A 54,220-nucleotide genomic window follows, 5' to 3' on the forward strand; every position below is an offset into this window, starting at 1 on the left:
AAGATTTGCTACATCACTATTACTAAGATACCCATGTAGGCATGTACCTTCCTGAATGTCAACAATTTAGGCAATTTAGTCTTAATCCAGAGCGAAGTCCACAATCACAACACCAGAGGGAGTTCAACAAACCAGATTCAACCCAGGTTCGGCTCAAACAAGGGGTTAAATTCATTTTGCGCCTATACACTGACACCACGGCGCGTAAACAGCGCCTCAAACTGTGACTCCGCCCACAAACGGGGGAAGTTATGATTTTCGCTCGTTCACTGCAATGCAATTTGCGGCATTTTCAAAACAATATTGAGCAGAGTAGCGATTATCAAACGTATTTGCAATGCCATACGTTGAAAGATCTGTTGCCCGTGGACAAGGCACGCTACCTCCGCAAGTTAGATAGCATCGGCATAGATGTTTGTCCGTATGTGATTAAGGATTGGACCAAGTTGCATTGGCAGCCATAGAAAATTCCGGGGTAAATTCTTACCCCGGATGTGACGTTTTTGGGCGTTCCTGTCTAGCGTGGTGTCAGTGTATGCCAATAAAATGTGGAACGCCCTACCAACAGCCGTTAAATGAAATTAAATGTGAATCCCTAGCTTCCTTCAAAACCGCTCTCAAAGAGCACTTACAGGCAGCTGCAATTCAAAACTGGCCCCTGTAAAAAAAGTAAAAGCCACCCCCCCCCCCCCTATATTTCTATACTGTTTTCTATACTAAAAATTTCCCTTTTTTCTAACCGTGTATTTGATGTTTTTCTTTTTGCATTGTACGTGTATATTTGTATGCCTTTAAATGTTTTTGATGAATTGAAAATGGAGGACCCTGTCACCTGATGTAAACAAGTCTTAGTGCTTTTTCTGGTTTTATCTTCTTAGCATTTTTTGTATTGACCTGTGCCTTCCTTGAACTGTACCCATTCTGCAATCTGTTCATACATTTGTCAATCAATCAATCAATCAATCAATCCGTCAGTCACATCAGTGAGTCAGACAGTCACTCAACTGCTCTCATAGCTCCAGTCCACAGTCCAGTCATATTCTGAGCTCATCTCACCTCCTTCCTACTCAATACAATAATAGTGGACACACTGTTCACATCGAGAAACAAGACGTAATATTAGCCTAAGATTTAGACTCTCGTAGATGTATTACTATTTTATCGATTCGATTCCACCTGACACTTATGCATCAAACCTGGCTGGGCTCCCAGAGTCCCAGTCCAGTGCCTAGGAGTAGGAACGTCACGTAACCGTCCTCTCCTTTTATATATATACTCCGTGGTCTCTAGCAGTGTTGCCATGTCTGTTTATTAGAAGCGACCATGGCCTTGTTTTTCTGTAAAGTTGCTCAAGTTTCCTAGTAATGTTGTTCATTAAACCAGTGTTTCTCAAACATTCTAAAAAACATTCTAAAATCTGGAAATCAATCCTTAATTGTTTCAGTGGTTTTCAACCAGTGGTCCGGGGACCACCAGTGGTCCTTGAGGTGGTTCCAGGTGGTCCCCAGCTAAATGATGAAAAACCAAATGGACCCAATAAGATATTTAACTCTTGAGAGTGTAAAATGAAACCAAATAGACCCGTATGGGTCCATTTGGTTTCATTTTACGCTCTCAAGAGTTACATTATTGTTAAACATCTGCATTACTTCATTTACAAGAAGTCTACACTATTAGAGAATGTAGAAGAATTGTTAATTTGACTAAAGGTTTGCCTGTTATCTCTCCTATGATACCACATCAATACAGCATGGAATTGTGGACAAAAGCTTATCCAACGATAACAAAATCTTCTTTAGTTTTGGGGTCTGAGAGGCTAAATGTCATCAAATGGTGGTCCGTGGCTCAAATGCCGAATAATGAATGGGCCTTGAAATAAAAAGGGTTGAAAACCCCTGCTTTGTTTGATAGGGACCCAATAGAGAGAGGTGATGTGGTCAAATGTTTTGGTACCGGTGAGAAGGCGGGCAGCAGTGTTTTGAACTAGCCTAATTGCAGGTGAGAGTAGGCCAGCTTTCCCGAGAATCCTTGTGAAGGATAGCGGAAGCCCCCAGAATGGCTAGCCAACGTTGAAGCAGCCAAGCCTACTGGTCAGAGCTGGAACTGCAGACGGCCCTGTGCATATAGCACGAGGAAACCCCGCACAGCTGGGGTTTAACATTGAGCACTCGTTTGCACTTCCGCATTTGCCAACCAACATTTGGTTCCCAAGTCCCAAAAAAGACACGCTGTGATTGGCCAGTATAGTCACTTGAGTGACAGCGACGCATCGTGCCTTCCACACTTCCGCTTGACTCCCGCCTTGTTGGAGACACATCGCTCCAATGAACTGCAGCGGCCAATGAGGCATCTATTTTTGAGGGGCCCCACCTATGCCCATCTTTCCGGGTTTGTGTAAACACAAACATTGAAGTCAAAAGAGGACGCAAATTGTGATTGGCCAGAATGAGATGGCGTATGATGATGTTACGATGTATGATGATAAGAGCGCCCCTCACTTCACACGGGTGTGATTCTTTTCATATCTATGCATTTTTTACCCAGTGCAAATTGCCTAAGATGTAATCATGGGCGCTAGCTCTGCCATTTAACCCAGGCCCAAACTGAGCTCAATGCATGATGAGTGAGCAGGCCGTAGGTAGGACGTAGCATGTGTGGATTCTGTGGAACACGTTATTCCAACCAGTTCCTTTCCCCTCCATCAGGCGCCCCTGCTGGCCAGGGGGAGGCAGTATAGACTCTATACTGCCTCCCCCTACGCCATCAAATAAGCAACCCTTATTTCTATCGCATGATCTGGCAACACCCGTCTCTAGTGCACACGCGCAATGCGCATAGTCCTTGGTTGATCCGCCTGTTACTGTAGGAGGTTAACATTTAACATCACCCTCTGCTAGCTGAGGGCACTGTCACACACCATGCAGAGCTGGAACCAGTTATACCGCACTCTGGCCAAGGTAAGAACACAGTATTATACCATATCACAATGAAACACAATGTTGTCTGGAACACTTACAGCTCACTGGGAACAGTTGTCGGCTCTTAGCTTGGGCTACTTTTACTAGTCCGGGGCCTTTGCTATCTAGCTGCTGCGCTAGCTAAGCTAACGTTAGCACACAGTGAACATGTCAAAAAAACAAACCTCGCCTATATTCTGGGTATTCTACGTCAACGTACTGTTTAAATGGCTACCAGATGTTGGCCTCTCTCTCGCTAAACGTTGCCTGTTGATATAAATGTCGTCTATTTTAAATGCACTGTTATTAAGTGACATGACCAGGCAGTTAGAAGGTACTGGTAGTAAGGTAAAGGTACCTACCGGTTCATTACGTCAGACTGTGGTGGTTGACTGGCTGACATTCCTCCACTCCAGCATCAGCCAATTAAGGTCAGTTGCCAGGCTGCCTCTTAATTGATCTACGGTAGTAGTTCCCAAACTGGGGGTCAGGACCCCCAGGGGGGTCCCCAAATTATTTTGGAGGTTCCCCAGATGATTAGTTTAATGTGCAACATTGTTTTCTCTCTCAACAGTAAACAAACCAACATACATAAGTGTATAGGCTACAGGCCAGGGTATCTGACTATGGATCTCTAGCTGTTTGTTTGATTAAATACTAACTGTTTACAAAAAGTACAGAGGTACACTTATGACTTAATAATAATGCTAAAACAAGGATAACACAAAACCCTGAGGGCTTGTGTATTCAATTCATCAAGACATAAAGACACAATACAATTAATACAAATCATCAATACTAGTAGGAGCAGTAAAAGTAGATTTACAGAAAAACATTGGGGGTCATTTCTTTTGGCAAGCTAGAAGACATGTGTAGGTCCAGTTGCACATTGCAGACAGGTGCTCTTTTATGGTGGGTTTGAAGGAGGGTAGGGATAAGTCACACTTTTTGCTGTCCCTGGCTCCTAATAGATACAATGGGTCAAATGCAGAGGACAATCCCATGGTTGGTGCAAATATAATACATGAAATAAAATGATCTACTTTTTCAATACAAACTGTCAATAGAGAAGAAATCATGGCCATCCAGGAAAGTGTGTGTGTGTGTGTGTGTGTGTGTGTGTGTGTGTGTGTGTGTGTGTGTGTGTGTGTGTGTGTGTGTGTGTGTGTGTGTGTGTGTGTGTGTGTGTGTGTGTGTGTGTGTGTGTGTGTGTGTGTGTGTGTGTGTGTGTGTGTGTGTGTGTGTGTGTGTGTCTTTTCCTTTTTAAATATTTACATTTCCTTATTTATCTGCCTTTCTCTTTCAACCTAATTCCCAGCAGGGCCACCATCTCCCATGCAAGCTCCAGGGTGCTTCGGTTGTGGCTGTCAGAACATATGCTGACAAAGCAGCACGTAAGACAGCGTTTATCAGTCCTATCTATGACAAAAAGGCTTGTTTGTTTCCATTGTGGTCCATGTAAACTAAAATAATCACGCCCGTGTGAAGTGAGGGGCGCTCTTATCGTCGTACATCATCATACATATCTCATTCGGGCCAATCCGAATTTGCGCCCTCACCTTCGTCTTCAATGTTTGTGTTATGCAATATTTGTGTTTACACAAACACTCAAAATTGTCCATTCATTGTCAATGGCATTTAATGTTTGTTAGGACAAAATGTGGGTTCCACACACCTAAAGCTGGACATACAGTAGGAGTGGCTATCGCCCCTCAAACATATGCAGTTCAATGAATTCATGTTGATAAAAAAGAGAAATGGGAGACGGCAGCAGGTACAGTATAATAAACGCATTGGAGGATTAGGGTTGGGATCCTTTAGGATTTTAACCATTCCGGTTCCCTTTAACTATTCCTATAGGGGCTTCCAGATGAACCCTTACAGGTCTGTAACTCTGAGAGTGTACAAATTGAACCAAATGGACTCCATTTGGTTCCATTAATACACTTTCCGAGTTATGCTGGTCCTTGAAATTAAAAAGTTTGAGAAACGCCAGTATTGTAATTGTATAGCAGACGTCCACATACCAACTCCGGCTGTGATTCAAAAATGGTTCCGGAAGCGGTTCCAATTCCAAATGTGATGGAATGGGTTCCTCAGTGTTGGATCTGGTTGTACAATGCCACTCACAAGAGACGTAGCAGAGCTCACCCTAACAGCGTGGATCTGGTTGTACGATGCCACTCACAAGAGACGTAGCAGAGCTCACCCTAACAACGTGCGTACTGATGTCATAGTAAACAGTGCTGACAATGGATCTGAAAGACAGGAGAAACAAAGACACACACACACAGGCGCAAATAGTTCTTATAACTGGGGTGGGTGACATTGTTTCAGCATCTTGATTCAACATTTCAGCATGATCAATATGTCAATGCTCAACAGTAAAGAATGAGTGAACAAGTGAGAAAGAAAGGCTACTGTACGTGTACTGCAGTGCAACATTTATACTGGTTGAACCAAAAGCCACCATATTAGCATTTGAATACCTGTTCTGTGAACAGGGAACAGGAACGCCCGTAAAGGTGTGAGAGTCGTGTGCCTACGTGACAAAATGGGGACCAGGGGGAGAGGAGCTTCAGGGGGTGCTATATTGTGTTCCTATTGTCTTTGGGGGGTGCTTCAGCTACCAAGCACCCCCGCAGTCGTCGCCGCTGCACAGGCATGTCAGCACAAGACTACACCCTAAAACAGACTGATAGACATGATGCAGGACATGCACATGACAAATGCAGCGCAACCGAGCGGATTACATGAGGTCTACTGCCAAATATGCTTGAATGATCAGTCATAGGACCGTATGTAAGCAAGCAAAGCTTGTTCTTTGTATTGCATTTACTTTAGCACCAATTGATTAGTCAGAGAAGGAGACTGGGGACAACAGGCCTAGAATGGCAAACGGAAGACAATACAAAAGATATTAAGCGGTGCAGTGTTACTTGGAGCATTTAGGATATCTGTAATAGTTCTCGCTCACACAACTGATTGGCAATAATCTAGTGTATTATTATGGGAGAAGCCACACACTTATTACCTTAAAGGCCTGGTGAAATGAAAAATACGGGCATTTTATTTTGACGTTTCACTCTGAAAACAAATAATGAGCATACAGCTTTCTGTTTCAAAGTGACAGAGCTGGGCAGTAAAGCTTGTGGCATATGTTTTCAGATACATATTTTAGCTTGATGATTAAGTGTAAAACGAGTAATACACTGTCTGGATGTCATCTTGAATGAGATTTAAAGTAGTTCTGTAATCAAAACCAGCTGTGTTTGGAGGACGACACAGCAATAGGAAAAAAACAGGTGAATTTAATCAAGATGCATTAATATACATCACGCTTTCGTTCAAAGGAAGTAATTAAAATTGGATTTTATGGACTTTTGATATAAAAATAATACACAAATGTAAATGTTCCCATTGTATTGGCATCAATTGTTAGGTATGACCATACCATGGATATGGTCTAAAAGTGAAAAACATATTTTTCATTTCACTAGGTCTTTAAAGGTAGACTGATATCTTTCAGCATAAAATTGCTGCTGTTTATGATAGTCAGCACCTCACCAATATGCTGTTATTGATAATATCCTTGTCAATATCCACTTATATCAATAACATTCTGTGTAATAGTGAAGCATGTTCTATTGGAGAGAGTGCTTTGGTCTCCTATGATAAAGTTAACCTTTGTTGTTGTCCGTGTATTGTCCATAGTTGACGCTGATGTCACAGTGGTGGGTTCTGGTCCAGGAGGATATGTCGCTGCCATCAAGGCTTCCCAGCTTGGCTTTAAGGTAAAGCAACACCAAATGTTGGTTAGTTACTTAGGAGTAATGTACAAAACTTGACCTTTTCTGGTGAAGATGGTGTATTTAAATATATATTATCTGTGTATATTACAAGAGTACCCTATTAGAAGCACTAAATACGGTACTTTTTTAAAAACATTTGCTATAGTGCTTCTTTGACGGCATGGCTCCTCTAGAGTTGAACCGTCTATACATGACGTCAGTATGATGATGCATGGATTAACGTTTCAGTCGCCACGACTGATTTTAGTCATTTGGATTCCAAAAAGTCAGCATGTCTTCTATGAAAGCATGTTGCACAAAGAAATAGATGGGATATGGGTCTTTTTTCTCTCTTTTTCTTTCACTTGAAGTGGTCAAACTAGCAATATGTTCAGAAGCATATTCCATAAAACCCTAACAGTATGTTTTAACAGCTGGAGACCAACGGCGAGCGTCGCTTGAATTTCATTGGCTATCGCTGGGCGACGTCGCCCAAAAGATGAATTATTTTTATCTTTTCGGCCGATGTTCCTCCGCCCACTTTTCGACCATCGCCTGTTCGCCTGCTATCGCCTCTATCGCCAGTAGTTGCCGGGTCCCATTGACAAATAATGCACTTCTGGAAAATTCGTCTGGCTGTCGCCTGCTGTTAAAACGTACTGTAATGGTCTCGGATATGTCTTAAAGCCAAAGGTTAAAGCCTCAATCTGTGATTTCTTCACCTGGTTGGCAGTATGTAGAACAGCAGGACCAATATGACTAGAACATCATAACTGTATATATTTTGTTAATATTGTTTAGGAAACCGTGCTAGTGTGTGGGGGGGCTCCTTTCACACTGTTTGACAAATCACACATTAGGACTTGGCCATACAAAATGTTTCATCCGTGAGATTTTATTTTGCTTTAATCCGTCAACTTCGCATCCTTTGTTATGGCATTGCTGATTACAGTTTTGTGTGTCTGGAATTTAGCTCGAATTAACAGACATTGTAATGTACTGTAGCAGTACTTTTGTGATGTTGGTTCACGGACATGTCAACTAATCTACCGTGGTAATATACAGTTTATAGACACAGGCAGAGTTAACGGGGATTACACAGGCTAATTACTGACTGTAATTCATTGTAATAATTTCTATATTCCTAATGCGGATGTGCTTTTTCTTTTTTTCTTTTCCCTGTAGGTAGTCTGTGTTGAGAAGAATATAACTCTGGGTGGAACCTGCTTGAATGTTGGCTGCATTCCTTCAAAGGTAACTACATTATTTTGCAGTATCAAAAGGAGAATGAAGAATCTATTTAAAAAGAATCTTGACAGTGGATATCATAATTGCACAATGACATCCTCAGTGTTCATTTACGTTGTACATTTTTACACGTTAATTTAAATCTTTATACAGTATGTCTCACCAGATTAATCATACAGCATATATTTTCTGATTTCAAATTGGCCTCAAATAATTGTGCTCCCCACTATCAAGCATCAAGATAGGACATTTAAGTGGTGGTTTTTCATTACTTTTATTGTATTTGTTTCTTATTGAACTTCAACAGGGAATCAGATACTTGAATAACCCTACTGTTATGTATTGTGCATAACCAATATGCATGTTTTTGGGGGGGTTCCATTCTGTTTTATATTTAGTTTCTCAGGGTTTCCAGCAAAGGAATCATTGACAAGTGTCTAATTGTATTTGTCCCATTTTGATTCCATAGGCCCTCCTGAACAACTCGTACCTGTACCACCAGGCACATGGCAAGGACTTTGAATCCAGAGGCATTGAATGTAAGAATTCAGCATAATTAATTAGACCGTTGCAAAGTATGTTAATTCACTACTTAAGCCCTGTTTTATACTTAGTTGTATGATGGTCTTGCACATAGAAAATAGCTGATCTGCACAACGCACCATGATGCACTGTGAGCTTGTAGATTGGCTGTTTTTGCAAAAAACGAATAAATAAATAAGAGATTTAGCACATGCCCAGAAAAGTGACGCCAGGATGAAAGTTGTTAAAAGGCCTGAACTGTTTTCATTAAAGGATTGGTTGTAGTGACAGAGCAGTTTAACTGCTGTACCTGCGTAGTAGTGTGTTTTGTTATAACTTGTTTTTATTTATTTATGTACAGCCCTTTGGGACATGTTTTGTCATATTGGGCTATAATATAATAATAATAATGTGACTAGTCGTCAGTCACCAGACTTGACTTGACCTGTGCCTGAACCCATTCAAGTATCGGCTCAAACTGTTGATTTTGTCTACTAAAACTATGATGAAAAATGTACATAATTGAATAATGTTGTTGCATGTAAGATAACGGTGAATGTGAACTACCCCGTGAAATATTTTATGTAGTCTACTACTTTTTCTTAAGTAGTGTTTTATTTTCTTTGCGTGCCTCAGTCACTGGCCTCACGTTGAACCTGGAGAAGATGATGGCGCAGAAGAGCGGTGCGGTCAAAGCTCTGACAGGAGGCATCGCACATCTATTCAAACAGAACAAGGTGATGCATCTCTTTCACATGACTTGTTATATAAATATCTAAATGCTGAATCAAGCAACTTATAAACCGCTACTATGCATCCGCCATCCGGCTTTGTCGAGCGTCTACACGATGTGTTCGGGGAGGGTGATATTGGTCATTGCACATACTCCTACGCCTGGGGTGGCACCTGTCGGTGGGGAGTGTTGGGCGGGAGGAGTAGGATGAATGCTCTACGGCCTCCTGGTGGGGGCTCCTCACTCAGTAGGATACAAGAGCAGTGACAACACAGAAATGATTGGCTATTCTAAATCTATTTAAAAAAAAGTCTGGAGTCCTCACAAAAGCGCCCAGAGTAGATGTTAAAATGACCCCAAATACTATATCCCTTGAATTGTTTAGGAAACCGTGTCTGTGTGTGTGTTTGTGTGTGTGTTTGTGGGGGGGGTCCCTTTCACACATTAGGACTTGGTTATGCAAAAACATTCAGTTGTGAGATTTCATTTTAGATTTTCTCCATGCTCATGCCAGTGGTTGTATCTGTACCCGGTTCCTCCAGGTCACCCATGTGAGCGGGTTCGGGCGGGTGACTGGTAAGAACCAGGTGACGGCCACGGCGGCCGACGGCAGCGAGCAGGTCATCAATACCAAGAACATCCTCATTGCCACCGGCTCTGAGGTCACACCCTTCCCTGGGATACAGGTTTGCTTCACTTTGATTGTTTAGATGAGATTTTACTATAGCGTTGCTGTTGGGCAGAAACTCCTATCTCCATATTCTTAACTTTGTTTTTTGTAACTTAACACGCTTGTGTGAACTTGTAGGTCTGCTATTTTTTTAAGCTTGACGTCGACAAAGCATAATTCAGGCTTAAGTGATTGTGTGTCGTAAATAGTATAGACTAGGGATGCCACAAACTGACCACCAGCCAAATCGATTATTTAACAGCTCTTATCGACTGCCCAGAACGGAGATCTCTTGTCTTTTGAAGCCTATCCTGTTGTCTGCCCAGGACGGAGATTTGGCAAAAGACAGATTTAATTGTTTGATGTCGGCGAGCGATACACTACAGTCTGACCGTGTCTGTTGTGCAACTTTCGAAAGCACTTTCCACGGTTAGTGGGTCATCAAAAGTGTTCCCCCTCCATTATAGCGGACAGGAGGAAAACTCTTGTGTTTTTGACGGCCCATCGTGGCTCCGTCGCTCGTAGCGGTAGAAGAATTCATGCCTCGGGTGGTTGACGATCCCCCCCCCCGCCAATGTTTTGGTTAGATGCTAGCCTATGCTATCTGCACAACGAGATGGAGTCACTGTGTCGATTTTGGAGACTCCCGCGAAAAATCGATTCATCGGTGGCATCCCTAGAATGGACGTGGTCTTTTCATAATACATAACTAAGGACAGTAAAGACATGCTGTGGACAGACTGATCACTGAGCTTGTCCTCTCCAGATCGACGAGGAGTCAGTGGTGTCCTCGACAGGAGCTCTGTCTCTGAAGAAGGTTCCAGAACATCTCATTGTCATCGGAGCTGGAGTCATCGGGGTGGAGCTGGTCAGTGTTGTGTTATTGTTCTTGTGTACACATATGGGTAGCCGGAATGTTCGCCCCCAAGAATCCAATGTTCAAAGAACCTTTTCACAATGGATAATACAGTTGAATATATTAATATCAATTATACAGTGGCCTATTTATGTTTTCCTAAAAAACAACATTGATGAGAAGATTTATTTCTCTTTTTTTCCCCCACCGTTTTATGGCAGTCAAATATTTAAGTTTCTTTGGCCTCCCTTCCTGCAGGGGTCAGTGTGGCAGCGTCTGGGTGCCAAAGTGACAGCGGTGGAGTTCCTGGGCCACGTTGGTGGCATGGGCATCGACATGGAGATCTCCAAGAACTTCCAGCGCATCCTCCAGAAGCAGGGCATGAAGTTCAAGCTGGGCACAAAGGTCATGGGAGCCACCAAGAGGCCTGATGGCATGATTGATGTGGCGTGAGTACATCAATGAGCACGTGTGTGTGTGTATGCCTCAGATATTCATCACAACTGCACAATAAAGAGATGTTTTAAGATCAGAGATATGTTGCACGTTGCTGCCTCACTGCATTAAATACATGTTATCAACCGTTATCAGGACATTGGAATATGGCCATACTGACGTTTTCAGCGATGACGTTCTGTGTACACTTGGACTGCACGCATGCAGGGCACCGCAGACATAACCTGACTCCGTCTGCCTGCCACCATCTGGCGGAGTCGGGTTAGTGCAGACATGTCGGGGGCATGGAAAGTAGGGGAGACTAATATTTACTATTCTGTGCCTATCGGTACGCAACGCTCAGCACGGCGACTCGCTCGGCGGTGCCTCATGTGGCTCAAGGCCACCAGAGACGGCCTTACGGTCACAAAAAGCAAGCGCTCCCTAAAGTGTCAGTAGTTTCACTTCCGAGTTTCCTACATAGTGGCTCTATTCCAAGGTCCTGATCACGGACATATTATTGAACATTTGAAGCGGGTGGTACAGCTCTGGGTGGCTTGATCAGGCTGATTAGGATGGAGGGGATGTTGAATTCAAGCCCTTGGAGTCTTAGTAGTTTGGTCTTTTATATATATATATATATATATATATACTAGAGAGGTGCCCATGGGGCCTCTACGGCGGTGCCCGTTGGGCACTGGCCTACTTGGAATGATGCAAGTTGGAAATGCATGCCCCCACCGTGTGTTGAATTTGAATTTGGTGGGGCTAATGGTTCTCGAGTTACGTGGATTACAGACGTACACACAGAGACTTGGTGCATTTATAGTTATTAGTTAGATATATATTATATAGTAGGTTGATCTGTAACACCTTAATTTACCCATGGGGATACCTACCTACCTAAAAGAATTTGTGCAGGATTTTAGAACTAAACTAAAATTAGTTTTTTCTTTTTTTTTTAAAGTTTTATCAGGTCCCTCGCCTCTATTGTGGACAGTAGTTTTAAAATGTTCATGTTTGTATACCTTTTTCAGTGTTGAGGCGGCTGCAGGTGGGAAGAACGAGACTCTGACGTGTGACGTGCTGCTGGTGTGCATCGGCAGACGACCATTCACCGGTAACCTGGGTCTGGAATCCGTGGGCTTAGAGGTGGACAACAGAGGACGCATCCCTGTAAACAACCGCTTCCAGACCAAAGTACCCAGGTACACATATGTATTTCACCTATAATGACATGCCCACAAATAGATGACAGGTTAAAAAGTAGTAGATAATGTATACTTGACTTTACAAATGAAGTTTGGTTATTACTTGCGCAAGTACTGCGATCGGCTGGGTATGTATGTCGGCCAATAAGGGACCACCATTCTTGATGACCGTAACTAAGGTACGTTTGGTGATCGGCTAGGTATGCATGTATGTCGGGGTAAGAATGGTAGTCCCTTATTGGCTGTTGATTGTGACGTAACTAAGGTACGTTTCAAGGTTGGTATAAGGTCAATAACGGGTCTGAAGGATTTAGACCAACAGTTGTAATAGACATTAGTTAGTAGCAGCACTTGTACACTCTGCTTGCACACAAGTAGGCCATGTATGGCCTACTTGTGTGCAAGTTGGCACCTCGACAGAGTGCATTTCTAGTTGATTGATTGATTAAATAGTTACTTATTAGTTAGCATAACACAAAAAAAGTCCCGGGGACACAATAATGCATGTCATCAACCAATATATGTACAAAAGAGATGGGAACAGGCGGTCTTGTTTTTTCAGGCCAATTTCGAAAGAAACCAGTGTTGCACAATTAATTGATGGTGTCAGGGGCATTGCACATTTTGGTGGCAGATTAGTAGAATGAGCGTTCTCCCATGTTAGTTCTAAACATGGGTGTTACCAGATCACGGTCGCTATCATATCAACCCGTTTCTTTCCTGGCTTGTCATTGGGTGACCTGTTACTATGTTTCGTCCCATCTCTCTCCAGTATTTTCGCCATAGGGGACGTGGTGGCCGGGCCCATGCTGGCACACAAGGCAGAGGATGAGGGCATCATCTGTGCGGAGGGCATGGCTGGCGGTGCCGTGCACATAGATTACAACTGTGTGCCGTCCGTCATCTACACGCATCCTGAGGTGGCCTGGGTGGGCAAGACCGAAGAACAGCTTAAAGAGGAGGTGTGTGTGTGTGTATTAAGGCTGTCAAAAATCGGATTAGCTATAGTTTTTAGCTATCGGATTCACACGCAGCGCTGCAAGAATCACACAGCATATTTTACACCATCGGGTCCGTCGCAACTTGTGCCAGTTTTAAAATGCGGGTCCTACGTACATTAACACTTATACCGCCATTGCCGAAGTCCTTTGTCAATTGAAGCCTAATTTTGATACTAACGCTTACCGCCATTGCCGAAGTCCTTTGTCAATTGCGCTTTTATAGTGCATTCGATCGTCCGAGCCGTAATGCTACTTATGTTAGCTGGTTAGCTAGCAATGTTGTTAGCACAGCACTGGATCGTTCATCTTAGATCGTCGTCGCCATAATAATCTATCCGTTTCTTTCAATCGCCTGTATCTCCTATTCCTTGTCCCAGATGGCATTTTGGTCAAAACAGCGTTTCTTTGACGGCACAGAGCCGGCGATGTGGAGCTCTCCAGTGCACCGGCATAGATTGATCATGTAAACAAAGGCTGCCTCGGCTCCGTCGAGCTTGCTGGGATAATCCACTTCCGTTCGACTGAAAATTTGGCTTTTCAAAATAAGAGCTCGACTGGAAAAAATGCTGGCGTGAATTAGGTCCTAATTTTTCAATAAATGATAGCGCTAAATTGGTTAAGCCATTAACGTTGGTCTGGCTGGTTTCATTTTGTCCGACACGATTACGTGAATCAGCATGGCTGCGTCTGCAGTAGGCTATTACCACAACAAACACATGATGGTACATTTGTGTCGCACATGGAAAGTGACTGAAAACGACCATGGATATAAACACAGTTCAATGAAGGAGAGACAATCTCTCTCTCTCACTAGTCCACTTCTCTACAATGCCATTCTAGCCTTAAAACCTACATTGGTTATTCAATATATTACTTTAGCGCAAAATATAGGATTTTCTAAACCAAGCCCTGTTTCAAAAATAGTTATGTGCTATGTTATTGTATTTTGTGAATGAACTATAGTCTACACCGTTTAACCTATTGATTCTCAGCCAGACCCCCAAATTAAATTGATAGAAATTAGCCTAGGTCATTATATTTTCATCTCTGGACTGGGACCCCAGTCTACATGGCCAAAAGCCAGTGTTCATTTAACTCAAAGTGTAGCCTAGGCCTACAAATGCTCACATCATATACTAAATGCATTAGACATGTATATCCGCTTTCTGTCATTTATCTTTACATTTCCACAACAATATACAGGAAAACATGGCATATTTTGGACAAAGTTCGAATGGTGATTAATCTGATTAAAATGTGAATCATTTGACAGCCCTAGTGTGTATACATCACTGCATTGAATCAACTTTACAGTGCATTTGTGATGAGGGTTTTTATATTCCAGATTCATTGCCTCGCCTCAAAAAGGAATTCCAAGCAATGGGCACTAGATGGCGATAATTCCACATATTCTGAGAGACTCTGGTTCTTACACTACTGCAAAGGCAAAATGGAATTATGTAAGGAATACAATTAGTTGAAGCCTAGTTGCTTCAGCAGAAATGGGAACTCAAACATATATTTTAAAATGTTTTAGTGAACGGAAATGACAAACGGAAGACGGCTTTCACAACTTTTGCGAGGCAGAAATACTCCAACATTTTTCAAATGCTTTCATCATACAGTCTGGAGCAACAGAAGCTCTGAAAATGATCGGAGGATAAAGCTGATGTGACGCCTCCTCCTGCTTCCGTTTCATCTTTCACGCAAAGATTGCGTGAAAGATTCTCAGTTCAAAATTCTCAGTTCAAAATAATCAACGCACATAGCTTGCTGCTTATCAGAAATGTAAATTCTAAAATAAAATGTAAAATTTCTGTGAACGGAAATGACAGATGACGGCTTCCTTTCTGGGCTTTCGGGAGGTGTAGTTCCAGACTCTATATACTACCATTCTGAGATTGTGGAATTGTTTAGCTACGCAAGACTAGAAACATGCCATCAGTAATAACACTAATGTACTTTCTTTCACCAGGGCACCCCATACAAGGTGGGGAAGTTCCCCTTCGCCGCCAACAGCCGAGCAAAGACAAATAATGACACAGACGGTTTGGTGAAGATTCTCAGTCACAAGGAGACAGACAGGCTGCTGGGATCACACATCCTCGGATCTGTAAGACATTTTTCACACATGCCGTTTGTTGTGCGCCAAATGAATCACCATTGTAAATGACACATTTAGAGAATCTTTTCCAATGATGGTCAAAGTTTTATTTTAATAGCCATACCTATTTTGAAAGATATTAAGAATAGTTGTAATTTTGTGTGTGTGTGTGTATTCAGGGAGCTGGGGAGATTATCAACGAGGCGGCACTAGCCATGGAGTATGGAGCGTCCTGTGAGGATATAGCCAGAGTCTGCCATGCTCATCCAGTGAGTTACACATGCACAATGTACACCCAGTAGCAAATGCTAATATGATATCCACTGTGTACTATAGCATTAATCTTTGCGAAAAGCTAGATAACCGCTGATGTGTGCTCTTACACACTCCTTGCGTGCAAGTTGCTAATGAAGTGCTGTGGTTGAGCAAAGAACATGCTTGCATTGTGTAAACATGCAGTACATCTACATACACAACTACACATGAATATCGTTGCTGTCGGGAATACATTTTGTCCAGGAATTTTAAATTGATTCTTCGGGCCATGGTGGTGCCACCACCAGTTGCGTGAGAGGGTAACGGAAGCACAGAGTGAGAGAAGTAAACAATATGAACAATATTGTAAATGTTGCGCAACACTGTGACACACCGTAAGCGATTACTCGATTAGCATTTGCTTTTCTGACACGCCTTGTATAATAACTACATCAGATCCATTGAAACACGTTTTTTGCGAATGCACACTATGAAATGATACCTTTTTGATTGATTGCATACTTTATTAACAGTATGCAATTTGTACAGGGGTACGGTTTACAATGATTGTTAAAAGAATAACGCAAAACGCCCTAGAGGCTTGTTTCCATTGTGGTCCTGTGACATCATTAAGAAACTCACTTCATCTTTTTTTTGTTATTAATAATTTGTTTTATATTTATGGACATTTCTTTTGAAGTTTTTGTTTAGTATTTGTGCTGCCATGGGGTCAAGATTCAATACTTTATTGCCATGTCAACAGAGTTGATTGGAATTTGTTTCAGTGACATTCATTGCAGTAACGGGGGATAGAGGCAATAAACATATGTTTAAAAAAAAAAGAAACTCACTTAATCAAATTCACGAACAACCTGACCTCCTTTCCTTCCCTCCCTCGTTCCTCTCTCTCTCTCTCTCTTTCCAGACGGTGTCTGAGGCCTTCAGAGAAGCCAACCTGGCTGCCTCCTTCGGGAAGGCCATTAACTTCTAAAGCACCAGGCCCCACATTGCTGCTGCTCACCTTGTGTACATACCAATTCTGTCCACGACCTGAAAAACTGTCTGTCCGCACAATATCGTATAGGGGGTCATACAAGCTGCAGTACATTTATCTATAACCCCTTTGGGCTTTGACTGTATACATTCGACAGAAAGCTGTAACATATTTAGTATGTTATTTAAATGTTCTAAATAAAATGTAAGGGATTTGGATGGTGATAAACTTGACTGGGATATCAGTCTTTTGCTTTTTATTCACTGTGGTAGAATATTCTGGTAACACTTTACACTGTCTTAATTCCGGCATCCAAATAATTCATGCTGTTTTAAGTACTGAATGATGGGATTCCCCCTAACAATAATGATACAGATACAATTGTGTACATAAATCTCTGCTATAGCGATGTTAAAAATGTATGAAGCTCTTTAATTGTTGGTGCTTTCAAGAAGTACTAACAAGTTTTTGCCGTGTACTTTTAACTACTTGTGTTAATTATGCAAAACGGATCGGAGGGGGAACAGGGATAAAGCCACTTTAAAGTGTTACCCAGCTTTTCCATTTGGGCTCAACAGGTTTGCTTCGCACACAAATATATAAGACTTGTTTAATTTAAAGGAGCCCTTGGAGAAAATAAAACTACATGGTCAAACAGAGAAAGCCTTTGGTCATCGCTTAATCTTGGGTGGACATCTGCTGCATAGTAGAGCATACTGAAGGCATTTTTTGTTTTTTTTACAGTATAAATGGTATGTTGATCAGGCTGCTTGTATGAATTGCAATACTGTACATTTCAGTTCCCACACGTCCTTCTCCTGTGAGATGTACACATCCTTCGCTTAGCACTTCAATAAATGCCGTAACCGTTCAAAAGAGAAACTGTGTGTAATTTGAGAGGTTTAGCTGAATGTCTACTGTACCTTGGCCTGTATGGTTATTCCATAAGTAATTAATTATCTATTGATATCACACTCAAAGTAGGCAGGCTTCGCCTGGTCAAAAGAACTAAACTAATGGCAAAAACAATGCATCATTCATCACTCTGATATTAATTGCTCAAGGTTGACTGTAAAATATAATCCTGTTATTGGAGATATGTAAACTAAAAGTTATAAAGACCCCTTTGTACTATATCACATAGCCCTTAAAAACTGTTTTACTAAAAGCTCACAGCTTTGAGTATGCAAACAAACAAAGCAGTCTGACATATTTAAATATGTCATTGTGTACAGAAGGTGTGGTTTCGAGGTGCTGTCGAACGTTCCTCTGTTCAGTTACTAAGTTCTACTGATAGTATTGTTACAAATGGGCTAGTTGCTTCACGTCGTCATTCATCATGGATTGAACCATGAAGCCAAACGAACAAATGGAGTAGTAGTGAAGTTATTACTAAAAAAGCCTTCTGGACAGAGATCAGCTGATAGGTAAAACTGTCTTTTTCATGCTTTCTTATGGCCTTGATTGCTTGATACTTTTCAAGCATGAAAATGTAACGTAATTTAGTATTTCTGGGACTTGAAGAGGTCTGTAAAAGTATGGAGATATATTGGTATTTGGTACATTGGATTATACAGTAGCTACAAACTAACAATCAAAACTGGTTTGGGCTAAGGAGTATATAGTTCACCCAAACCATTCCTAAACCAATAAGTCGAAGAGTCCTGACCGATGACCCAGTCATCAAATTATTGACTCAGGAATGCAAGAAAAACTAAATCTCCATGAATTCAAGGCTACATGGGTTGTGTAATTGATAGGAAATAAGCACTTTTTTGGGTGAACTAGTTCTACTCTAGCACTGTAACTAAAAGTTATAATGGGACAATGATATAAAATCATTCATAAGGTGCATGCTCAAAAAAAGTCTGAATATCAAATCAATAATGCGATGCAGAAAATCTGTTACAAAAGTAAAAGTCAGGAAATCAATTGTTTTTGTAAAAGTACAAAGGTATATTGGCATCAAAATATAAATACCAAAAGTAGAAGTAGGCTACTCATTATGCAAAATATCTGCTTATGTACAAACACGTTTTGGAAATCGCAGATCTACAAGCTCAAACTCGTGAGCTTCAGCTTGTAGATTGGCTATTTTCAAATAGCCAAAGTTTAAATGGGGCTGAAGTGGTTAATGGCATGTTTTGTAATAAAACAGATCTACAAAGTAGCTACCGGTAGTTTAAGTTTTCAAAATAAATAATTGTAGAGTAAAGGTACAATATTTGCCTCTGAGACGTAGAGTAGAAGTAAAAATACAGCAATTGCTAAATTGTACTTGAGTACATGTACAGAATTTCCACAACTTGGCAGCAGAAATAGAATAGCACAGTCTTGTGCAATTCAATGAAAGATTAGTATACACTAGGGATGTCCCGGTACACTTTTTTCATTTCCGATCCGATCTCGATACCACAATTTCTGTGTTAGCCGATACCGAATACCGATACCAGAGAATAATAATAAAAAAATAAAAATATATCTTAAGTCCACCAACTGGGAATAGTGTTTATAGCTATCTAGCTATATATCTCGTGTTGGGTTTATAGCAGACTCCTCACTCAAATGTGCACTTGCAGTTTGGGCAACTCGAAAGCAAACTCCACATGCCCCAATATTATATTTAACTGCCATAGTGTCAACCCCACCCTTACCCCTGTGTCAGATCTGTGGTTAGACTGGCATATTTGCCGATACCGATAACCGATATGACCCGATATGACCAAATAAGGGCCGATCCGATACTTTTCCGATACCGCTACAGTATCGGAACATCTCTAGTATACACAAAGTTGATCATTCTGTGCTGATTGGCATGAAAACAGAGCCTACAATGGGTGGAGGTTCCAGTAGACTAGAGTTTCCTCTCACTGATCAAACACTTGCAGAACTGTGAACTTGGTGAGGGCCGGCCCGGTCCAGCGAGTGACTTCCTTCCTTCACTTCCAGTGTAGGCTAACTCCTCTTGCCCAAACTGTATACAGCTACACATCATGAATTCATGTTTAAACATTCCTCCGATAATGAGACTCGTTATAGGACACTGGGAAAGGCAGTTCTGAGATGCCTTTGTTTCTGTAAAGGCCTTCAACAGTGAGTTAAAAAGAAATGTTTTGTTTGTGTTACATTCATATGGCTACTCATAGGTGGTGGATTTGAAGGGTTTTGGTTAAAATTGTTAGGTTTAGGATTCAGGACTTTCATATAACAATAGACATAGGCTATTTGTTTGCCTGTAGCCTATAGTGAAATTAGCACATCCAATCATAGGCTACAAGAATTTCTTAGGCATGTTGTTTTAAATGTTATTTGCTTTTCCATTGTTATTGGAGGGAGGTTAGACCTACAACCCTGTAGGCTATCTATCTTCACAACAAGAATGTTATTTGACCAAGGTCTGTTTGAAATACAGTAGCATCAAAGTGAAACGTTATCTATAGCCCATGACTTACACTCCCTGTTTTAATGGACTACTGGTATGTGAGGCTGTCAGCACACCCTGCAGCTGTTTAACAATGGTGTGGTGGCCTTCGGTTAGTAGTCATTCATGTAAAAGTGTTTTCCTTGAACACTAGTGGATAGAGAGTAACTCCACTTAGTATTTCCTTCTTAAAAAGCTCTTGTTGGATTCTGTAGCCTGCCCTATACCGTATGTATGACACTTGCATTTCATCTAAACAGCTCTACAACTTACTAACCAACTACTTCTTAGTACACATTAGTCTTGGATGTGTTTATGACAATACTATTTTGAAGTAATGTGTTGCAATCACCACTAGAGGCCAGTGTAATACAACACATTTTAGGTGATCCAAGAAGCTCACAGAACTCTGTGGCGCATATGGGTCTGGGGGCGATATGGACAAAATAAAATATCACAATATATATTTGTTTTAAACAAATACCTTGTTGTGATGTTATAATATAGTAATATTATGTGATCATTCATAATCACTCCCCCGAAATCTACAAGTTCACATGTTGTGTTGTGAGCTTGTAGGTTATAGGTATATATATTTTTAGTTTGACATATTTAAAAGTATAAAATAAAGTGATTAAAACCATGAAAGACAATACGTAAGTTATGCCATATCACAAGATCTAGTCTCACATATTGTAATATTTATATTATTTATATAATATATCGCCCAGTATAGGATCAAATAGCTTTTTCCTCACTCTTCTCTCTCATTTCCAGAGCTCATCCATACATCCCATTCATCATGACTAAGCCTACCATGATACCATCTCATTCCACCACCCACCTCACCAGTAGCCCTAGCCCCCACACTAACCACACAACTGGCCCCCCGAACCCTGCCTCTGCAACCTTCTGGAACAACCTTCTGGACAAGATCCCCTGTAAGTGACGGCCCATTCCACACATAACAACCTCCTACTCCCACCGCTGTCTCCCCTACACCAGTGGTTCTCAACCACTTCAGGCCGCGCGACCACCTGAAGTAGGAGTTAAGGCTTTTGACTCGGTTTCACAGATAAACATTGTAAAAAATAGCCAAACTACAAGCTGCATATTTGGCCAATTTGGTATTAAAAATGTCTTTAAGTCGCTCTAGAAATGTGCAGATACCTATACTGTATGTTGGTTTGTTTACTGTTGAGTGAGAAAACAATACATTTTGAATTGAATTGAATTGAATTGAATTGAGAAAACAATGTTGTGCATTAAGCTAATCCTCTGGCCTGACGACCGCCGAAAATTATTTGGGGAACGTTAAAGGTTACTTTAGTAACCACGGTTGTATATATAAATTGAACGAAATACCTTTCGTTTATGGGTAGGTTTCCTTCAAAACCTAGCTGCAGAACATTATTTTATGTACTCCCAGGACAGAAAATTCTAGAATTTTCGCTGTCCTGGGCTCTAAGGGTGACGTAGGAAGCCACGCCTATCCCGTATAGATACCTGCGTGGCTACGTCAGCCCTCATTCGGAACTTTTCTTCTGCTTTAGAGAACAGAAGGGCGTTCCACGAAAGGTATTTCGTTCAATTTATATATACAACCGTGGTTACTAAAGTAACCTTTAACGTTGTATTATATAGAAATTTCACGAAATACCTTTCGTTTATGGGACTTTATGAACTCCCGTGACCTGAACTTCCAGTGGGTCCCAGGTAAACCTTTTGGGAGGGGCTCGGACCCTTTTGGGTCCAGAACCTAGTCCTTGTGGAGGGCAGGAGGCAGCGCTATGCTGCCCTGATGCCTTACTGAGCAGCGGCCCCCAAGACCGCGTGCGCTAGCGAAGGCGCTGCCACATCTAGGTTATAGTATGTGGCGAAAGTCGAGGGTGTAGACCAGCTTGCTGCTGTGCAGACTTCCTGAATGGAGACACCCTTGTAGAGTGCCCAGGAAGCTGCCACACCTCTTGTGGAGTGGGCCCTCAGGGCTTGAGGGGAATCCACGCCTTGGCTAGTGTAGGCCAGACGGATGGCTTCCACTATCCAGTTAGAGATAGTGACCTTCGTGACGGGCTTTCCTTTGGTCCTGGCACCCCAGGACACAAAGAGTTGGCTTCCTTGTCTGAAGGGAGCCAGTCTATCCGCGTATATGCGTAAAGCTCTGACTGGGCAGAGGCAATTAAGCCTGCTGTCTTCGTCAGAGGAGAACGGCGGGGGATGGAAAGCCTGTAGGTTCACTGGCACACACACTGAGAGAGCATTTTTGGGAATGAAGGCGGGGTTTGCCTTTAGGGTGACCTTGGTCGACCCCTCATCGAACCTCATGCAGTCTGGAGAGATCGAGAGCGCATGTAGGTCGCTGACCCTTTTTGCTGTCGTGAGTGCGATCAGGAGAGCCACCTTCAGGGTTAGGAGCTTGAGGCTCACGGTTTGTAGTGGTTCAAAGGGTGCTGTAGCCAGCGCCTTTAGAACCAGGGACAAATCCCACGAGGGAACGAGGGATCTGCATGTCCTATGTTCCCTGCGTACACCCTTCATGAATTGTTTTACCAGCGGGTGCTTCCACACCGTCTGGTTATCAAAGCCTGGGTGGCAGGCAGAGATTGCCGCCAAATGGACCTTGACTGAGGAGAGGCCTAGACCGTTGTCTAGGAGCTCCTGCAGGAACGACAGGACGTCGATCACTGAGGCCTGGTAGGGGACTGTTTGGTCTGGTCTTCGTGAGCACCAATGCTCGAAGACGCGCCAGGCTGTGTCGTAACGGTCCCTTGTTGACTGGGCTCTGCCTTTCTGAATCGTTTCGATTACGTTCGGAGGTAGACCCACGGCAGTCAACATCACCCTTTGACGGGCCAGACCCATAGGTCTAGGTCCTGGGGGTGAGGGTGGAAGATCTCCCCCCTCGCTTGAGAGAGGAGATCCGCTCGAAGGGGAATTCTCCACGGCTGGTCGTAGAGGAGAGGGGTTATTTCCGACCTCCAGACCCCCCACGACGGGGCTATTAGGAGCACCTTCAGACCCTGAGTCCTCACTCTGTCCAGAGTGGGGCTGATGAGGGATAGCGGGGGAAAGGCGTAGAGAAGGGTTTTGGGCCATTGGTGTGACAGAGCGTCTAGCCCCAACGTTGATGGTCCCCTGATTGCGAAGAAGAGGGGACACTTCGTGTTCTCCTCTGTGGCAAAGAGATCCACCTTGGATTTCCCAAACCTGCTCCAGACCTGGGCCACTGCATGAGGGTGTAGTGACCAGTCTGAGTAGCGGAGAGGTCCTCTGGACAGCAGGTCTGCCCCTGTGTTCAGAAGACCTGGGACGTGACACGCTACTATTGAGAGGACGCGTGTGTTGCACCACAGGATCAGTTTCTGAGCCAGTTGATGAAGACGAGGGGACCTGAGTCCACCTTGTCTGTTGATGTAGCACATGGCCGTGGTGTTGTCTGTCCTGACTAGGACATGGCAACCCAGGATGCGCTGCTCGAAGTGTTTCAGGGCGAGGAAGACTGCCATGAGCTCTAAGTAATTTATGTGAAGGGCACGTAGTGGCCCCAACCATAAACCTCTGGCTGTGAGTCCTTCCATCGTGGCTCCCCAGCCTGTCATGCTGGCGTCTGTAGTGATGACTTTCCTGATCAGAGGCTTTCCCATGGGGACGCCCTCTGAGAGGGTTTTCCTGTCTGACCACCATTGAAGGGCTAGTATGCATTGTGATGTTACTGTTACCTTCTGGTGCCGACGGTGCATTGGTACATGTAGAGAGCCTATCCATCGTTGGAAAGGTCTCATATGTAGCCTTGCTAGGCGGATTAAATAGACCGCAGAGGCCATTAACCCCGCCATCCGGAGGCATGCATGAAAAGGAATCGAGCGTCCCCTTTTGAATGACGTCACGCACTGCAGTGTTGCGTCTATTCTCTCTTGGCTCAGGCGGGCCGTGTAAGAGATTGAGTTCAGTGTTATGCCTATAAAGTCTATTGACTGTGTTGGCATAAGCATGCTCTTCTCGTGGTTTATTATAAACCCAAGCGAGTCGAGGTGGCTGAGCACACGATGTGTGTGCGACAGTGCTTCTCGTGGAGAGTCTGCAAGTAGGATCCAGTCGTCTACGTATGTAGCGAGACGGATCCCTTGCTGTCGGAGCGGAGCGATAGCTGCCGCGGTGCACTTTATGAAGACTCTGGGACTCAGTGACATTCCGAAGGGAAGGACTGTGTACTCGTACACTTTTCCTCTGAACCCGAAGCGCAGAAATTTTCTGTGCGGCGGGTAAATCGGAATGTGGAAATATGCGTCTTGCAGGTCTATCGACGTAAACCAGTCCCCTTCGCGAATTAGGCGTAGGAGGACTGGTGGAGTAAGCATTTTGAATCGCAGCTTTTTTAAGTGACGATTCAATGCCCTCAGGTCTAGAATGGGACGGAGTCCGCCCCCCTTTTTCTTTACCAAGAAATAGCGGGAGTAAAAACCGTTCATTGATTGGTCGAGGGCCACCTCTGTGATGGCGCCTTTCTGCATTAATGAATTGATTTCCTCTTGCAGAATGGCGGCCTTTTGCCCGCTCGCTTCTGAGAAAATAATTTTCCTGGAAGTGGGCGGTTTCGAGGCGAACTGAAGCCTGTATCCTGTCTGAATTGTACGGATTATCCACGGGGAAGCCCCGGATATCCGCCATTGTGACAGATGACGTGACAAAGGGTTCCCTGTGCTTGTCAGCGTGGTGCGTGGCCTGCCTAGGGGAAGACTTACTTTGTGTGAAATGTCTCCCTCTAGTGAATTTTTTCGGTATTGAGTTTGGAAAAAATTGGCGTGGAGTTTTTGGACTGTGACTAAAGTCACTAAAGCTGTCACAGTGTGGGTTATCTTTCCCACTGGGCCTATGCCCTTCAGAGTTGGTTTTATTGTTTTTTGTGTTTTTTGTTTTTTTGTTTTCTTTATTGAACAACGTGGAAAAACATACACATGTGAATTGCACATAACAATTTTGGGGGTCTGTACAACGGTGCTCACAGCACTGTGTACAGGCCCCCTTAAGCGCTTCAGCGCAGGCTCTGAGGTGAGATCTGTGATCCCCACCTCTGGCCTTGAACTCTGAGTGTGGTGGGGAAGATGACCCGGCCCGGGCAGGTCATTTGCGCTTCCCCTGGCCTCGGCCTCTGGGAGCGCTCCTGGCCTTGTAGGGCGGCGGAGAGGTGCGGCGGTCTGCTCTGCCTCGGCCTGCAGGCTGTCGCTGTCTATCTCCGCTCCGGTCCTGGGACCTGGGTTTGTCATCGGTCTTGGCCTTCCAGGGTGCCTTCTTAGCCTTGGGGCGGCCTACCGGGGCGGCCTGGTTGGCCAGCGGTTCGAGCGCCTTCATCGTCTTGGTGGAGGACTCGAGCTGTTGGATGGTCTCTGACATTTTGGCCAGAGCGTCCTTAAACATACTGTCTGGGTGGATATTTCCAGCCACAAACTCTTTCTTTGTCTCCAGGGAGATGGCGCTGGTCTGATCGACCCAACGCCATCTCTCCTGGAGGATGGAACATGCCATTGCCTTGGCGTTGTGGAGAGTGGAGTCCCTCTGGAGGGTGGCCATCTCGTGATTCAAGCGGCGTAACTCGGCCAGGTCTTCTGGCAGTTCCGCTAGCTGGACTTTAATGGACTTCTGTCCCATCTCAATGAGGAGGCTCTTCATGGAACCCTGGAGAAGTGCTCCTGCATTGAGGGCCTTCGCCACGAATGACATGTGTGCATACTGCCACTTGTTCAGTTTTGAGGCTTCCCTCACGCTGCTGGACAGGAGCTGCGGTTCCTTTACGTGGTGATCCACTCTAGGAGCTGCAGGGTTGGCCAGGTAGGCCGCTATAGCCTTGTCCATAGCTGGCATGAAGTCTATGGCGAGGGTTTGTTTATCTGGTATGTCGTTGGGCCCCTTGGCGCTGGCCTTGGGAAAATCCACCTTCAGGAGGGGTTCGTCCCAGGCGTGCATCATGGCCTCCTCGAAGCCCTGTGCCATAGGGAGCTTCTGTCTTCTAGGTGCAGGGGGGGGGGCGGACTCATCAGTCCTGCCTTCCCATGGTAGTACCTTGACAGTTGACTTAGGCCATGTGTGGTTACAACGTGCACTAGCCTTCCTGTATATCTCGTAAATATTGGAGTCATCCATGGGGGGTACAGGAGGCGGGGGGACAGGAGCCCTGGCTTGCTGGTGCTCCTGTATTTCCATGGCATCCAGGTCGTCGAAGGGGCGACGAGTGGTGCTGACGTAGTCCCCGGGGGAGAGGTCATCATGGCCATCTCGCTCGTCCGCGTAGGCCTCGTCCAGGACGTGGTAGTCCTGGAGTTGCTCCTGGAAGGAAGGGAGCTCGTCATCACGAAGCTCCCCTTCCTCCCTGGTAGTCCAATGCTCCCCACCGGGAGACATTGCGCGGTCTGGGGAAGGGTCCAGGCGGTCCACCATATAGCTGGGTGCAACAGCAGGCTGTCTGCGTCTAGCTGTATGTCTGGGCGGGCACTCAATGGTGGCCTGCACGACGTGTTGTCGAGCACGTGGAGCTGGGGAAGAGCGGCGCGGTGCGAAGGTATCCCTTGGCCTCGCGCCATGAGCCTCGTAATCAGTGGCCTCGTGAGCCCTGGTTGCAGAGGCTGAAGTAGCGTACCTGTCTCGGCTAGCGCCGGCAGGTGCTGCTCTTGAAGAAGAGGCTCCGGTTGGGGCTCTGTTGCCCGAGTAGTCGAGCCTCTGTCTCGGGGTAGCTCGTTGTCCCCTTGGCGGGACTTGTATGCGAGCTCGTCGCGGGGGAGGAGTGGGGCTCCTCTCTCGGAGTCCGTGGGCGGCAAAGTTGTCATAATACCTTTGGACACGTCCGAGCCTGTTGTTTAGGACGTCGTCGTCCATTTTCTCACAATGGAGGCAAACGGGACCGATTTCCTCCATGGACTCACGGGTGTGGGTGAGGCCGAGACAATACATGCACTCGTGATGCCCGTCTTTGCCCGACATCGTGTTCCCGCATCCCCAGGTGGAGCACGTCTTTTGTTTGGGGCCTTCTTGACAGTCGGCGGGCACCGGCTGTCCTCGATGGCGTCTTTCCCCGGGCTGGGTCTCCCTCGTCAGCGACATGGTTGCTTGTAGAGAGAGGAGTCCGAGTGCTTAACAGCCACAGGTTTATCTTCCTCGTGGCGTGTAATAGTAGACCACAGGCGTATCTGCCTAGTAGCGCTAAGCTAACTATGGATAGCTTTAAGCTAACAAACGCTAGCTTTAGCGAGAGAGAAAAAGAGGCGCGAGCTGTTTTTTCGACAAGCTAGCGTAGCAACAGGTTGCCTAGAACTCACTTGTGTCGAAGTTCGGCTTTTTTTCTCGAGAAGTATCCTTCTGTTTGCTTCGAGAGTGTGCCAGAGATCTCACGGTCCTAAAGAATTAATCTCTCGGCCGAGTTTGCGAGATATATTACCCTGCACACACTGGAATGTTAAAGTTCGTTCTCGCAGCTTAGCAGAAGAAAAGTTGAATGAGGGCTGACGTAGCCACGCAGGTATCTATACGGGATAGGCGTGGCTTCCTACGTCACCCTTAGAGCCCAGGACAGCGAAAATTCTAGAATTTTCTGTCCTGGGAGTACATAAAATAATGTTCTGCAGCTAGGTTTTGAAGGAAACCTACCCATAAACGAAAGGTATTTCGTGAAATTTCTATATAATACAACCCCCTGGCCCCCAGTTTGGGAACCACTGCTGTTACTACACCCCCACTTTCCCTCTCTCTGGCTGTGTGCCTTCCTTCCTTCTCCCCTCTGAGAAGATGGATCTCTGCCTGGGCACCTGTTCCATCTGCTGTATCTAATTCCACATTTCTCAACTCTCAACTTCCACTTGTTAGCCTGCTTATCGCCTCTTAATCCTCCTGGCTGTGCTCTTGTCTCATGCTTCACACACATGACGTGCCATATACTGTCTGAGACTCGTGTCTAGATGTAAAGTAAGTCCTGAGTGTTCATTCAACTCGAAGAGTTACATTAACGCTTGGAGTTGATTCAGTTGAATAGAAGACAAAAGTATTTTTTGTTGTATTTTTTTCCCCAGTTTCATTGTTTCTAAGTCCCCCCATGTTTATACGGTATTGTGAATATAGTCCCTGCACTGCCAACCCTGACCATTTGGTTTGGGAGAGGGTGTAGACAACCACATATCTCCTCTGATAATACACATGGAGTCACCAGCAGCTTCTTTTCACCTTATCTCTCAAGAACAAATTCCGAGCTACGCTACTGAATCAGTCGGCAGTGGGCATTCAGAACTGTTAGTGGGAATGAAAACATAGGCGCCCCACCGGAAGAGAATGGGTCTAATGTACACAACGCCTCTTTCTTATAGGTAATATTTCACAATTTGGCCAATGTTTGACCATAGACAGTTTGTTGGTTACTTTTGACGTAGAAATGGTCTTATTAATATTATTATTGTTTTTCATTTTAGAGGTACTAAAAATACATTAAATTGTGAAGAAGATACTATATAGGCCTATACACAGTTTGGTTACTATTGAGTGAGAAAACAATGTTGCACATTAAGATAATCATCTGGGGACCGCCCCTAAAATCATTTGGGAACCCCCCTTATGTAGGGGTCACTGGGGCTGAGATCACCCCTCCTCTGCCAGTGCCAGCCTCCCATCTGTGTACACTGCTAGCCTAATTGTGTTGGTTGGAGTACGAACCCTGCTGATTGGGCAGGAACTTTTCCCCTGTGCCACTTTTGTGTTGTGTTGAGGTCAGTTTCCGTTTCTTCTCCTCTGTCGGTTCTCAGTGCCAAGATGGGCCGTCTACGCCATCTTCGTCATCGGAGGGTTGCTGCTTCTGCTGTGCATCCTGTGCATCTGCATCAAGTGCTGCTGCAAGAAGAAGAGAAAGAGGAAGCCAGATCAGCAGGTCCAGCTAAAAGGGTTGAACGGCTCTACAACTACAGCGCTGGTAAGTGATGGCTGCCATCCCCCGGTCATGAATTATTAGGCCATATGGACCCCTATTTGATACCAATGTTCATCTCTGGGGCCTCAATCTACAATATAAAATCCTCAGTTCTCCCCCTCCTACCTTCTGGTACTATGGGCCCAAGTGCTAAACTATAAACTACATAAATTGGACGTCAAGTGGTGAAGTTACGGTGTGACCAAAATGCCATGGTGTGTGTTCGTGCGTGCGTGTGAGTCTGTTATTTATTTTTTGTTGGTTTGTTTTTCCGTTATCTGTTTTGTTTGTTGCCTGGCGTTCCTTTTTCCCCTCTCCCACTGTGTTGTGTTGTGTTGTGTTGTGTTGTGGAAAAACCCAATAAAAATATATAAATATACATATAGTTCTTTATGTGACCTCTGTCATTGATGGTCAGGTCCAGCCCGATGCGGAGGATGTCGGATACGGCAGTGCTAAAGATCAAAGGGGGAAGCTCCTCTACTCTCTGGAATATGATGCAACAAAGTCAGAGGTGAGGCTTTATAACCACACATCCTCATGGACACACACCAGTGTTTGAAGCTGTAATCATATAGGCCTCACTCACACCTTCGCATCTAGCATACAACATTGTTGGATGCTAGATGTAAACAAAGGGTAAGTGTCATGGCCGCCCCAATGCATTTCCGATGGAAGTCACATGGTTTGACACAACGTTTTTGTTGTACAGCTTTCGGCTGTGTTTCGACACAACAAAAATGTTGTGTCAAACCATGTGACTCCCATTGGAAATGAATTTCGAGCTTGCATCAGTAAACAAGTCTCATGCATCAGCTATACATCAATCTGTTGTGCACATGTGAGTCAGGCCTATGGCTTCACTCACACAGTCAGCAATAATAACAGAAACTTGCATGACACTCCATCTACAAGCTCGCAATGCGTTGCGATGCGCTGTGACGCATTGTGAGCTTGTAGATCGACTATTAGCTAAGAGAATTAGAGGGAATAAGGTAAGAGGCCACAAATAAAATGCCTGGGGGACCCGTCAATGACGTATATGGTTTTAAGGAAGATTATCTGATGCTACAGTATGCGTCAGACAATGGGGATCCTAATAAACTCAGCTGGTACCCTATGGTAGGTAGGTACGCTCACAAAAAAGATGCAGTAATCCTGGTCTCTATACTGCCTCCCCCTTGCCAGTCGGTGCACCTGATGGAGGGGAAAGTATCTGGTTGGAATAACGTGTTCCATCCGTGCGCTACGTCCAACCGGGGAAACTCCCCCCTGTCAGATGATAAGAAGCGGCCTGCTCACTCCTTATGCATTTAAGGAAGCATGAGCTTAGTTCAGGGCTCTCCCCAGGTTGGCAGAGAGAGAGTAGGATTACAGGCCCATGATTACAGTTTAGGCAATTGAAAAATGGGTCTTGGGTCAAAAATGGATCAAAATAAGTGAAATATGGAGATACAATGTTTCTGCCCGACAGTGCTGAACTGATCTTCACAGACTATCATGGGGGATTGAACCTTTGACCACTCCACACTGGCCGCAACAGTGCTGCCCCTATGCAGTGACAACATTACGCAATGACTTGAATGCCAGCGGCTAGTAGTTGGTCTTTCTTGCATGGGTGCCAGGGCCTTTGGTTAATACATGCTATCATATAGCTCAAGCTCTGCCATCAATCTGTCAACCGTTCAGCTCGCTGTGGGGATCAAACAGGCCGCCGCGCTCAAAGCCATGGACCTGGGCGGCTCGTCTGACCCCTACGTCAAAGTGTACATCTGTCCCGACAAGACCAAGACCTGTGAGACCAAGGTGTTCCGAGGCACGCTGAGCCCTGCCTTCAATGAACACTTCACATTTAAGGTAATGCTTTGTATCAGTGTTTCCCTAATCTCTCCACTGCCCTGCACATGTAGTGTTGTTAGTAACTAACAACACTACACAGAAGCACACGGGAGGAAGTGGACTAAGAAAGGGGAGGAGCCAAACCGAGTTGGCGAGTTCCCGTTTCTACAATCTCCCAAAGAGAAAAATATATTTTTCCTTTTTCTCCCGATGGTTTAACTTTGGACCAACCTTTCGTCGGGACATCATTTTATGGCTCTTTGTTGTTTCAAAAGAAAAAAAATACCATAAATATATTTTTGAAAATAATTTCAGAAATGTTCAAAAACAAAAATTATCCATAATTTTATTTTGTTTGTTTGTGAACAAACTAAATAAATAAACCCTGCTTTAATATAACACCAATTTGGTGTTGCAATTTAAGAACAGGAATGGAAATGTGAACCCCAGTCATGTTGACGTTTATTGACGCACATTTCCAAACCACAATCTTGTTGTCCTCCAGATCTCCAAGGCCAGGCTCAGCGAGTCCACGGTGGTGATGCAGGTGTTTGACTTCAACAGGTTCTCCAAACACCACATCATCGGAGAGCTGAGGGTCCAGCTGAGTTCTGTGGACTGGAACCACGTTATGGAGGACTGGCAGGACCTATGTGAGCCGGCCAAGTTTGAGGTCGGATTACAATTGGATTTATTTTCTGAACCTGTTTATTAACCCATTCTGGGCGGGAACCCCTGTTGGTGTTTTAAGTCATTATGGTATGCTTTATCTATTGAAAAATAGCAGATCTACAAGCTCATAGCGCGGCACCGAGTGCCGCATTACGAGCTTGTAGGTCTGTTATTTTTGAAAAATTGTGAAAATGTGGCGCAAATCTTTGAATATATATATTCTTTCAGAGGGAACGTTTTTAACTAAAATGCTTCTGGGGGGTCCCTGTTGGAACAACATATTTTCAGATAGGGGTCGGCAGCCAATTACATATAATCTTGGGGGTCCTTGACATGAAAATGTTTGAGAACCACTGACATTTGTGAGCTTGCAGATATTCTCTGGGGCCCCAATCTACAATATAAAATCCCCAGTTCTTCCTGTGACCTCTGTAACCTCTGTCATTGATGGTCTGGTCAGGTTAAAAAAAAAGAAATATTGTTGAAATATATCTATGTCTGTCTATCTATGTCTGTTCAAACCAATTTTGTCTGGTTGAGTGTAAGGAGCAGCACATAGTCTAGGGGTCGCTAACCAGGCTTTTAGGCTCTTAGTCTTATTCTGATCATCATCCTTCGATTGCCCTCGAGATCTGCTACTTCTACTGGTCTCTGGAAATGTGAGTGGTCTGCTTCCTCTTGAAGGGCAGGGTAGTCTCAACTCTCCACAGAAGAATATCCAAAAGTACATGGTCTTTTGCTCTGTGGCAATGTCCAGCAAAGTGGAGTCTTCTTTGTGCCACACCAATCGAGATGGAAGGAATACCAACATAAATCTGAGCATATGGATTTACAGGACACTAAGGGCAGTATTATGCGTGTCTTAAGTACCAGGTCTTATTACTTAACTTAAGACCTGGAGGCGTGATCAATGCCATTTGGCTATTCTGAGTGGCCAAACAGCATTGACCACGCCTCCAGGTCTTAAGTTAAGTAATAAGACCTGGTACTTAAGACACGCATAATACTGCCCTAAGTCGTCTTGTCGTCTTGTGTATGTTCTGTCAAAATGATCCCGAAGCTCCTTATTCATTGTCCATATTTCTGCACCATAATGATCCCGAAGCTCCTTATTCATTGTCCATATTTCTGCACCATAATGATCCCGAAGCTCCTTATTCATTGTCCCTGTTTCTGCACCATAAAGACCACACAGGCTTTGAACAGGTTGATCTTGGTAGCTGTTAACCTTATGTCTTATACTTGTCTGTAAAACTGCTGAATATCTTTTTTTTTGTATGAACCTGTTGTATTGCAGGATGAGAACCTAGGGGAGATCTGCTTCTCATTGCGTTACGTTCCCACTTCTAGCAAGTTGACCGTTGTTATCCTGGAGGCCAAGAACCTAAAGAGCATGGACCCAGGAGGCTCATCAGGTTAGTAGAAAAACACTCGACTTACTTACTTGTACGGTTGCAACTATCCATTATTTTCGGAGCAAAAGAGAATAAAATATGCAATGTATGTATGTACACTTCATGATTTGAGGGTTCCTTTATTTATATTTTTTGCAAAAACCTGAGCTATTATGGGAAGAACATGGCCAGAAGTTGGAGTGGTTGTTTAAAAATGAAGTGTTATAAGACGGCAACTTTTGTTTCTAGAGCCTGGAGTAGCAGACAATTCCGGCCTTTCAAGTAGGTTCATGTTGGGTCTCCTGTCGAGATGTGAATGGTTGCGTGAATTAACAGGCCCAATTACAATGGGCCGTATCTTTTTTTTTCTTGCTTTGCACCCTGTTATTAAAGTAAAAGCCTCCAATCATCCGAGTTGCTCAGCGCCTTCTTTATTCAGCAATGTGTCCGCTCCTGAGATGCACCAGATCAGCCTTGATTTCGGCTTGAGGCACAGTGGAATATATGGGCTTCCTATAGGAAGAATGACACTAAATGACAAGAAAATCAATCAAAAATCAACCAATCAAAATGATTCTGTTGATTACTTTTTCAATTAATCAAATAATCAAGATGCATTTGTTATATTCTATAAATCAACTCGACCAAAAAAAAAAGTAAATTGATTTTTTTGAACTTCCGCCTCCTTCTGGTTACTTAGGCTGAGCAGTGTTGGAAGAAGTACTCACATGTTGTACTAAGTAAAAGTACCAATACCACAACCGGTATTCAAAATTTACTTGAGTGAAAGTAAAAAAATATTTGCGTTAAAATATACTTATAACTACTGAAAGTAAAAGTACCCATACCCATAAAAGTACCAATTTTGTAAATCCTTGAACTAGTTCAATTAACCATTTCTCTGCGTTGCCAGACCCCTATGTGAAAGTGCAGCTCGCTTTGGACAAAAAGAAGTGGAAGAAGAAGAAGACGTCCATCAAGAAGAGAACACTTAATCCTTATTACAATGAGTCCTTCACCTTCGAGGTGTCACTGGATCAAATCCAAGTAAGTAGGGATTAAAAATGTACTAAAACATCTTGTCTAAAAGACAGTGGTTCTCCTCAAAATGGGAGTTGGCACCTCCAGGCCCCAAATGTTTTTGGGGGTTCCCACTTCCCAGATGTTTTCTCACTCAACAGTGAACAAAGCAGCATACAGTATTTTCAAGAATATGAAGTATATTCAGGATATCTGCGCATTTCAAAATGTACAATTGAAGGACTTTTTAAGACCTTTTTATTTATTTTCAAAATCTTTTTATTTTCGTTTTATAACAGTATGGGTGTCAAGTCACAGGTTCATAGAAAAAATAAAAAATAAAATCAGATTTTAGTATCAGTGACTGAGGTAAACAAACGTACTGTATGAATCACAGAGATCGTGGGCAGAGATCGTGGGAGATCGCAATTAAAAGACTATGTTATTGTGCAAAACATGCCCCTTCAAGTACTCCATCTCTGCTAACCCCCACAATCAGTCATTGGGAGGGTGAAGAAAGCCTCAGGTCTCCTCCGATACCCGGGCCATCAAGCCAACATCTTCTTTCCACCCGACAGTGAAAGGTCTCACTAGGGGGGGCGTAACGCATGTGGAGGTACACACTATCCCCCCCACCTCCTCCCTCCCCTGAACTAAGACCTTTTTATTTATAACTCTAAAATGAAACATAAGACCATTACTGCATCAAAGGTAATCAATCACCAAACTATATAATACAAAATGGTCAAATACAAACATTGTCCAATTTTTTTTTGTCAAATTGTGAAAAAGAAAATGCTCACAAACGCCTCGCATGAGCTTGTAGATTTACTATTTATCTGTGGAATCGAGTCAAATTACGTTTAATACCTCAACTCCTACAATTGTTGTCAGGGTGGGGGGTATCCAGTTCAAATATGAGTATTTTAGGGGGTTGCGGCCTGAACAGGTTGAGAACCCTTGACACTGAATAATAGGCACCGTCCGGAGGGGGGGGGGGGGGGGGGACATTTGGGTCTGAATGTCCCCGCACTATTGAGGGAAGCTTTTATTTATTTTCCCGACCGGCGCTGGTGCATGCCATGGTAGTTGTTGCGTTTTGCCTGCAGTTGCTATTAGTCTCAACTCAATCAAGATGTCAGACGGGCTGATACACAACAATGTGAGTCCCGCACTTTTTACGTCCTGACGGCGCCACTGCACTGAATGTGATACATTGCTCAACTGAATGTCTGGTTCTCTCCGGACTATCTATCCACACAGAGGGTTCACCTGGTGATCTCCGTGTGGGACCACGACACCATGACCCGGAACGACGCCATGGGCAAGATCTTCCTGAGCTGCGACGCCTCCGGCAACCAGCTGAGGCACTGGGCGGACATGCTTTCGAACCCGCGCCGGCCCGTGGCACAGTGGCACACCCTGCTCTCTGCTGAACAGGTCAACGCCACCCTGACCCTCAAACAGAGCATCAGGATCCCCTTCACCGACAAGACATTGCCAGCATTCTGAGGATATTATCCATGCAGATGTCATTGACATTGTTTGGCATATAAGGACAGCATGCTCAAAACAGCATGCCCGGTTGAAGTGATTAATATATATTGTATATAGGAATTTTATACTCCCTCTATAGGAGTGGATGAACAAGGTCTATCTGATAGACAAAAGACTGGTATCTTTATAAAATTTGACTCTTTTAAAACTGAAATCAAAACACAAATAGTCCAATGCTTTGTATTAACCGCTAACTCCTCACTACCATGAATATTATCAGCAAAGCACAATATTGCCCAGAACACAAATTGTTCCGAACTATTCCAGCATAAAGTCTATTCCAGTTTTAGTTAGAGTAGTGTCTGCACTGCCTTCACTTATATCAATAATTATCTCCACCAGGCCGAAGGCTTGGGGAGAGAGTATGTTTTGCACTCCGTCCGTCCGTGTGTCCATCTGTCTGTGGACAGCTAATCTCCGGCACAGTTGGCTTGATCGCAGCCATACTCACACACTCCCTGAATGCCACAGCTGAACCTCTGCCCCAAGGTTTTCACATTGGCCTCTTATAGCGCTACCAGGAGGCCACTTGTCCAAAACACTTTTTTGGACAGTACACCTACAGATTTTGTTCAAACATCACGCAAATTGGTACACAGTCTCTCTAGAGCCATAGAGCACCGAAGTCCTGACGTCACTGTCAGTAGAGGGCGTCAGTCCACAGGTTCATGTACTTTTTATTTGCATTGTAATCTCCATAGGGGGATATTAGATCGCCTCATATAAGAACTGTGTTTGATCACCCCAGCCTTTTCACTCATATGGATATGAAGCATCGACTGAAGGTGGAAATGTACAAATATACCCAAAGAGTAATAAAATAAGCGTTAGAAACGAGTCAAACAACCCAGAGACTACATTTCCGGGTAGGGGGGGGGGGTGGCTGCATCTGCCCGTCGCACAACAGAAACTGAATGTCAATTACGTTTATTTTTATTTTTATTTTATTGATATTTAATGTTTCGTGGTTAGTACGAGTCGAGTCACCACCAGCTGAGCTTACGTCAACGAGGAATCTCAGGAACGCAATGTGTTGACAGCTGGGCATGACGTATATTAGCAGCGACATTGCCTTCATATGTAGTTTCAAGGCTTTTGCGGCCACATTAATTACATTTTCTCCAGAAACTGGCTGTATCAAATATGAATGGACATCATTAACGACGCACAGCCACTCCCCTGACAGAAAGGCCGGGGTGGTCGGTTTATTTTTCAAACACAGTTCTTATATGAAGCGACCTAAAATCGCCCTATGGAGATTTCAATGCAAATAAAAAAATACATGAACCTGTGTGTTGGTGCCCTCTACTGAAAGTGACGTCAGACTTCGGTGCTCTATTCAACGAAACAGGTCTTTCAGATTTTTCAGACTCCACCCTGATTGGCTAAGATTGGCTTCCAAAGTTCGCAGGAGTGCTCAGTTTCAAACAAAATGCCGCAAATAATGAACACATCGTGTGATTTCCGTGAAATTGTGCACGCACATTCCCACTAGGCAAAGGAAGAAATCCCACTTGAACATTTTCAACTCCGCCTCATGGTGGCTGTAACGGCCATCCATCACTTTCCTTTGTCTCAGTTTTGGCACGTTACTGTCACAGGCATGGTGGGAGTGATCCTATACGCAGTACACAGAAAACAGGTACAGATAGATAGATGTTCAGTCTTTGATCCAGTTTGAGTGTTATTTATTGAAACAGAAGTGAGCAGTTGAAATTATAAACATACCAGTTGTATTGAATTGTTCTTTCCTTTCTGTCTTTCTCTGAGTGCTGAGTGCTGGTAGGAACGGTGTGCTCCCATGACCCTGTGTCCTAGTCTGTGTCCCATCTGAATCACAGCACCTGTGTGCCCTCTAAATACATACCCAGTGCTGTCAAATCTAAAGCCCGCCACCAAGTGTTCAAAAACAATATTGCCAAAAACAGAAATAATACACCACTACCATAATGGCTCCTACAGTGGCGCAACTGGCCGATTAGTGTTTTTACCTCTAACTGCACGGATCTGTGTAGCTCTGGTCCATAGCTCTAATGTGTTGCATTTAGAGCTATGTTACTCTCGACTTCCGCCACTCGCATGAATGCAGACCAGCCTCTCGTCTTTAACGTAAATAAAAAGAACGTTTTTGCTACTCACCAAAACAAAGGCGGGTTGTGTCATTAGAAAGCCTACTTTCCTTAGTGGGAGCACTCTGAGCCCCCCACCACACGTATAAACAGTACTTTTTGGCCAGAAAGGGATTTTTTTTCACCGGAGGAAAAATATTCTCTATGAGGCAATTCTCTGGGCAATATCGGTAGAAGGCGCAGTGGAGTAACTAAAAGTATTTTTTTCCCGGTGGAAACAAAATCCCCTTTTGGCCAAAAAGTACCGTTTATACGTGTGGTGGGGGGCTCAGAGTGCTCCCACTAAGGAAAGTAGGCTTTCTACTGGCACAACCTGCCTTTGTTTTGGTGAGTAGCAAAAAAAATATTTTTATTTACGCTAAAGACTAGAGGCTGGTCTGCATTCATGCGAGCGGTGGAAGTCGAGAGTAACTTAGCTCTAAATGCAACGCATTAGAGCAATGGATCAGAGCTAGGATCTGTGTAAAACTTTGTATGCACACTCCATAGAGGCCAAGGAAAAACCTTTGCCTGGAATTTTTCACATCTGCTCTTTATAGCGCCACCAGGAGGCCGACATATGTATAATACATTTTCTAATATTACTCCTTCAGATTTTATCCAAATTTCACGCAAATCGGTACACATGCTCTCCATAGTCACATGTGATCAAGACGGGTTTGTTTGATTTCTCATAATCCATCTTGATTGGCTTCTAAACTTTACAGGAGTAGCCCGCTTTGTACCTGTTTTGTACAAATCGCCACAACCCCCCAACGCATGATTGCGGTGAAACTGCATGCATATTCCCACTAGGCTGAGGAAGAAATGCCACTTGATCCTCATGGTGGCGCTACAACAGGCCAAGTCACGTCACACAAATAAATAAACATATTACTCTAAACATTTTGCCAAACATCACACACACACTCCTATTCTCCTTGAAAAACAGGATGATGGTTGTCAGTAATACCCAAGATGGTGCATATCTGTCAGGATGCAATAATGGACAGAGACTTGACTTCCAGTATTCCACAGTCTTTATATTCAGCAGTAACAAACAGAATTAATCTATAATAGATACTGGTACTTTGACAAAATTGACAAACAAATAATAAATACCACTCCATCACAATGAGTAGGCTATGCAAACTATATCATGGAAATAAATCACACCATATACTGTATGCTCAATATTAAACTGCATCTGTAGACATTGGTAGTGTTTCTTTTTTCACTTTGAACACAAGTTTATAATTAACATCCTCCAAAGATATCATCTGCTTTGCAGGGAACTGAACTGTCAGATATAATTGAAGGGATGACCCTAGCCGCAATTTGCAACTCTGAACTCACCAACATTGCAGCTCTAGGCCAAGCTTGAATTATCCTCTTTCAATCTGCCGAGCTTTTGTTGCATAAAAATCCACCGTAGACATGTTATGAGCTGCTTTCTGTCAAGAAGTTCTGTGCAGGTGATTCTTTTTCTAAGTGTTGGAGTTTGGAAGCACTCGTTTTTATTAACGGGTCGCGCTGCTGCCACTTGCATTATGTGCAAATGCGAAACAGGTGGTACGCAGGGCCGTTCAGTGACTTACGACGAGTGCTTCCAAACTCCAGCACTTGGAAAAAATATCACCTGCACAGAATATCTTGACAGAAAGTAGCTCATAACATGTCTACGGTGGATTTTTATGACACAAAAGCTCGGCAGATTGAAAGAGGATAATTCAAGCTTCGCCTAGAGCTGCAATGTTGGTGAGTTTAACAGTGTTTAATACAAGCAGATCACAGATGAAATTTGGATGAGTAGGGGGAGTCAATGGAGGGTATTGCTATATTGGCCAGCCTCATAGCGGGGATTCACTGAAGATTCTTCCCCGCATATACTGTATGCACAGATAAAACAATATAGAGTACATACAATACATTCACTCATGGCACAATGAATGTTTTATCCCTTATATTTCCTGAAAAAGTGTCATTTTCTACATTAAGTAAGACGGGTCAAGCAGGCTGACGGACCCATTGACCAGCGTCTTCTCATCGTCCACGAAGCTGTACCCAAACAGTTCCATGGTGGGCCCGCACACCCTCTGAACCACCTGGGCCAGCTCGTACGGCAGGCTGAACCTCCACTTGTCCGCCTGCTCCGAGGAGTTCCTCTCGGTGGAGAAAACATCGCCGGCCGCCGCCGCCACGGCATTCGTGTTCCTCCGAATCCACTCCCTAGCCTGCGAGCTGAACGGTATCCCCGCGAAGCGGTACATCTCCTCGGCCTTCTGCACGGGGTAGCGGGCGACGTCCTCGTAGCGCAGCAGCATGTAGCGTCGCCGCAGCCAGCGGGGCTGCCTCAGCCCCGCCATGGCCGACGCGCGGGCGCGTTCGCATTCCCCCCTCAGCTGCCTCACCTCCGTGTCGTTGTCGGGCACCTGGCCGTGCAGCTGCACCCACTCCTTCCACTTCTTGTAGTTGTATTTGTTGGTTAAGGCCTCCATGCGGGACGCCACCATGGCCCGGGGGTCTCGCACCAGCTGGATGACCCTCACGTCCAGACGAGGGTCCTCCACCAAGGGACGCAGGCTGTCCAGCCGGTTCACGCGGACGACCTTGATGGCGTGGTGCTCTTTGGTGAGGCAGGATTCGGATGCCAGGGTCAGGTTGAGAGGCCCGCAGCTTTGCGTTTTGCACTGGAGCCTGGGTGAAGAGAGGGACACATCTAGCTGTGAGTCCTTAGTAGTGGAGTCAAAACAAGACACACTGGGCAGTATTATGCGTGTCTTATTAAATACCAGGTCTTATTACTTAACTTAAGGCCTGGAGGCGTGATCAATGCCATTTGGCTATTCTGAGTGGCCAAACAGCATTGACCACGCCTCCAGGTCTTAAGTTAAGTCATAAGACCTGGTACTTAAGACACGCATAATACTGCCCACTGGGTCTAATACAATGGTTGCCAAACACTGGGTCGGGACCCATTTGGTTGTCGCGGAAACATTTTTATGGGTCCCTTTATTTGTCCAACATTATGTTTTTAATTATTATTATTTCTGAATATTTTCTAAAATACATTCCCAAACAAATCAACATTTTTCATCAATGAAATACTAATTCAATGATTTGGTCAGTAATTTCATGAAATAAAAGAAAAATCTAAGAAAGTCCATAAATTAGAAAACGAATGTTTAAGTAGTGAAAATAGCCAATCTACAATCTCACAACACGGTGCGAAGTCATGCGTTGTGATCTTGTAGATCTGCTATTTTCACTAGTTTGGGTCCCAGCTAGGGAGACATCACATTTCTCTTTTGGGTCACGGGCTAAAAGTTTGGGAGCCTCTCTATAATAAATGTAGTCCCAGGTTTCCAGAAAGTTGTATACTCGTTTTCTGTTCGGGGGTTCATTTTCCTGCAGCATTGTTTGATTGACTGCTTTTCAAGCAGCTGGCAAAAAATAAGCTATGATGACTAAAACTATGACTAAAATGGTAGGGGGAGGGATTTGTTTTTTATCTTATGGTATTGATGTATTTAGGCAACTAAAACTAGACTAAAACTAAAACAGGTTAGATGACTAAAATATGACTAAAAGTTAATGGACAAGACTAACAGACCAAACATGTTCTTTATACACAGCTGGCCCATACAGTCTCTACTTGAAAACAACAGTTATCACTAGAGCATATCTCGAAAGTCTGCAATACAGTACCCCACGTCCTCGACCACTGGAGTGCAGACGGGCTCTTTACAGAGAGATACGCTGGACTCTCTGCGGAACAGCGTGGGCGTCATGTGGTCCTGACTCTGAGGCCACAGCCGCATGAACTTCTCCAGAGGGGTGAAGTCGCACAGGAACAGCCCCCGGAGAACGTCCTTCTGGATCAGCGCCTCCGCCGCCTCGCTGGTGGCGACCCCGATGGTGCCCTCGATGGCCTTTTGCACGTGCCACAGCGGTTCGTACAGGTAGAACATGTTGTCGCCGTTCTGGTTGAAAAACTCCCCCACGAACGAGGAACCCGTCCTGCGTGCGGCCAAGATCAGGATGTGCTTGTTGTGGCCTCCGCTGTGGTTGTAGGTGTCCATGTCCTCCTCCTCCTCTGGCTCCTCGGAGGGCAGACCCCGCTGGCTTAAATTCAGCAGGGTTTGTGGAGCATGTCTCTGGATCAGCTCATTGGAGGCCCTGATGCGACGTGATGAGTTGATTAGCTCAGTGGTTCGCATACCTTTTTCATGTCAAGAACCCCCAAATCCACATTTATTAGCCCACCGACCCCCATTTGAAAATATATGCCAAGGACCCCATAAGAGATGATTTTGATGACAAGTGATTTATCCCCCGTTTAATGGCATTTATATCTCTGGGACCCCAATTTATTATTGTAAAATCAATGTTAATCTAACTCTGAGAGTGTACAAATGGAACCAAATGGTCCATTTGGTTCCATTTGTACACTTTCAAAGTTACAGACCCATAAAAGTCCATTTGGTTCCAAACTATCATTTAGCTCGGACCCCTGGGGTCTGGGGACGGACCCCACTTTGAGAACCACTGGATTAGTTTACATTTCATATAAACTAATTCAGCATATGAACGCCTCAGCATATCCAGCACAGTATGCAATACAGTACTCCAGCTTCTTCCCTGTGAGTGTGAGGTCTCACTACATCAAATCTAAAGGCCCACGCATACTCCAGTTTTCGGTGATAAGGTGGCCACCGAAACGGTGGCTAGTAAAAACACAGAGTCGCGTTTGGGTGAGCGGTGAGTCGCTTATCGCCGCGGCGTGACGTCATGATGTATAGTTTTTCCCAGGAGTATGCGTTTGATTTGTATGGCCTTTCTTTGCTTAAGCGTTATAGGTCGAATTGTGTAGTATATACCGGTATTACAGTGATTCTCAAAGTGGGGTCCGGGGACCCCCAGGGGTCCTTGAGGGGGTTCCAGGGGCTCACCAGCAAAATTATATATAGTTAGGAATAGGAACCAATAATGTACAAATGGAAACAAACAGATCCGTACGTTCCACTGTATTACAATATGAAATCCACTCACCTTGATATGATGATGACCAGGGACACGATGCAGGTGAAGATTATGGCATGATACTTGTATATGTTCTTCATTCTTGTGGTGGACCTTAAAGGTGACGTCTACACGTCTCCCATCCTGAAGAAATCTGTTCACTCCGCTCTCATCGCTGTCGTTCAACGGACAATAAAGCATTCAGATGGAGGTAAAAGGCAGGGCCTGACCAACTGGCCAGGCAAGATATGTTAATTGTCGTCTCCTCGCGCACAATCGAAACGAATCGAAACGACAATAATAACGACAATCGAAACGACTCTATGTAAATACGTGTAGGAATGTTCACACCCCCAAAATGCGCAAATAAACTGTAAATACAGAGACATTTTTGCAATGTAATTACAACGACTTAATGACACTAAAACAACTTTCTGATGGAATAAAAACATTCTTTAACATTCCAACTGTGTTAATGTGGCAAAAAACGAAAACCACAAAACTGTGAGGGGTCACATATGTACTGTTCAAGGTCAAGTAAGTAAGAAGTAGTAAGTATAGCCTTGCCGAGCCATGAGGCCCATAGGGCAGGAGCCTATCTCCTGTTTCTGTAGCGTGAGGCAGCTTGATGTACAAGTACACCCCCTGGACATGACGCCAGTATGTCGCAGGGACTTACCTCCAATCCAACCCTTGATGCTGAGTGTCAAGCAGGGAGGCAATGGGTCCCATTTTTAGAGTCTTTGGTATGACCCGGCCGGGGATTGAACCCCGACCTCCCAATCTCAGGGCGGACACTCTAACCACAAGGCCACTGAGCTGGTACATTTGCACGTAAACTATTGGATATATGAGCACCCATAAACACCCACATGTTCAAACATACTGGAGCTCCATGTATGGTATGGCAGTTTGTGGCTTGGCAACACATTGTTGAGGTCATGTGTGCATCATCATGGTTGATAAAAGCTTCAGATCGCAATTATTTGATATTTAGATTTTAAATAGGTACCGGGCACTTTTCTGTCAGGCGCACGCATGGCTAATAGCACACTACTTATCATTCCTCCCCAGAAACCTCAGTCATGAGTTGTGAGGCAGGTTTTACTGAACTGTCCACAGACCCGCCGACGAGACACAGAGTGAGCAGACAGAAACGGTGCATTGGAATCGTATAATTAGCATTACTGAGGACCAATTATATGAAGATAAGGCTGAAAATGGATGAAGTGCTCCTTTAAAGTAGTTCAAAATGTTGAGTGCTTCTCATCCACCACTGGCATTATGTACTTACCGCACCCTGCCTCTATACGTCATTGCCATGCGGATGGGAAAAGCATCCCAGCCCAGACTGACGGTGCTTCCTGGGGCTGCCCTCTCTCCCTCTCGACCCATGGACGATGATGATGATGATGGTGGTGGTGGTGGGACCAGAACATTCCTGCCATTCCCACTCGGCACCAAACAGCAGTGGAAGAATTTACTCAGATCTGTTTAGATAGATAGATTTTATTTCGGTCCGTACAGGAAAAAGGATTACATACAGACGTACATACATTAATATCCACTAAACCACTGAGCTGGTCAAGGTCAAGGTAAACTTTATTGTCCACAAGGGAAATTTGACTTGGGCTTTCACCCCAGCTACAGCCACACATGAAACATCAATGACAAACAAAAATACATTACAGAGGAAGACACAACATTACACAATTGCACACATGATGTGGATAATCTAGCCTCACACAGTTACTGCTGTTTCAGAGCCTCGTTCAACATCTTAGTTGATGCTGGTACAAACGATTTTTTAAATCTGATGTACTTCCACTTTGGTTCTTTGTATCTTCTCCCAGAGGGCAGAAGTACAAACTCGCCATTTAAAACATGGGTAACATCACTGACGATTTTTGTCTCCACCAGGCCGAAGGTATGGTGAGAGAGTATGTTTTGCACTCCGTCCGTGTGTGTGTGTGTGTGTGTGTGTGTGTCCGTCCGTGTGTCCTTCCGTCCGTCCGTTACCAGCTAATCTCCGGCACCGTTAACCCGGTCGATGCCAAACTTTGCACACACACTCCCTAGATGCCAACGATGAACCTCTGCCCCGCATTTTCCAGAACGGCCTGTTATAGCGCCACCATGAGGCAGCTTTTCACATTTGTTACCTAAAACTGCACCGATCTGCGTGAAACGTTGCATGCACACTCCCTAGAGGCCAAGGACAAACCTTTGACCTGCATTTTCCGCATCTGCCTTTTATAGCGCCACCAGGAGGCCGACTTTTGTAAAACACATTTTTGGATATTACTCCTCCAGATTCTGTCCAAAAAACTCACAAATCGTTACACAGTATCTCTATGGTCATGTGCTCAAGTCGGATCTGTCCGATATTTCATATTCCACCCTAATTGGCTATAATTGGCTTTCACAGTTTGCAAGATTGCCCCGTTTTGAACAAAAGCCTCAAATCATGAACACAGCATGCAATTTACGTGAAATCTTTCACACATTTTCTTACTAGGCTGAGGAATCTATCCCACCCTTTTCACATTGGCCTGTTATAGCGCCACCAACAGGTTGATTTTTGCAAAACAGGTTGATTGGAACAAAATGCCTCAAATCATCCAATTGCCATACAAGGCAAACATGTTTATATTACTACTAAACATTTTGCCAAACATCTCACACAGTCCTATCCTCCTGGTGGAGACCTGTGCCCAGAAGGGCACTTTTTCTAGTTTTAATACTGTTTTTATTGGGCATTTTGTATTATGAAAATTACATCAGAATATAATCCAACAAATAAGCAGTATATAACGAGAAAAATAACAGTGATGGATAAATTATGTAAATATTCTATTTGAGTACAAAAAAATGCATAGTGTTTACCAGCAACATCATGGTTCAAGATGGAAAAGCTAAGGACTGGCAGTGGTGGAAAGTAACTAAGTACAGTACATTTACTTATACTGTACTTAAGTACAATTTTGAGGTATTTGCACTTTACTTGAGTGTTTCCAATATTTACAATTTACAATTTAAAATACTTTTCTACTCCACTACATCTCTGATCCAAATATTGTACTTTTACCCCACTACATTTATTTGAAAACTTTAGTTACTAGTTACGTTCTAGGCCATTTGAAAATAGCTGATCTACAAGCAAGATCTACAATGCGTCAGAGGTTGAAGATCTGCTATTTTCAAAATATTTGTTATACATTTAAAAACTTGAAATGAGACATAATGCACAATATTACTTTTGGTACTTTAAGCACATTTTGATGCCAATACTTCTGTACTTTCACTCAAGTTAACTTTTAATTCCGGACTTTTACTTGTAACAGAGTATTTCTATATTGCAGTATTGATACTTTTACTTATAGGTAAAACATTTGAGTACTTTTTCCACCACTGCACCTACATGAACACACCAGAAAGATTGAGTAATAACTATTCCTATGTTTGAACGTTATTAATTGTATTTACTCAAGTAGAATACTACAATCTATGTTGCATAAGGCAGTAGGGAATCGATAATAAGGCAGTATGGAGTCAGAAATAAGACCGCATAAGGGTGATTATAGAAAAATCCTTTGATCCTCATATTTATACTACTTAGTTCTTACCCTTAGCTTCAGTTCCAGCCAGGAGAGCAAAAAGGACCGTGAGAGCAATTATGTACACGTTCATCCTGAAAGCCATAAGAAAACAACATGCTCTGAGTGGATGGATGGATGGATAGATAGATACAGTAGATAGAGCAGTCAAAATAAAGGTAGACAAATTATTGTTCTTTTTGTACCAAGATAACGATTAGTAGAAGATTAAAGCTGTGGTCAGGGTTAGGATATAACGACAACAGTGTCATAATTGCATTATTACAGTTAACTACAACAATGAGACAAAACAGGGGAAAACTAAATATGAATAATAATTAACAGAAGGAGCAAAGAATAAAATCGAAAATCACCATGATGAAAGAAAAGCTCTGAATATAATTCCAAAGGGTACTCTATGACACCAACATCTAATTTAAAATAACGTACCTCCAATAGTTGTGTGACGGCCACTGTTGAATGGTATCGGCTGGTCTTATGTGGTGGTGGTATTTATATGCTTAAACTATTAGCTTTAGGTGTGCATGTCAATCTGTGTTGTTAGACAAACAGACATGTATGTACTTTAAGGGCATGTATGTACTTTAAGGGCATGTATATACTTTAGTGTCCCATCATATTGTGCCAAGTACAGTGAGTGATCACCCAAGATGTGGAACATCCTTTAAACATGTGTAAACAGAGGGTTCAGGTCTGTACTGTAGGTACTCTGTTGAAATCATGTGAATATTGTGAGGCTATGTGGAGGAATATTAAAGTATAGTAATTAGTAATACCAACACTTAGGTTCAACTGAAGTTGCTCTATGATTTAAAAATCACACCCATTCACGATATTATACATGGGACCCCCTCGAGAACGAGATGCGACATCTCAAGGGGCCATCCTCTCAATAAAGTTCAAAGGAATAGACATTTTGTAAAGGATCTGTATGAATGAATAAGAGGTGAACACTGTCCTTATTCTGTCATTAATGATGTCATTATTGTATCTGTTGCGCTCATGTTTTTGTTTTGTTTGTTTTGTCCACTGTTTACCCTTCGTTTCGTATTTTATTTTATTTGTATTATTCTCTGTTTTCCCTCTGTTTTTCATAATCATGTACATTGATTTAATTTAAGCAACAAAAAGAATGGAATACCGATGTATAATTATCATGAACCCTGTAACTGGGAACGAACGGACTAAAACGAACTGAAACTACTCAAAGAGGGTTCCCTTACCCACCTGGAACTGTACGAAGGACCAGTTATGCTGGTCCTTGAATGAATGTAAAAGTTTATAGACCACCGGTATTGTAATTGTATAGCAGAGTCCACATACCAGCTACCAAAAAACGGTTCCGGAAACGGTTCCAAATGTGATGGAACCGTTGAACCGATTCCCGTTCCTCGATGTTGGATCCGAATCCTCCGGTTTCAGATCCCAACCTTAGTCGTGTACCATGTAATGTGTTTTAAGTAAACAAAACACTGAGGAGCAATGCCGTTGTGCAGACTTGTGTTCTTTTAAACTGTCATTTTGTGTCAAGCCACTGCTTTGAACTATGATGGCCACGGCCCCTCGGTTTGTCCTTCTGTAGTGTTGATTTTGACAGTAAAGCTTGATTTAGTTTTGTCATAGTCTTTTAGTTGTAGTCTAGTTTTAGTCGACTAAATATCATGTTATTTTAGTCGACTAAATCTACAGTTGTTTTTGTCGACTAAAATGTATTTTGGCAGTGCCTTGATGGCATCGTAATGGCTGATTGTATGGTTGCCAGAGCTTTCTATCTGCTATTTTCAAAGAGCACCCGAGCGCAAAATGACTTGTCTTTTAGTTATACTGAATCCCTTCTCCACTACTACTACATTTCAGTCTAGTTTTTATTTGTTGCCAATATATTTAGTCTCAGTTTTAGTCATCATAGCTGAGTTTTAAATGTTGTTTACGTCAGTGAAAAAAGGTAGTCGACAAACATTTTTCGCCATGGTTTTAGTCGTCGAAATCAACACTGCAGCCCTGAAGCCACTACTGTGTTCTTTCTTACCCTCAGCTGCTGGTGTTGCTTCAGTTCCAGCCAGATCAACAATGTACACCTTCATGTTAAATTGTGAACACATATAGTTTACAATTCAGCAGACACTCTTAATCCAGAGTGCTTCACAGTAAGCAAGGTAAACACAAGGGCCCTCATTTATCAACGGAGTGTCAATTCTTGTTGGCGTACGCCCTGCACGACCCCACATCAACGTGGCATTTATCAAGCGGATCCTAACGTAAGCTTTGATGAACGCTGAAATCGCTCGTCATTTTAATAACGCAAAATTAAATATTCCTCGAAACGCCCGATTTGTTTATGACATGAATAACTGGAATACGACCAAACAACATATGGGAAGAAGCCAATAAGAAAAGAGTTTCCAAAACACCTCCCGCTTCGCTGCCTGTCATGGTATGTCCGCTACCACCATTTAAGTCAAAATCAAAACGTTATCACCAGGGATTATTTATTGTCTCCACCAGGCCGAAGGCATGGGGAGAGAGTATGTTTTGCACTCCGTCCATGTGTGTGTGTGTGTCTGTGTGTGTGTGTCCGTCCTTCCGTCCGTCTGTTACCAGCTAATCTCCGGCACCGTTAACCCGGTCGATGCCAAACTTTGCACACACACTCCCTGGATGCCAACGATGAACCTCTGCCCCACATTTTCCAGAACGGCCTGTTATAGCGCCACCATGAGGCAGCTTTTCACATTTTTACCTGAAACTGCACCGATCTGCGTGAAACGTTGCATGCACACTCCCTAGAGGCCAAGGACAAACCTTTGACCTGCATTTTCCGCATCTGCCTTTTATAGCGCCACCAGGAGGCCGACTTTTGTAAAACAAATTTTTTGATATTACTTCTCCAGATTCTGTCCAAAAATCTCACAAATCATTACACAGTATCTCTATGGTCATGTGCTCATGTCGGATCTGTCCGATATTTCATATTCCATCCTAATTGGCTATAATTGGCTTTCACAGTTTGCAAGATTGCCCCGTTTTGAACAAAAGCCTCAAATCATGAACGAAGCATGCAATTTACGTGAAATCTTTCACACATTTTCTTACTAGGCTGAGGATTATATCCCACCCTTTTCACATTGGCCTGTTATAGCGCCACCAACAGGTAGATTTTTGCAAAACACATTTTTGGAACAAAATGCCTCAAATCATCCAATTGCCATCAAAGGCGTATGAAGAAATGGCACCCTTTTCACATTGGCCTATTATAGCGCCACCAGGAGGCCACAACCTGACCTGCCCTGGTGGAGACCTGTGGCCTATTATAGTGCCACCAGGAGGCCACAACCTGACCTGCCCTGGTGGAGACCTGTGGCCTATTATAGTGCCACCAGGAGGCCACAACCTGACCTGCCCTGGTGGAGACCTGTGGCCTATTATAGTGCCACCAGGAGGCCACAACCTGACCTGCCCTGGTGGAGACCTGTGGCCTATTATAGTGCCACCAGGAGGCCACAACCTGACCTGCCCTGGTGGAGACCTGTGGTCTATTATAGTGCCACCAGGAGGCCACAACCTGACCTGCCCTGGTGGAGACCTGTGGCCTATTATAGTGCCACCAGGAGGCCACAACCTGACCTGCCCTGGTGGAGACCTGTGGCCTATTATAGTGCCACCAGGAGGCCACAACCTGACCTGCCCTGGTGGAGACCTGTGGCCTATTATAGTGCCACCAGGAGGCCACAACCTGACCTGCCCTGGTGGAGACCTGTGCCCCGAGGGGCACTTTTTCTAGTCTGAGCCTGTTTTAGTGTAGCCTGCTCATAAATAGACTGCAGAGAGGGGAGTTGTCTTACCCCTATGATCTTCCCTGCAGTCTGCACCAATCTGAACAATTTGGATTACCGAACCAAACTGTGATGCCAAACCTGACCAGGCTTTCCAAGACTGCTCGATAGAACACTAACATAAATCTCTGGTCAACACCATGAACCCTGAGACGCCGAAGGAAATGCAGTCTTTGCTGTAGTTTACTACAGAGACTGTCAACATGTGTATTCCAAGTTAGTGAGTTGTCAATACAGATCCCCAAGTATTTATATGAGGAGACCTGTGAGATAGTCGAGTCATGGATGACCACAGGCCTGTGATCACCAATACTCTTGGGGTCTGTGGGGTGTCGCTAGGCAACCGGCTGCCAGGTGAGCATAGGAGCCCAGACAGCCAGTGGGGAGGAGGCAGAGCGCGGTCAAGGAGAACACGCCTACTTGGCCTCGTCATTGAGCAGACATACTACCCCGCCTACCTATTGGCTCAAGGCCAAGTGTACGCACCTACGCCAAGGTTAAAAGGGAAGGATTGACTGCCTCTGCGCTCATTCCCCACTGACTATTGAGAGGGACAGTTCGGGCATGCTCGGCGGTAAGCGATACCTCATCCATTCCCTCACACCAGGCTATATCCATATTAATATGAGCGCCATATTAAAGTCCGTCTTTCTCCTCCTCCTCTATAGGTAACCCGTCGCCCTGGACGAATCTATAAGGACCACGAAGAGAGTGAGAGCTCCACCACCCCGGGGGAGTACTGACAGTAGTAGGCTACCTGTCAGTAGTACCTGTCAGACCCGGAGTGATTTATATTGCGGCGCACTGAGCCCAATTAGGGAAAAGGACCCTATAACCGCCATTCCTGCCTGTGCGACTGACGGCAGCGAAGAGGAGGATTTTCCGTTATTCTAGAGACATTCTGATTCCTAAGTTTGCATATTAATGCTGCGCGCCTGAGCGCACTTATAACAATAAACGGCCGTGGTGGCCCACTCTGATCCTGCCTTGTGTGTTGGTGTCCGCTCAGTGCTCACAGGTCAAACACCATCTGTTGATGCCAACCATGCAGAAAGCTGGCTGATGGCCGGAGGCTCCATGAAGCAGTCAGACAAGTCCACAAATACATCTTGGGCATTTTATTTTCCTCAAAGTGCATTAAACAGTTCAAGCCGGCGACAATACAAAAATAAATAATACTGGCCAAAAGTAAACGTTCCAATAATAAGAAACAAAATAAACACTTGCTGGCTAAACTTTTAAGAAACAACAAAACAGAAACTTGAGATATTGTTACTAGATATTGTTACCTCCAAGCTTCTTTGAGGCCCTGGCTCACAGCTCTCCCCTGACGTAGTCTATAGCCTCAATTAAGTGATACTGTAGGCTATACCTCTCCTCACCTGCAGCATTCCTATTCTTCAGCAGCGTCTTTTTTTTCGGAGGAAAATGCGTTCCTTTAATGTCTCGTCTGTAATGATGACTCTTTTCTACAGAAGTTTTATTGAATCTGTTCTTATGTTTTGTATGGTTGCCTGGTACGGTAATCTGACCCTGGCAAACAATAACAGGCTCAGCAGCCTCGTCAAAGTGGCCAGTAAGATTTCTGGGAGAACCCAAGCCCAACTCATAGAACTGTACAAGAGGCAGATGCTTAAGAGAGCCTCCTCCCTCCTGGAGGTCTCAGATCACCCACTTCGGTCTGAGTTTGAACTGTTGCCCTCAGGTCGTCGGCTGAGGGTGCCAAAGACTAATGGGTTCAAACTATCCTTTGTCCCGGCTGCTATTCAACTGCTGAACAGCAGATAGCACTTTATTGCTGCCTCTTTGCACTTATTGCCACTAATGCACTTTTGCTGACTTTGCTACTATTGAATGTTATGAATTCTCTGTCTCTAGTGCCCTGTTCTTAGATCGTAGTTTGTATTGAATGTTGTTGTTGTGTGTATTTTTTACTATGATCTGGCTGCAAACCAATTTCCCGCAAGGGACAATAAAGCTAACCTTGAACCTTGAACCTTGAACCTTGAATTCTTAAACCAAGCACAGGGACTGCTTGGTCCCTTAATTAAATTACATTGAGCAAATGTATGTTATCAACACTTTCCTTCCCTTCATTTAAATTCAATAAAACAATATTTCTGGGTGTCAAGTCTAATGCATACAAAAATGAACTCAATGAACTCAATCAAGATGAGTTCAGCATCCTGTTTCTCTCCTGGGTGCCTAAACGTGGGGAACTGTGGGAAATCAACAGTTCCCAGCAGTGTCAGCCAAGGATGTATTCCTAATGAGCGTGTCCTGGTGCTCTATATGTAAACAAATGAAGTTCCACACCATCAGCACCTATACCACTTCATCACAGTCACTGCTTACCAACAGAGTTGCCATGTCTGCTTAATTTATAAGGGACTTTGGGGTTATTTTTTCTGCAAAGTTGCTTGTAAATATTGTTTGCAGGTTGCGTTTTTTTTGTTCTTTCAGAACAATATTCTATATGTTTTTTAAATTATTATTTAAACCAGTGGTTCTCAAATATTTTCATGTCATGCACCCCTCAAATGAATATGCATTTGTCCTTAACCCCCCATCTTAAAATGTGCCATGGAGCCCTGTGCCAGATTTGTGTTATAAATATTCCACATTTGAATTTTTTGAAAATAGCAGTTCTACAAGTACACAATTCTTCGCATTGTGACGCGCTGCGAGTTTGTGTATTGGCTATTTTAAAATAGCTTATGTACAGTATATTGCTATATAGTGCAGTAGTGCTCACTGCTTACCAATAGGGATTTAATTTACCTGACAAAGCAGTTGAAGTGAGGGAACCGGTCACCGTATTACAGCCTATACAGTTGTATGACTGTGTGTGTGCTGGGAGAACTAATGGTGGGTTAGCTAACAAGTGGCTATACTGTATTAGAAAGGCTGGTGAATTTGATACACTAGTTCTTTCAAACTCTCAAAATGTTGTGCCAAGGACCCCCAAAATGATATGTATTTTGCAGCGGACCCCCCCCATCTGAAAATGTATTTTTGTGCCAGGGTTACACCTGCCCTACAGGGCACTGAATCCATGGAGCAGTGCCCTGGTACGCCAGGTGGTGCATGAATCCATGGAGCAGTGCCCTGGTACGCCAGGTGGTGCATGTACGTTTGTTAGACATACTAACAGTGCGACAGGCATTATTAGTTCGACAACACCGTCACTCCCGACATGCGCTGCCGGTTACTTAAAACTAACCTGTGGCTACCGACATGTGTGGCAGGTTACAATTACCCCGTGGCAGGTTAAAACTAGCCCGTGGCTTCCTGTGAGGTTAGGTTTAGGGTTGGGTTTTGGGTAGGAACGGGTGTTAGACTTATGACTGTAGTCGGACCAAACACATGCACTTGCTGAGGTGCTGAGGTGTAAAGCTGCGCTTAATGGTACACCTCAGTAATGGCTGCGACCAGGGCACCCCTCCATGGATTTGTCTATACTAGTCGACTAGTATAACCACTAATCGACTAGTTGGTGAAACTCCTACAGAGCCAAATGAACTGGCGCCATAAAAAAAACACTTGAACACAGTTATGTTGCACATGTCATGACATGAGTCCGAGTGCTGCTGTACTATACACAGACTAGCCCTCAATGTCAATTTAACTCTGACAATTTTTGTAGGCCTATACACTGTCAGAATATAACATCGGAATGTCCATTGCTAGTGAGGAAAACAGTACGATAGTCGCTCTGGATTAAGAGCGTCTGCTAAATGCCTAAATTGTAAATTGTACGATACATGTTGCTCATCATACTTTGCACACTTTGCTGACCCTGCTCTGACTGTGTAATGTGACGTCCATAGCGGTAAGTCCAGGCTCATGCATTGTAACAGCAGGATGTCTGTGTGAACTGCTGTGAGTCACCGCTGCCGTGCTGGGGCGACATGGATCACACATCAAACGGGAGCCCTCTGAGAGGCCCCCATGTCTTCATATACATACCATGTATACATACAATACATGGGCAGTATTATGCGTGTCTTAAGTACCAGGTC

General features: G+C 44.0%; 3 protein-coding genes across 5 annotated transcripts; 2 read left to right on the forward strand and 1 right to left on the reverse strand.

The window, feature by feature from the left end:
* Window positions 1-2,803: 2,803 nt before the first annotated feature.
* On the forward strand, window positions 2,804-17,021 carry dld (deltaD). 2 transcript variants are annotated; one of them, XM_079500868.1, is made up of 14 exons: window positions 2,804-2,957; window positions 4,276-4,351; window positions 6,672-6,751; window positions 7,934-8,002; window positions 8,466-8,535; window positions 9,155-9,255; window positions 9,794-9,937; window positions 10,688-10,789; window positions 11,036-11,226; window positions 12,250-12,420; window positions 13,196-13,385; window positions 15,400-15,537; window positions 15,708-15,797; window positions 16,709-17,021. In XM_079500868.1, exons 1-14 carry the CDS (start codon window positions 2,919-2,921, stop codon window positions 16,772-16,774), a joined length of 1,527 nt encoding a protein of 508 aa, XP_079356994.1. In that variant the 5' UTR covers window positions 2,804-2,918; the 3' UTR covers window positions 16,775-17,021. The 2 variants fall into 2 exon arrangements, with proteins under 2 accessions (XP_079356994.1, XP_079356995.1); XM_079500869.1 differs by having other exon boundaries at window positions 2,805-2,957; window positions 4,279-4,351.
* A 771-nt stretch (window positions 17,022-17,792) lies between these two features.
* Window positions 17,793-35,600, forward strand: syt8 (synaptotagmin VIII). Of its 2 annotated transcripts, XM_079500870.1 has the most exons (9): window positions 17,793-18,204; window positions 20,976-21,139; window positions 28,976-29,139; window positions 29,555-29,650; window positions 30,826-30,993; window positions 31,481-31,648; window positions 32,945-33,062; window positions 33,955-34,088; window positions 35,325-35,600. In XM_079500870.1, the coding sequence occupies exons 2-9, from the start codon at window positions 21,001-21,003 to the stop codon at window positions 35,571-35,573; spliced, it is 1,236 nt and encodes a 411-aa protein (XP_079356996.1). In that variant the 5' UTR covers window positions 17,793-18,204; window positions 20,976-21,000; the 3' UTR covers window positions 35,574-35,600. The 2 variants fall into 2 exon arrangements, with proteins under 2 accessions (XP_079356996.1, XP_079356997.1); XM_079500871.1 differs by lacking the exons at window positions 17,793-18,204; window positions 20,976-21,139 and adding an exon at window positions 19,762-19,870.
* A 4,114-nt stretch (window positions 35,601-39,714) lies between these two features.
* On the reverse strand, window positions 39,715-42,849 carry LOC306923875 (carbohydrate sulfotransferase 3-like; the record flags this gene model as incomplete). The annotated part of the gene is made up of 3 exons (XM_079502219.1): window positions 39,715-40,423; window positions 41,435-41,905; window positions 42,779-42,849. The coding sequence occupies 3 exons, from the start codon at window positions 42,847-42,849 to the stop codon at window positions 39,715-39,717; spliced, it is 1,251 nt and encodes a 416-aa protein (XP_079358345.1).
* Window positions 42,850-54,220: the final 11,371 nt, after the last annotated feature.

The sequence above is a fragment of the Electrona antarctica genome (genome assembly GCF_951216825.1).
Source record: "Electrona antarctica genome assembly, chromosome: 5".
Lineage (NCBI taxonomy): Eukaryota > Metazoa > Chordata > Actinopteri > Myctophiformes > Myctophidae > Electrona > Electrona antarctica.

What these genes read in the sequence shown, in the direction of transcription:
- syt8 (XM_079500870.1), top strand. Translation starts at nt 21,001, where the DNA reads ATGACTAAGCCTACCATGATACCATCTCATTCCACCACCCACCTCACC. An exon ending in GTGAGCCGGCCAAGTTTGAG is followed by an intron (nt 31,649 to 32,944) that starts GTCGGATTACAA and finishes GTTGTATTGCAG; the next exon opens with GATGAGAACCTAGGGGAGAT. An exon ending in GGACCCAGGAGGCTCATCAG is followed by an intron (nt 33,063 to 33,954) that starts GTTAGTAGAAAA and finishes CTGCGTTGCCAG; the next exon opens with ACCCCTATGTGAAAGTGCAG.
- dld (XM_079500868.1), top strand. Translation starts at nt 2,919, where the DNA reads ATGCAGAGCTGGAACCAGTTATACCGCACTCTGGCCAAG. An exon ending in CACCCTTCCCTGGGATACAG is followed by an intron (nt 9,938 to 10,687) that starts GTTTGCTTCACT and finishes TGTCCTCTCCAG; the next exon opens with ATCGACGAGGAGTCAGTGGT. An exon ending in GATGGCATGATTGATGTGGC is followed by an intron (nt 11,227 to 12,249) that starts GTGAGTACATCA and finishes TACCTTTTTCAG; the next exon opens with TGTTGAGGCGGCTGCAGGTG.